General features: G+C 38.3%; 1 protein-coding gene across 1 annotated transcript; it reads left to right on the top strand.

The window, feature by feature from the left end:
- Positions 1–9,974: 9,974 nt before the first annotated feature.
- LOC128508247 (C-type lectin domain family 4 member E-like) lies at positions 9,975–30,481 on the top strand. The gene is made up of 5 exons (XM_053479471.1): positions 9,975–10,047; positions 11,232–11,457; positions 18,851–18,974; positions 30,127–30,233; positions 30,334–30,481. The coding sequence occupies exons 1-5, from the start codon at positions 9,975–9,977 to the stop codon at positions 30,479–30,481; spliced, it is 678 nt and encodes a 225-aa protein (XP_053335446.1).
- Positions 30,482–72,089: the final 41,608 nt, after the last annotated feature.

Below are 72,089 nucleotides of genomic sequence, written 5' to 3' on the forward strand. Positions count from 1 at the left end.
CCCAACATCCAAAAATGGCTCCATCAGATTCATGACCACTTTTTCTGCCAGCCTCTCTTCCTTCTGATGATTGGGGTCCCTTCCTAAGTATGGAGATGCATTGGAGACATATTTGGTCTCCAAATCTGTGGCCATCCAGAACTTGATCCCAAATTTGTCTGGCTTGGTTGCGATGTACTGTGTAAATGGACAACGGACCTTGGTAGGGAACAGCTGTTCATCTATGGTCATGTGTTCTCTGGAGTGAAACTCTCAGCACAGTTCTTGTTGAAGTGTGTCCAGATGTCAGAGATTGCAGCAAATTTGCCTTTTTTTTACCCGTTCTGCCCGCGTGTCCTTGTCATCTGATCGAAGGTGTTGCATAATTGAAATGAATCTATCTCGGGGCATTGTCTCTTTGATTACTGGCCCCAGAAAGTTTTCTGACCAGCAATCCACAATGGCACCAACATGATTGCTCTTACAAACAGAATTGAAATTAATGCCATCAGTTCATGAATTTCCAAATTCCAGTCCGGCTCTGTTCTGCACTGGGCACTCCAATGTCCTCCTCTACCCACACAGTGACGTCTTTTGCCGTCTGGCTCAGACAGGGCTTTCCAGTACCACGGTGCATCATCCGTGGAGGCATGTTGGGTTTTTGTTCCATCTCTTTTTCAGATTCTTCTTAGGAACTATCAGTGGCCTGCTGGACAAATGAAATTTCTGGAGTCTGCTTCATCCATTTCCTGAAGCCAGACCAAAGCCTGTTGCGCGGAGAGGTTTTACCTGCATGGCAGTGATACGGAGGTCATCCTGATGTGCGTTCTCCGAAATGCTGAGAAATTATTATCCTGACTGGTTCGGTCTGCTTTTATGCACAGCACTGTGCTGTAGTCATGCAATGCCAATCCCTTACATAGTTACAATGGACAGCATCACACCTTTTGGCCACCTCTACAGCATTCATATGTTGTGAAAAGCCGGCCTATTGCATTACAGTATCTGCCATACTGCCATCAATGCCATGGCAATAAAACACTGCCAAAAGTGCCAATTGCCCTCTGATTGCATTTTGCTGCATGAATCGGCAACAGAGTTCCTTGGTTAGAAGCGCATTTAGAGGGCAGCTGGCACACAAAGAACAGAACTCTCTGGTTGTGGGGGATGTAAGGTGGGCAAATTAACTAAATCACTTGTTCAACAGGTTTGATTTATCTGCCTCTGCCTTTCCACCCATACTGCCGTCACTCATGCAGCCCCCATCTGCTACAGGCACCCCTACCCCCACCTCTGTCCCACCTCAGACACTTCCTCTACACTTCACAGTCCTCTACACTTCACACTGCTTCCACACTCTTTGCTCACTGCTCCCCAACCCCCAATCAGGAGAGATTCAGAAGGTCTTTTCTTCCAATCGCTGTCAGACTCTACAACAAAGTCCCCGCAGCTGACCTCACACACATAGACTAACAAACACACACATCCAATACACCATGGTAGTGTCTATGTGCAATATTTCTTATATGCAATATTAACTCTTGTCAATCCGTCACTACATTGCATGCCTGTCCATGAAGGTATATCCACAGTATTGTACATATATTTATATATCCACTCTGTACATAATATACACTACTGTTTAAAAGTTTTAGAACACTTTCTAACTCCATGATGGTTCCTGATTTTCATTTCTTTCTATATTGTAAAGGAATGCTGAAGGCATCCAAAATATGCATTAATCTCCTTTGAACAATTTGAACAATTTTCTTCTTGATACGTAATTACCTAATCCTATATGCGTTATTCTATATGCGTTAAATCCCCAGTATTGTTGTAGAATGTAGAAAATAAATCATTAACAAAAAAAAATAAAAAAGAAAGAAATTTGCAAGGGTTCTAAAACTTTTTTAACGGTAGTGTACATACACTCTATTTAAACATATATATATATATATATATATATATATATATATATATATATATATATATATATATATATACAGATATATATAACTAGTGTTAAAACACGTTTGCGTTCATTTTCTGACGCGCTCAAGTTCACTAAAAACAATACAAAAACAGCACACCTTATTTGCTTTCAAACGTAAAAATAAAAAAACGGTCAAATGACTGGCAGCAACGGCTGCCAAACAAAAAACATAAAATTAAGTTAAAATACTCTAGTTCATATTATGCTCAAAAACATTAAATTTCCTAAATTTATACGATTAAAGACCTTGAATAAAGCAACAGCACTATATGTTTAACAGTGAACACCATAATTTTACAAATCTTTCCCAAAATTTATACGATTTAACATATTCATTAAAACAGCACTAGACGTGTACCAGCAAAATGTTTTTATTTTAAAATGTTTTTTCCAAAATTATTACAATCAAACACCTTCAATAAAGCAAAAGCATTAGACATTTAGCAGGGAAACACTGTTATTTACAGATTTTTCCTGAATTGAAGATTAAACACCTTCAAATAAAGCAATAACATAAAAACCCTGATATGTAACACAATTTTTTTATAAATTCCTATGAACACACATGTTCAATAAAGTGTAACACAAACTTAAGATTATAATATTTGTAAATTAGCCTGTAGAACTATGGCCCAGTATAGTACAAATATGATACAAAATACAATAAAAAAAAGTTCAGTTTTACCACATTACAGTAAAATTCTAAAATGAAAAAAAAAAATGAAAAATATAGACTATTGTGCTATAACAGTGGAACATTCTCTCTCACAAACTTAAACATTGCTGTGAAATATCCTTGACTAAAAACGAAATGAACAATTTCAAACAAGATTCCCAATATTCCAATTAAAGTTGGATTGGACACTTTACAAAATTACAAATAAAGTACAATGTGGTCCCTTTTTTTACTCTATAGTTATTATTTAATGTAGGTGTACAAATAACTTTAACTTTTATTTCAGAATCCTAATGCCTTAGTGCAAGTAAGTCAAATCTAAAACATATAAAAATGGCAAAATGGACGGTCCAGTGTATCCAAGAAAGATCCTCTTCCAAACAGGCAGTAAACAACTGGATCCTTGGTGCATTAGGGTGGATTGGAAGAGAGAAGAAAAGAACACATTAAGATTTTAGATTTAAAAGACAAACGTAATCTGAGATTTGCAACAGATGAATGTGGCAGTATTAATAAATGATCTTTGTTTACAGCAACAACAATGAGAATTAAAGTAACAATAAAAAATCTCTTACCGTCATTGTCTCTTGAGTTTAGGTATTTTTTTCTCCCACAGAAACACGATGTCCCTCAAAGACTGCTTTTCTTCTCACCTGTAGCTCAACAGCGTGTCTTCACTCTTCTGAATTTACACAGACAACTGTTTACCGGCTGCTGGGTCAGACCACTTCTGTGCGCGCTAAACACCGGGGCCTGGTTCATATCACGTTACGTCTGTACCTGAGCAATACACGTAGGCGTATTTTGCATCTGGTCCAGCCCTCACTCACGCGCTTATTTAAATGCACCAGTAATGAAGCGGTAATTAGAATATCTCTGCCCCCGGCTGCTGATCACCCAATGAGAAACAAGATTATAATGTTCCCGCCTCCAGCTTCTGATTGGCTGTGACAGATAACGCAGAGAGTCCGTGGAGTTTTCCCCAAAGTTTTTGGTACAAAAATAACACCATACTGTAGTTCCCCTCATACAAGCAAAATATCAAAATGTAACTTAAAGCGCTGCTTTAAAAAAAGCTACACCGTAAATACATTATCCTTGTGTCAGAATATGCAGGCATGCATTAAGAAAGCTGATGGCTAGATTGCCATGGTGATATTTCAAAACAAACGTCATCAAAACAAAATATATATATATACTTTTTTTTAAAGGTATCAGTCTCCTAAATTCTCTTGACATTCTTTGAAGGCATGAAGCAGATACTATAGCCTGTATACATGTAAGTGATAATGTAAGGGTCATTTTTTAAAAAGACATGAAAAAATGCTAAACTTGCATCTAGAACTTAAATGTCAAAGCATTATAAAACTAATTTGATTTACCTCAGAATTACAGAGAAAAATAAATAAATTTTTAGTATGGACAATGACCTTTTTCTAATGAGTTTTTTATTTAATTACAATTTATTATTGTAATTTTACATAAAGTTATATGTAATTTACAAAAACAGAAAAAACACATTAAAAATAATATGGTATTTTTACTGTTAAAAATTTGAAAAAAAAGTAATTTTTCAGTATTGAAATAATTCTTAAAAAATACAGTCGACTTAGTAATTTACAGATAATGTCTGCAATTTTACAGAGGTTCGTATTCAGTTTTTTAAAAAAGGAAAAGTACTATAAAATTTGAAAGTTATTTTCTGTAAAATTGGGACTTTTTTTACACTGTAGTAAAATTAAAAGTTAAAATATTAAGGTGGAGAATGTTTGATGTCATGTGGGCATTATATGATTTGTATTGAAAACTTCTAACTAGTAAGTGGCAGCTGACACACCTAAAAATAGACGCTGGTTAATTTTTTATAGTCTAAATAAAAATCCTCTTCTTTAATTTCCTATACTCAACCGCACAAACAAAGTTTTCCAGAGCGTGGAGGAATTTTGTTGTGCTAAATAATATTTGTGCAGTATAATCAGAGCCTCGTATTCCTATTAATCCTAGGTTGTTTTATTAGTGTTACTGTGTGTGCTTTACAATGCCAGACAACATTCAAATGCACATTATTCACTCTCCCCAAGTGTGAATCAGCTGTTCTCACCTATACATTCAGAGGAACTGTAATGCACCTCTCCAGACAAAAAAAAACTCTTGAATCTAAGGCTTCTGAAGACTTTCAGTGATTAGGGCCTCTTTTTAAAATTGTGTAAATTAAATCTTCTGGATTCTAGTTTATAAAGTTGATATTGTTACCGTTTTTAATCCCTGGAATGGAAGAAATTGAGATTTTCCTTATGATAGCATAAATTGCATTGTTTTGAATCACTCTATACACAATAATATTCTTTGGTATTTTTATTTTTAAAAAACGGGTATCGGGCTATCTTGGTTATTAATCCTTATGCCTGATTTAGATTTAGTATTCAGTGTGCACCGTTTGTACCTCTGTTATTTTACAACTATACTCAGCAAAAAAAGAAACGCCCCTTTTTCAGGACTGTGTATTTCAACAATAATGTTGTAAAAAATCCAAATAACTTTACAGATCTTAATTGTAAAGGGTTTAAACAATGTTTTCCATGCATGTTCAATTAACCATAATCAATTAATTAACATGCACCTGTGGAATGGTCGTTAAGACCTTAACAGCTTACAGAAAGTAGGCATTTAAGGTCACAGTTCTAAAAACGCAGGACACTAAAGAGACTTGTCTACCGACTGTGAAAAACACCCAAAGAAAGATGCCCAGGGTCCCTGCTCATCTGCGTGAGCGTGCATTAGGCATGCTGCAGGGAGGCATGAGGACTGTCGATGTGGCTAGGGCAATAAATTGCCATGTCTGCACTGTGAGACACCTAAGACGGCGCTACAGGAAGACAGGAAGGACAGCTGATCATCCTCGCGGTGGAAGACCACGTGTAACAACACGTGTATCACACCTGCGTGACAGGTACAGGATGGCCACAACAACTGCCCGAGTCACACCAGGAACACACAATCCCTCTATCAGTGCTCAGACTGTCCGCAATAGGCAGTCCATGAGGAGGAGATGCACTGCAGTACTTCAAGCAGCTGGTGGCCACACCAGATACTGACTGGTACTTTAAATTTTGAGCCTCCCTTCATTCAGGGACACATTGTGGAACATTTTTAGTTTATGTCTTATGGTGTTGACTCTTTTAGTGTTCATACAAATATTTACACATTAAGTTTACTGAAGGTAAAAACAGTTCAAAGTCAGAGGACGTTCCTTTTTTTGCTAAGTATATATTATAACACTCAGAAAGACCTTTTATTTGGGGTTAAGTGACTGATGTGCCTAACATTTTTCAGCAGAGCTTATGTTTTACTGAATAATCAACGACTTATTATGAGTATGTAAGACCTCTTAACACTTCCCCCCCTTGCTCTCTCTCTCTCTCTCACACACACACACACACACACACACACAGAAGACCAAATCGTCATTAGCACGTCCCTCCCCCAACTATCGCAGCCATTGACTTTTTTTCAATTTACTTACATCTGAACTGAGTCGTTTACATAAATCACTGATCAATAGCTCATCAATGCAACCACGGGGGGGGCGCAATCCAGTGTCTTCTTGTGCCAGTCCCAAGTCTGGATAAATGCAGAGGGTTGTGTCAGGAAGGGCATCCGACGTAAAACATTTGCCAAATCAATGATGCGAATCAAGAATATAATTCCCATACCGGATCGGTCGTGGCCCGGGTTAACAACGACCGCCACTGGTGCTGTTGACCTACAGGGTGCTGGTGGAAATTGGGCTACTGTTGGTCGAAGAAGGAGAGGAGGAAGGCATGTTCGAAAGCAGAGAGAGAAGAGAAAAGGCAAGAGTTTAGGAGTGATAGTAGGGACTTTGAATGTTGGGACCATGACAGGGAAGGGAAGAGAGTTAGTTGATATGATGCAGAGAAGAAAGGTGGATATACTGTGTGTACAGGAGACCAGGTGGAAAGGTAGCAAGGCTAGAAGCTTAGGATCAGGAGATTAGGAGGTTCAAATTGTTTTACCATGGTGTGGATAGGAAAAGAAATGGAGTTGGAGTTATCCTAAAAGAGGAGTTTGTAAGGAATGTTCTAGAGGTGAAGAGAGTATCAGATAGGGTGATGAGTCTGAAGCTGGAAATTGAAGGGATAATGTTCAGTGTTGTTAGTGGTTATGCCCCACAGGTAGGATGTGAGTTAAAAGAGAAGGAGAAATTCTGGAGTGAGTTAGATAAAGTGATGCAGAGCACCCCCAGAGGTGAAAGAGTGGTGATTGGTGCAGACTAAAAGCTGCTCTGACTTATGCCACTGGCTGATGCGGTGGACGTAAATCTGAAGAGCACGTACTGGACACAGTAAGTCTCTCCTGCTCCGAAGCTGTAAAAGGCGGAGGACAGAAGGCTTCAAAAACAATAGGGTGCATGTTGAGAATGGAACTTTCGGAAGATAGTTCAGTGAGGATGCAAAATGGCCCTGACTAGCCCAGGGGCAAAGTCTAGGCAGAATGGGGAGACTGACAGATCTCCAATCCTCTCAGAGAGGTAACGGCCATAAGAAAAACCATCTTAAAGGTCAGAAACCTGAGGCGCTGACTCTAGTGGTTAAAAAAAAAGAGGGGGTGTCAATTGGCTCTTCGAGCACGATAGATAAAACCCACAAAAGGGACCGTGTCACAGTAACCCCACCAATCAGGACGTGGCAGGCTGAAATAGCATTTACTAAAGGTCTTAAAGGTACTAGGGCACAAGCACAGAGAACAATTTTTCCTGCAGAGACTCCAGCAATGAAACATTTCGGCAGTGGACTGGGTCTACTTGCTTTGTCATGCACCAACTTTCTAATACATTCCATTTGGGGGCATAAGCTCTTCTAGGGGAGGGAGCCCTAGCACTTAGAATAGTCTTAATTAAGCTGGCTGGAAGGCCAGCTTAACTTAGTTGGTCCCATTCAGGGACTGAACGTGAAGGTTCCAAAACTCGGGCTGGGGATGAAATATCGTCCCCTGCGCCTGAGACAGAAGATCCCACCTCATTGGAATCACCCATGGTGAGCCGTTGAAGAGGGATACTAGATCCGAGAACCACACTCTGGTCGGCCAACAGGGCGCTATCAATAAGAGGCGCATATACTGTTGATGGACCCTCGCCAAGACTCCCGGGAGCAGAGCTATCAGGAAAAGCGCATAAAGGCGTAACCAGGGCCATGTACGGGCCACGGCGTCCAGACCCGGGGTAGCTGGAAGAGTCAGAGAGTAGTAAAGGGGACATTTGCTGATCTTGCGAGGCAAAGAGGTCCACCTCTTCTACCTGAAATCTCTTCCAGATTGACTGACTATTTTGGGGTGGGGTTTCCATTCCCCGTGTGTCAGAGATTGACTGGACAGAACAACTGTTCCCACATTCATATGCCCTGGAATGTAATTCGCCCTGAGGGACAGGAACCTGGTGCGCTAGCTATTTAGCGGCGCAAGCACAGTCCGTCCTGGCGATTAATATATGAGACTGCCATAGTGTTGTCCACCCGCACTAGGACATAATAGCCTCTCAACTGCTGGATGAAGTGCTTTAGGGCCAGAAATAGAGCCATCATTTCGAGGCAATTGATGTGCCGCGCGAGAAGATGGCCTCTCCAGATCCCTTGGGCTGGACGGTCATCTAAAACCGCACCCCAGCCCATGAGGGAAGCGTCTGTTATTAGCATCTGCGACGACAAGACGAACTTAGAGTGGGACCCAAAGTCAGAAACTGGGGTCTGAACCACATAGGAAGGGTACGAAGCACCTGGCGCGTAACCTTTATTGGGGATTGGCCCTAGCGTGAAATCCCCTGGTTCTTAGCCACAACTAAAATGCTCTCATGTGCAGAAGGCCCAAAGGTGTCACCGTGGATACAGCTGCCATAAGAGCTAAGATCTATGAAAGTGATGGTCACTTTTTGGTCTAGCTTGATTTCCTTGAGGGTGTTGAGAATGGATTCGACACAAGCGGGAGACAGCTGTGCCCGCTTACGATCGAATCCCATGTGACACCCAATATGTTGTCCTCTGAACAGGAAAGAGCACGCTTTTCCTGGCGTTGGGTCTCAACCCTAAGAAACAAAGATGAGCTAGGACGACATGCTGATGTCAAAGCGCTAGCTACTGAGACTGGGCCAGCCAGTCGTCTATGTAATTCAAAAACGGATGCCCTGGAGTCGTAAGCGCCAGAACTACATCCATGCATTTCATATATGTGCGGGTGAGAGAGCTAGACCAAACGGAAGGACCCGATACTGGTAAGTTTCGCCCCCGAAAGCGACCTTAGGAACCTCCTGTGTTGTGGCAATATTTCTATATGAAGTAAGCGTCCTTCAATCAATTGTCCCAAATCAATCGCTTGGTAGAATTTGAGAGCAATCACTTTGACAGTCATCATTTTAAAGCTGTATTTTTATTTTTTTATTTTAGATAGCGGAACAGCCCGCGAAATCTAAAAATTGGATGTAGCCCTCCGTTCCTCTTGGGAACCGAGAAATACCGACTGTAGTAGCCTGACTCACTGTCTGGTAGGGAAACATGTTCCATGGCCCCATTCGCCAGCAACTTCTGTCAGCAGATGCGCACTTTCCAGTTTCACGGAAGTGGAGACCACCCCGTTGAAACACAGAGGGTGATGTGAGAACTGTATCCTGTAGTTTCTCTCTACAGTGCTTAGTACCCAAGGAGATATGCTTGGCAGTAGTTTCCACGCTGCCAGTTTCTCTAAAAGGGGCAAAGTCTTGGCTGCTTGGTTAAACGGGGGGCGATGTTGGATGTACGGCATCTTGAAACATGGCAGGAAAAACCGAAGAGCTAACACTTTGTTGGAGACTGGTGTTGCCCGAAACACCAGTGGTGGCGGAGCAAAAACACTGACCTCCTAGGGTTCCAGGAAGAACTTCACTCTCGAAAGGAATTCTGCGTGCCTCTCCCCATTGGGGGGCCACCCCCATGGTCCTGGGCACATAAGCCTCAGGGCTTCTTTGTGAAGAAGACAGTATGCCAGTCTGAGCTCTTTTCAGGCGGATTGCGAAACGCAGGCATGACGCACCCCAATCTTTTCGAGGGGGTGCCCGGCTCAAAAACACTCTCCTTGTGTGTTTCACGCCTTGCAAGCGTCAGATCCGGTCAAGACTGGTTGGCCGACAGTCCCGACTCTTGAGCACAGCAGGGAAGAAATTTCCGAAGGCTTGTTAATATAACTTTGCCTCATAAACCTAGTGGCGAACGAGTTAACGACATTGCCAAACAGGCCGGAAGGCGTAATAGGGGCATCAAGGAGGAATGCGCGATCCTATGCTTGATGCCGCTAAGATTCAGCCATAAGTCTGTGGCCCGGCGTATTCCAGAGCGCCCTATCTTGAAGAGCCCCGCCAGTACTCAAGTCTCTCAGCAGGTCAGCCTGGTAGACCTGCAAAACCGTCATGGTGTGCAATGGAGCACCAACCAGACCTGCTGCCTGAAAAGCTTTTCCCTTCAGGGAAGATAAAAGTCTACACAGCTTGAAAGGAAGTATTAGCTTTTCAGGGAGGATGATGAACCAGGAGAAAAATAGCCTGGAAGCGTCTCTTCTATCCATGGCCCCATGGCATCATCATATAACCCTGCGCTTCCACCTCAACTATATTTAAACAAATAAATAAAGTAGATGGCAGGAAAACACAGGATAGATACAGCTTACTCCATGAAAGCGTTAACTCATATGGAGCTTGCTAAGAAAAAGGGAGAGAGCGTTGTTGAGGCTCCGCCCCCCGGCCACCCGACAGAACCTGCCGTCTATGGGTTTTTTTTTTTTTTTTTTGTAAGTGCTTGGGTGCTATTTCCATCTCCGCGGAGTGAGAGAGAATGTTTATCCTTGCCCATTCACAGGAAGCGCAGCACGCGCTTGCGAGCGGACAGAGGGATTTCCCGATCCAACGAGGGAGTGAGAGATAGGAGTTTTAAATCCATCTCTCACAGCTCTGCTGGATACACATGTTTTAAGCCCCAGAAATGCGCCGCGGCCCGGAGCTTCTCAAGGAAGGGCCCGCGTGAGCACTTTATTCAAAGCAGTAAAGTGTAGAGATCGCTCTCCAATATGTATTTATCAGACACGGTGGGACATCTTAATTAAAACTCTGCCATATTGGTGAGTTGAACACTTTCTTATTTTGCTGGTTTAAACACACACGCAAACACAACAAGGTCAGTGAAGACAAAAGATCTGAGGAATGTTTCCGGTTCACTCCTATTTATAACCTGCAGGTGCCTCTCATTTTTAAATGTTAAAAACATTCTTTTAATGGACAAGAAAGTGTAAAAAAGTAACCAAGAGGTAAGGGAAAAAATTGGATGATAAATAATTGTTTTGAGGGTAATATGGCTTATTAAAGACACGGGTCAAAACCAACCCATTAACATAAGAGATAGTAAAAGAAAGCTAACATAAGAGGAAGGTTAATACAGTATTATTAATAACATTATATAATTTTATTATATTTAAATTTATTATGCTTATTATATTTATTATATATTAATTTCTGTCTAATTGAGTCAAAATCATTTCCATAATAAAACACAGATTTGTGTGTGGTGCTGCTGTGTGTTCTCCTGCTGACTGCCATCACAGTGCTGTGGATCAAATGCAAAATCTTGAATACAGAAAAAGACCAGTTACAGACCAGTTACAACAACCTGACTATTGAGAGGGACCAGTTACAGACCAGTTACATCAACTTGACCATAAAAAGTGGCCAGTTTCAGAGGGAGAGAGATGAATACCTGAGGAGACTTTGTGATTTGGGTAAGTAGATAGATTTATCAAAGGGGAGATTAGAAGGAGAAAAGTAAAAGTGTGTACAAACAACATAGCACAATGCATGAAATGTTCACGGGAACCAGCGGCGCGTGTGCGCGCTTTTTCCCTTTGCCGAGTTTGGATTTAAAGTCAGATGAACGTGCACGCCGATATGAGAGATTTATAAGAGATTTCTCTTTCCCAGAATTACAACAGACATACATTTTATACGTGTTAAATAAGCGCTGTCTTTGCAAAGAATGAACTGTTATATAGCTTCTGTTTGCATCGGTTTATTGTTATTATAAAAAAAATAAATTAAAAGACATCAAAATTTAAATATATAAAAAAAAAACTGGGAAAAAAGACCTACAGAATAGAACATTAAAATAACTAAAATATACACTTCTATCTTTGGTATAATATGGTTTTATATCGCGGCTGGAATTTTGTTTTACTAAATAATATTTATGCAGTATAATAAGGGCCTCTTATTTCTATTTACTTTAGGTTGTTGTTCTTGCAGTGTGTGCTTTGCAATATCAGACACATTCAAATGCAAATAATACACCCTCCCCAGGTGTGAATCAGCTGTTCTCACCTTTACACTTGGAGAAACTAAAATGCACCCACTGTGCATGGTTTCAGCAAAGTGGAGGATATTGTATCAGGCCTCTTCTTAAATTTGTGTAAATTTAAAATCTTCTGGATTCTACATTCTAAAATTGACATTGTTACCGTTTTTAATCCCTGGAATGAGATTTTTCTTATCATAACATGCATGTTATTAATCACTCTACACTGTTTTTAATTACTCTACAATGTTTTAATTTTAGATTTTATAAAAAAAATAAATAAACCAAATAAATATATTCCATTTGTATTTTCCCTTTGTAAAAAAGCATTAAAAATGATGGGTTGTGTATCGAGCGATTAAAAACAATACAAGGCGTGTTATGATAAGGAAACTTTCTATCTCTTCCATTCCAGTGATTAAAAAACAATAAAAATGTCAATTTTGGAATCCACAGACGCTTAGTGGTCCGAGCACAACGTAATAATCTTTGTATGATAAAATGACTTGTTGCATGAATCTACACGAAGGGCTTCAGTTTCAAATACTTATTCAATAACATGATAATAATTAAAAGTAAAATAATATTGTTCTTTTTGCTGTTTATGTCCACCATTTAATAATTATTTAATTATCAATAATTAAAGCTGCTCACATGGCGCGCGGTTTTACTTAAAAAAAAAAAATGCAGTGTTTAACACTAGAACTACCAGGTTTTTCTGACCCCTCCAGCCCTATCAGAGGTAGGCCAAATGGCCCCTTGGTTTTAAATTAACAACGTAATTACTGACAATTGACTTCCATTCATTTGTAAATAGGTGGCCGATTGGAATGTGTCACTCCCCTTCCCCCCACAAATGGAAGGGCAGAGTAAGAAAAGCTTTGAAGGACGCTGGGAAACCATATTTAAATCGAAGAGGAGAACAAAAACCAGGAAAAAATCCACCTAAAGAGTTGAGTGGAAGAAGCGTATGTGTGATGTGATCTCTCTCTCTCTGAACACGCTGAGGAGCACTAAACGCCACAAAAACAGTTAACCTATCAAAATAAACCAAATACCATATATAATAATTTAAATGTACATAATTAAGGTCAAAGACTATCTATCTATATATATATATCTATATATATATATATATATATATATATATATCTATATATATATATATATGTAAATATCAGGATTACATCATGATTCTTTCTCATTGATTTTACTATTTTGCAAGTTGTCTGAGCCGTACACACAAACTAATTAGACTTTTTTTTATATAAAAAGAAAGCCTTTCAGGTAACAAAGTATAAAATAAAGCAAAGAGCAAAATGAGTAAAGATAAAAATCTGTGTCAATTTATCTTTGTTATTCGAATAGATACACATTACTGTACAAATAAACATAATATGAATACAAAACAAAGTTTTTTTTATTTTTCGGGAAGATTAGGTGTATTCAGCAGTATTGAATTAACAAACATGAAAGGTGAAACACTATATGCTTACACACTTCATCCATCATTTCATTCTATTTTATCTTAAATATGTGTGAAGAATAGAGTGAACTTTATAGTTACTTACACTATGTGTATCTGTTATGAATAAAACACATGAGCAAATTAGATTTGAATGGGTTGTTATTGTTGCTTCCATAGACATCTTTGTGTATTTTACAAGCTTAACATGTGTTGTTTTACCAGTACATATGTGTGTTTAAATGTCTGAAACCTAAAATATGCCTTATGTGGTTAACCCTCTGGGGCCCGAGGTGATTTTGGGGCCCTTGAGATGTTTGGACATGTAATGTGTCACTCTCCTTCCCCCCAAGAAGTGTACTCTAAAGTACCTCACACATGGCTGTGGTTTGGATGACTGTGGGTAGGGCTGTTTACTGATGACAAGCTAAACTTGGGAATAAAAGGGATAGTTTACTACATGCATTCACAATCTTCAAGAACTTATCGGTACAAACAAGCTGCAAAGATGCCAAGACATTACACTGCTGCTAAGGCTTTGGCTCTGCTGCAAAACAATGGGTGGCCCATTGTAATGTGTCACTCCCCTTCCCCCCAAGAAGTGTACTCTAAAGTACCTCATACATGGCTGTGGTTTGGATGACTGTGGGTAGGGCTGTTTACTGATGACAAGCTAAACTTGGGAATAAAAGGGATAGTTTACTACATGCATTCACAATCTTCAAGAACTTATCGGTACAAACAAGCTGCAAAGATGCCAAGATAGTACACTGCTGCTGAGGCTTTGGCTCTGCTGCAAAACAATGGGTGGCCCATTGTAATGTGTCACTCCCCTTCCCCCCAAGAAGTGTACTCTAAAGTACCTCGCACATGGCTGTGGTTTGGATGACTGTGGGCAGGGCTGTTTACTGATGACAAGCTAAACTTGGGAATAAAAGGGATAGTTTACTACATGCATTCCCAATCTTCAAGAACTTATCGGCTCAAGAACTTATTCCAGCTATGAGACGGCAAAAAATGGCACAGTGTGGGTTAAGGAAGAATTAGGGAGGCCGCTCCCTCATGGCCAACTAGAAACATATACATGTGATGGAGAGCCAACAGGAGGAGTCAGAAGAACCATCAAAAATTGCTTGCAGAGCTTCTTGTTTTTGGTGAGTTGTGACATCCTTCACACTATAAGAAAATGTACAGTTGAGTACACTATAAGAAAATGTACAGTTAAGTATGGCCGCAGGATGGAAGCAGATTGGGACATGTCTGTCTATGAACTGATGGCGTTCATCTCCACCCTTCTCTGGAGGGGGGTGATCAAAATTCCGTCGCTGGCTGATGCATGGTCGGCAACATAGGGGATCTCGCACGTCAAGAGCACGATGGCCCGAAACCGCTTCCAGGACATCATGAGACACCTACGCTTCGATGACAAGGACACATACACTCAACGGGTAGCAACGGACAAGTTCGCAGCAATCTCAAACGTTTGGCAGATGTTTGTTACTAACTGCATCAACCTTACAACCCGGGCCAGCACATCACTGTCGGCGAGCAACTTTTTTCGCTGTCCTTTCCAGAAGTACATTGCCACAAAACCTGACAAGTTTGGAATCAAGTTTTGGGTTGCATGTGACTTGAAGTCAAAATACATGTTATCCCGCTATCCCTTATCTTGGCAAGGACCTCAGTCGTCCCTCTGGGGAGAGACTGTCCGAGAATGTGGTCATGAAGCTGATTGAGCCTTTCATGGACAAGGGAAGAACTGTTACCACTGACAATTACTTCACTTCATTGTCACTTGCTGGACGACTGCTCAGCTGGAAAACTACCCTTGTTGGCACCATAAACAAGATTCGTCGTGAGCTTCCATAATCAGCCAAACAATCTTCGGACCGCAACGAATTCACCACACAGGTATGTTGTCGTTATTTTTATCTATTTTTATATAAAGTGCTGTATTATGTATTTGATCTATTTTAATATAAGCATTTATATAAGTGCTGTTTTATTTCTTCTTTTCTATTTTGAACCTAGAGCAAGAGCTCCCAATTTCATTGTGCTATTATACTTTATATAAAAGTGCAATGACTATAACGTTTTATCTTTTCTTATCTTACTTATCAGGTGTTTTTAACAACTGGCACTACACTCACAGTTTATGCGCCCAAGCGGAGGAAGACCGTCTGCATCCTCAGCACCATGTACAACATAGTTGAGATTGGGGATAACAGAAAGAGGAAGCCAAACACAGTCACTGACTACATCACCATGAAGTGTGGCGTGGACATTATGAACCAGAATGTTCGACAGTACACCCGACGGGCAGGAACACGGCGATGGCCAGTCGCTGTGTTTTACAACTTGATTGACATGGCAGCAATGAATGCTCATGTGCTGTATCAGGCATGCACTGGAGTGAAGCAGAGGCCAGCTTGCAACTGAGCTTGCTGAGCAGTTTATGCAAGAAAGGATGGTGGACAAGGAGCAGCTGCTTTGGCAACAACCTGCCACACCACACCCAGGGAAAAGGGCCAAGTGTCAGGTGACCTTCCAGTGCAAGAAAAATAATGCAACCTTACGCTGTGTAGCCTGCTACAAGTACACATGTGGAAAATGCAAAAAGGAAACTGAGTGGCAGTGCCAGATATGTGCCAACAGATCACACCAATGAACTGCTAAAATACTGGTCACTCACACACACACACACACACACACATACATACACAAACACCAGATGTTGTACACATATGTAAATATATATATTTTTCTATGAGTGGTAGTAGTTTGTATGCTGGGAGAAGGCTACGTGGAGATAAATGAGTGGAATTTACATACCATTTGTCTTTAGTATGCCTCTTCTCTTTTCTTTTTATTCTATTTTATTATGTTTTCTTATTGTGTCAATTTGTTGGGCAGTCGTGCAATACATTTCACTTCATGCCGTACCGTGTATGTATGTGAATGTGACAAATAAAATTTGAATTTATGTTGTATGTTTTTTTGTTTAAGAAAATAAACGCTTTGAACTTTGGAATCTTTGAATACATTTTTTCTACACTAATTGTACCCATGGTATGGCCCCTTACATATTGCTCCTAGATGACTGTGATCCCTGATTGTAAAGTCAATAGCACCTTGTACGTCGCTCTGTAAGTAATTGCCACATTTACAGAACAAAGGCAACTGTTCACACGTGATTAAGGATATTAGGTAAAAACAACCGGGCCAAATGGCCCCTCTCTGGTAGAGCTAGGGGGATAGGGCCAAATGGCCCCTCTCTGGTAGTTCTAGTGTTAATCAAGTATATGTCGCCTCTCTTTATGAAACGATATGAGCTCGTGTCAGCTCATATCGGGAGTATTTTGATCAAAGGCTAGATTAGAAGGGGAAAAGTAAAAGTGTCTACAAACAACATAGCACAATGCATGTGTGTGAATGGCCGAAATGTGGTTGTGAATTAATCTTTAAGTGAAAGTAAAATGTTCGCGTGAACCCGCAGCGCGCGTGCGCTCTTTCACTTTGCCGAGTTTTGATGTCAGATAAACGCGCGCGCCGATATGAGAGATTTATAAGAGATTTCTCTTTCCCAGACATATAACAAACCCACATTTATACGTGTTAAATAAGTGCTGTCTTTGCAGCGCTGTGCGAAATGCACGCCGATGTGAGCCATCTTACTATCTCAGTCATAATATACAAATATGTTTTTGCTGTGTAGTGGACTGCGCGCGCACAACCTCTCGCGGGCGAGCCTCTGAATACGCCGTTTTAATGGGGGTGGAGATAAGAAACACCGCACCGGCAGAACGAGACTAATGATTATGAATGCGTCGGGGAAAACAGCAAGGAAACTGACTGGCCTTTTTAATAATTCATTGATAAGTTGATGTCTTCGTTTCGGCTGTGAGTGGATGTGCTGTAGTAATCTACGCTTTATACGAATTACATAAGCTGATTTTTTTCCCATTAGTTTATATAAAAGCAGACATTTTGCTTTCTGTAAGTATATATTTTTCACGTCTGTGAGGCGAGTATACACGGCGTTTCGGTTTATTTTCTGACGTCCTCAAGTTTACAGAAACCGATACAGAATAGCGCTGTATCCCTGTTTGCTTTCATTATTTTACAACATCATAACGTTTTTTCGTCATTGTTTTAAATAAAAGTAAAGCTTATATAGCTTTATTATATAGTTTTTGCCCATTAATCTGACAACACCTGTGACACACCCACGTTTTCTGATACACACCGCCAGAGTTTTTTGGCTACGCGGGTGTTACACATGATGAAATATAAAGGCTCACTGTGTTAACATTTACTTTGCTTAAATTCGATGGAACTAAGAAACCCCTATATTTAAGTTCTAAATTTGTACTGTAATTTTAGTACTGTGATGATAAAACTTGTATTTTATAAGGTTTTTGCCGGCAGTGGTACAGTGCAACGGGGGTGCTGGGATGTAAAAATGTAATTTGTTAAAATGTTTCCATTATTTATTAAAGAACATTATGATGATCATAACAGCCTACTGTGTCTTATAATAACGCAAAAACACATCGACATCTGCTGACGCAGTAGCACATCCTGACAATGTTCGAATTTTTATGGTCATTTATTTTCGTTTATTTCAGTTAATAAATCTACTACAAATTTAAAGAACACAAAATATAAGATGACAAAAAACATACATGTGTAGCTTTTCTAATTACACATGATAAAATCTAAAGGCTTACTGTGTTAACGCTTACTTTGCTTAAATTCGATCCTAATAAGATTCAATTTAATTTAAATTCTACATTTGTACTGTACATTCTACTTTTTTTAATACTGTAATTATGAATTTGCTTAATTACAATTTTTCACTTGATTTTATCCACTAATATGTGCAGCTCTAAAGGAGCAGTGCCTCATTAATCCTTGAGAGAATGAACTGATGCTTGAGGCGTCGGTCTATAATTATATAGTGCCAATCAGTGGTAAAGCCAGCAAACGCACAAACCCAAATGTCGCCACCGTGAGGCGTGGCGGTAAAACCAGAATCCCGCATATGTAACATCTGTACATGTCTAATTTCTATACAACTACTAGCTAACTTTGGCTGTATTGTAATTACATCTGATTAATTACTGATCACCTCAATATTAATTCCCAATCACATTATATACAGTACGTACCGCGCCCGTTTCCACACCCAGTGTCTAAAATGTAAATGTTTATATAAGTGCTTATTGTCCACACATAGTGTTCTCTTTAGAGTGTGTGTGTGTGTGTGTGTGTGTGTGTGTGCTGTTTTTATTTATCCAGTCAGGGCTTAAAGAAATAAATACAACAGTACCCTTCATTTTTATCTCTTTAGACAACCTGAGGTGTTTCATCTCCAGTTCCAGTCTTTACTGGATGTCTAATGAAAGTAAAAGATGGACTGACAACCAACAGGACTGCTGGAACAAAGGAGCAGACCTAGTGATCATAAACAGCAAAGAGGAACAGGTGTGTGTTTGTGTGTGTGTTCTATGTATTACACATTCAGTTGACCTCATTCAGTTGATGTACATTTAGTTGCATTAATACTGCATGCTTAATAATATCCCATCCATACATTTTTTATGTGACCTTCCTTACAAACTATAATAGCATCAATGCTGTAGCATAAACTGCACTGACATAAAAACAATTGAATAATGTGTACTTCAGTATGGTTGACTTAAGGACACCTTTAATTTTTTTCAAGTTTTTATTTTATTTTATCTTTTTATTATGATCCATATCAAACCTGCATCTGAGCACCATATACTGCCAATTAACAGGTGACTGCATTACATATTTCAATGAACACATTTTATTTTATTTCTACACAAACCACGCCTAATATTTTGCTAAATGTTCCTTAGCAAGTTTCACATTTACCAGATGCTTTACGTTCCAATCAAATCTGACTAATTTACATGTTTCCTCTCTAAAACGTGCAGTAAATTTTATTCAATTCTTATGAGGTTTACACAAGGCATTTAAACATAAAAATATTTGAATAAAAAATTGTGTGTTTTATGGAATATACACTCAACTAAAGGATTATTAGGAACACCTGTTTAATTTCTCATTAATGCAATTATCTTATCAACCAATCACATGGCAGTTGCTTCAATGCATTTAGGGGTGTGGTCCTGGTCAAGACAATCTCCTGAACTTCAAACTGAATGTCAGAATGGGAAAGAAAGGTGATTTAAGCAATTTTAAGCATGGCATGGTTTTTGGTGCCAGACGGGCCGGTCTAAGTATTTCACAATATGCTCAGTTACTGGGATTTTCACGCACAACCATTTCTAGGGTTTACAAATAATAGTGTGAAAAGGGAAAAACATCCAGTATGTGGCAGTTCTGTGGGCGAAAATGCCTTGTTGATGCTAGAGGTCAGAGGAGAATGGGCTGACTGATTCAAGCTGATAGAAGAGCATCTTTGACTGCAACCGAGGTATGCAGCAAAGCATTTGTGAAGCCACAACATGCACAACCTTGAGGCAGATGGGCTACAACAGCCCCCAAGACCCCACTGGGTACCACTCATCTCCACTACAAATAGGAAAAAGAGGCTACAATTTGCATGAGCTCACCAAAATTGGACAGTTGAAGACTGGAAAAATGTTGCCTGGTCTGATGAGTCTCGATTTCTGTTGAGTCATTCAAATGGTAGAGTCAGAATTTGGCGTAAACAGAATCAGAACATTGATTCATCATGCCTTGTTACCACTGTGCAGGCTGGTGGTGGTGGTGTAATGGTGTGGGGGATGTTTTCTTGGCACACTTTATGCCCCTTAGTGCCAATTGGGCATCGTTTAAATGCCACAGGCTACCTGAGCATTGTTTCTGACCATGTCCATCCCTTTATGACCACCATGTACCCATCCTCTGATGGCTACTTCCAGCAGGATAATGCATCATGTCACTAAGCTCGAATCATTTCAAATTGGTTTCTTGAACATGACAATGAGTTCACTGTACTAAAATGGCCCCCACAGTCACCAGATCTCAACCCAATAGAGCATCTTTAGGATGTGGTGGAACGGGAGCTTCGTGCCCTGGATGTGCATCCCACAAATCTCCATCAACTACAAGATGCTATCCTATCAATATGGGCCAACATTTCTAAAGAATGCTTTCAGCACCTTGTTGAGTCAATGCCACATAAAATTAAAGCAGTTCTGAAAGTGAAAGGGGGTTAAACACCGTATTAGTATGGTGTTCCTAATAATCCTTTAGGTGAGTGTATTCACTCATGGTATATAGGTTCCTGGTTAAATCATTAGAAATAATGGGTAAGACTACAATTAGTGTAAAAAAAAAAAACTGTTCAAGCACATTTCTACAGTCCTCTCCCACACCTAAACATGTAGGTGTCTTTGAACAGACACACACACACACCCTTATGCCTCTTTTTGGCTTTCATGGGAACCTGCACAGGATCCTACCGACAACATAATTTTTACCACACTTGTTGAAAAATCAAACTGGAACATTGTTTCAATCATACAACTTTTTTGCAGTTCTGGTATACAAAGCGTTTTGAGGCCTTAATCACAGTTTAGTCTTTGCCGGCACGATATACTGCAGGTGAAGCTGTGGAATAATATTTGACAATGACAGTGATCAGGAGGAGAGAAACCAGGTTGAAAAGTCAAAGGTTGAGGATGACACAGAGCATAACCTAAGAAGGAAAACTCTGACACTGATGAGGAAGTTGTGAAGCTGAAGTTGTGGTCTCCTTCTGGTCCAAAAATAGAACCTAACCCTAACCGATATGCCATATCCCAAGTGGATGATATCAAGTCATCTTTTTCACACAGATTTCATTGTAAACATTGTCATGAACAGATCTCGCAACAAATCTGTGTCCAGCTTATGGAATGCGGGCACTGGACAGGCAAATTTTTCACGCACCAATTTCTTTGTAGACCTTCCATATCTTGTCACATGTGATTCGCTTTGATGACAAGAGCAGACCGCAGTCAAAGAGACAAGCTGGTAAGTTTGACAGAGGTCAGTTTAGCACCTGCCACAAACCAGGACCTGACATCACTATTGATGAGCATCTTGTTGGCTTTAAGCAGCTCGGATAGCACAGGTTTGTCGCGGAGACGTCTGCTAAAGAGCGTTTCATCTGGTAAACATCACGCTCGTTTTTTTATAGTCGTATTTTGATCGTCTGTAGATCGCCTGTTTGAGCTGTTAAATGATAGATCGCCTTTACATGTATACAACGTCTATACGACGTATCTTTATCATCCGAAATTTGCTGGTATGTGGATGGGATATATATATATATATATATATATATATATATATATATATATATATATAAAATCTGGAAATTACGGTGGCCCAGAAGGGCAAATCATCTTTCCCGTATATGTGTGTTTTTTCCCTTGTAAGTGTGTTTTTTCCCCTTGAAAATGTCCGCTTTTTCCCTTATAAATGTGCGCTTTTTCCCGTGTAACTGTGCGCTTTTTCCCGTGTAAATGTCTGCTCTTTTCCGTTTGTGCGCAACTACTTCTTTCCCGTGTGAGAACTCTTTCTCCAGTATTTTGCAAGCTAAAAGCTAAAGCTAATGCGCAAAGGACTATGGGAGTGGGGTCAAAACGCAACTGAACACGGAACCTTTCCGGATATCAGCTCCAGGACTCAACATCATGGAGTATACAGTGAATTATAGCGTGATAACGTTATAATTTTTACTAAATTTTCAACTGCACAGACTTACCAGGTAATGTTTAATATATATAATTAATCAGATGTTACTGTTTTAGGCACTAATGATAACTTTGTAGCAGTGTTAATACTATTGGAGTGTTTGGGGGAAATGCCGAGCCGAGTGTAAATGGCAGTGATTAAAAGGAATATTATCTCATTTAGACCATTAAACACTGATGTAAACCATCAGCTCCATGGAATCTCTGTAATATACATCCACATATGGATTTATAAGCAAGCTAATATCACTATGCTAACCGCTAGCGCTTAGCATGGGGAAACTAGCTTGTTTATTAATATATATTAGTTTAATAGTGTATTTGGACACATATACGTGATGTAAACATTTAGCTCCATTTTTTCAGTAAAATGCCTGTCCAAATATGAATTTATAAGCAAGTTAATATAATTATGCTAAGTGCTAGCTTACTAAAAGGGCTAAGATAGCAGAATGTCAACTGTTGCCTATCAACTATTGCTAATTATCCCTGAGCTGCTCCTGTTATGTGCCAAATGTTACAGATGGTTAACGAATTGTTGTATGTAGTTCATTGGAGCTCCTGAGTGCCATATAATGTATACTGCTGTATAATGTAGTGGTTTTATCATAGCTAGAGATCTTCTGAATAGTTAGTTATGTGCTTACACAATGTATGTAACAGTCAAGAAAAGGGGCTTTTGTTCAGGTTATAATCTATTTTATTATAAAGTCATTAAATATATGTTTATACTCCTTATAAAAAATAATACTTATAAAGTGTTTTTCTTCTCACAGTGAACTGTGTGTAAATCATCAACTGCCTGTGTATCAGCTGATTTCTACACCAGCTTTACATCCTGAGCAGAAGGTGAGTGCTCTGAAGTATTTACCTCTCTTTTCAAGAACACCACTGAGCACATCTTAATCAGGGGACAGGGACACAGTTCTCTTCATGGACATGTGTGTGTGTTAATGAATGGTGGAGATGGGGCCAAATTTTGCAGCAATCCTTAATAGCAAAACCAAATAATTGGTTTTAATACACAGCATTACTAAAAGCTTGCATTCTATGAAATTTTGTGTGCGTGCCTGCCTGCGTGTGTCAAACTGTCATATGATGTCAAACATCATGAAGTGATATTAACTTGCTTATAAACCCATATGTGAATGTATATTACAGAGATGCCATGGAGCTGCATAGTAACACCATGAAGTCTTTTTACTAGACACTTATAATAACATGTCTTTATTTCTCCCCTGTTGTAGATTGTCGTGGAGAGGACGACAATCTTGATGCTCTGCCGTCTTTCACCACCAATACATACATGTATTTTATTAATTTGTAAATAAAGTCTTTAATATAATTTACAGTTGAGTATTTATTTTTAGTTTGCTTATTATTTAGCAAAACATTTAAAGTGCATGTAAAGCATTGCTGCAAATGACACTGAATAGAATCAGATGTTACTCCACTCTGTGTGAGGGTACAGGCTTATATACAGTATGTGATTTTAGCATCAATAATGTTTTTCTACTAACTAAAGCATGCTGCCTTGGAGATATTAGTGACATTTCTGTTTCAGTTCGAACAACATATTCCATAATATTTATGAATACATTAATCCCATATGTTCAGCAGTTAAAACAGAGGTTCTTAAACATTTTACAGCGAAGGACTCCTTCAACTGTAAAACAAACACCTCTGCATACATTTACTTATAGTGCATTTCCAAAAATAAATTTTTATGTTATTCAAAAAGTAAAACTATTTGTTTTCATTTAAATGATTAATGATTAAATGATCCATGAAAATTAAAAATCTAGTATGTCAAAATATTAGAATATTTCACTTCGATCATGGGGAAGACTGCTGACCTAACAAGTTGTCCAGAAGATGATCATCTACACCTTCCAGAAGGAGTGTAGGCCCTCAAGGTCAAACTTTACCACCAACTATTTCACTGACCATGTTGTTGCTTGATTTGCCAGCCATCTCATCTGACCTTAGGTTTCATGGGAAAGATGAGCTGAAATCTGGGATAAATTTACAAGCTGAATGCTTCAAGTGTGATCTGCAAACATAACCAGGGTGTCATGTTTAACAGCTTAATGCAATGGGTTACATAAAAACACCAACTATTTAAAAATATGTAGGCTTATGAATAGTGGCAACGTATATCTACTGTATGTACTGTGAATGAAAAAGTAATATAAGTACACGTGAAAAAGCACACATTCACAAGGGAAAAATAATATATGTACACGGGAAAAAGTACACATTTACAAGGGAAAAAGCACACATTTACAAGGGTACAAACACATTTATAAGGGAAAAAAGCATACATTTTTAGGGGAAAAAAGGACATTTACAAGGGTAAAAAAAACACATTTATAAGGTGAAAAAAAGGACGTGCTTTTTCCCTTGTAAATGTGTACTTTTTCCCGTGTACGTATATTATTTTTCTCTTGTAAATGTGTGCTTTTTCACGTGTACTTATATTACTTTTTCATTCACAGTACATACAGTAGATATACGTTGCCACTATTCATAAGCCTACATATTTTCAAATAGTTGGTGTTTTTATGTAACCCATTGCATTAAGCTGTTAAACATGACACCCTGGTTATGTTTGCAGATCACACTTGAAGCATTCAGCTTGAAATTTATCTCAGATTTCAGCTCATCTTTCCCATGAAACCTAAGGTCAGGTGAGATGGCTGGCAAATCAAGCAACAACATGGTCAGTGAAATAGTTGGTGGTAAAGTTTGACCTTGAGGGCCTACACTCCTTCTGGAAGGTGTAGATGATCATCTTCTGGACAACTTGTTAGGTCAGCAGTCTTCCCCATGATCGAAGTGAAATATTCTAATATTTTGACATACTAGATTTTTGATTTTCATGGATCATTTAATCATTAATCATTTAAATGAAAACAAAAAGTTTTACTTTTTGAAGAACATAAAAATTTATTTTTGGAAATGCATTATAAGTAAATGTACGCAGAGGTGTTTGTTTTACAGTTGAAGGAGTCCTTCGCTGTAAAATGTTTAAGAACCTCTGTTTTAACTGCTGAACATATGGGATTAATGTTTTCATAAATATTATGGAATATGTTGTTCGAACTAAAGCAGAGATGTCACTAATATCTCCAAGGCAGCATGCTTTAGTTAGTAGAAAAACATTATTGATGCTAAAATCACATACTGTATATAAGCCTGTACCCTCACACAGAGTGGAGTAACATCTGATTCTATTCAGTGTCATTTGCAGCAATGCTTTACATGCACTTTAACTGTTTTGCTAAATAATAAGCAAACTAGAAATAAATACTCAACTATAAATTATATTAAAGACTTTATTTACAAATTAATAAATTACATGTATGTATTGTTGGTGCAAAAAGGCAGAGCATCAAGGGTCCGTCCTCTCCACGACAATCTACAACCGGGGAGAAATAAAGACATGTTATTATAAGTTTCTATTAAAAAGACTTCATGGTGATACTATGCAGCTCCATGGCATCTCTGTAATATACATCCACATATGGGTTTATAAGCAAGTTAATATCACTTCATGATGTTTGACATCATATGACACAGTTTGACACACGCAGGCAGGCACGCACACAAAATTTCATAGAATGCAAGCTTTTAGTAATGCTGTGTATTAAAACCAATTATTTGGTTTTGCTATTAAGGATTGCTGCAACATTTGGCCCCAACTCCACCATTCATTAACACACACATCATGTCCATGAAGAGAAATGTGTCCCTGTCCCCTGATTAAGATGTGCTCAGTGGTGTTCTTGAAAAGAGAGGTAAATACTTCAGAGCACTCACCTTCTGCTCAGGATGTAAAGCTGGTGTAGAAATCAGCTGATACACAGGCGTTTGATGATTTACACACAGTTTACTGTGAGAAGAAAAACACACAATCATACATATTATAAGGAGTATAAACATATATTTAATGACTTTATAATAGAACAGATAGAACCTGAACAAAAGCCCCTTTTCTTGACTGTTACATACATTGTGTAAGCACATAACTAACTATTCAGAAGATCTCTAGCTATGATAAAACCACTACATTATACAGCAGTATACATTATATGGCACTCAGGAGCTCCAATGAACTACATACAACAATTCGTTAACCATCTGTAACATTTAGCACATTACAGGAGCAGCTCAGGGATAATTAGCAATAGTTGATAGGCGACAGTTAATAGTCTGCTATCTTAGCTCTTTTAGTAAGCTAGCGCTTAGCATAATTATATTAACTTGCTTATAGATTCATATTTGGACAGGCATTTTACAGAAACAATGGAGCTAACTGTTTACATCACGTATATGTGTCCAAATACACTATTAAACTAATATATATTAATAAACAAGCTAGTTTCCCCATGCTAAGCGCTAGCGGTTAGCATAGTGATATTAGCTTGCTTATAAATCCATATGTGGATGTATATTACAGAGATGCCATGGAGCTGATGGTTTACATCAGTGTTTAATGGTCTAAATGAGATGATATTCTTTTTAATCTCTGACATTTACACTAGGCTCGGCATTTCCCCCAAACACTCCAATAGTAATAACACTGCTACAAAGTTATCATTAGTGCCTAAAACAGTAACATCTAATTAATTTTATATATTTAACATTACCTGGTAGGTGTGTGCAGTTGAAAACTTAGTGAAAATTCACTGTATATTCCATCATGTTGAGTCCTGGAGCTGATATCCGGAAAGGTCCCATGTTCAGTTGCATTTTGAACTCACTCCCATAGTCCTTTGTGCATTAGCTTTAGCTTTTAGCTTGCAAAATACTGGAGAAAGAGTTCTCACACGGGAAAGAAGTAGTTGCGCACAAACGGAAAAGAGCAGACATTTAACCAGGGAAAAGCGCACATTTTCAATGGAAAAAAAAAACACATTTATAAGGGAAAAAAACAACATTTATGAGGGAAAAAGCAGACATTTTCAATGGAAAAAAACATTTATAAGGGAAAAAATGACATTTATAAGGGAAAAAGCGCACATTTTCAAGGAAAAAAAACACATTTATAAAGGAAAAAACGACATTTATAAGGGAAAAAGTGCACATTTTCATTGGAAAAAAAACACATTTATAAGGGAAAAAACGACATTTATAAGGGAAAAAGCGGACATTTTCAAAGGAAAAAAAACACATTTATAAGGGAAAAAGCATACATTTTCAAGGGGAAAAAAACACACATATACGGGAAAGATGATTTGCCCTTCTGGGCCACCGTAGGAAATAAAGTAAAGAAACACCAAAGTAGAATCAACCAGAAGGTGGCAGTAGTGCAACACTTACGGATGCAAGCCGCCGTTAAACTCCAAAGAAAAAGAAAAAGAAGAACAGTTTGTTGAGAAGACAAACGTTTGGTGGGTGTGTGGAAAAGGTAAGCAGGAATTAATTCCCATCTTTTTAAATAGAAACGGCATACTGAACATAAATGTCACCTCCTGTTTAGTGATGTTTAGTCACGTTATTTTGGTTTAAGCTATTTCTTGTATTTTTAATCATACTTAAAATACTGACGGGTATATGCGCGTGCTTAATCTGCGGTTCTGTTCAATTTTCGATGTCCATGGACATCTCCGCGACTTGTGTGTGCTATCTGGGAGTATATCCCAAACAAATCATCTAAGTATGCATAAAGATATGGGCAGCATGTGATGCAAAGAGATGTTATGCCTGAAACATGCAAATGTAAACAGGCAAACTGGCTGATTGTGAGAAAAATCTGGAGAATTGATTTGACACCTGCAGAGGAGGGGTTCTAGAAATGACAATATGGCTGCTTTAAAATTGTAAATATGGTTATACAGTGTATGTGTGGACACAGCAAATACAAGTTTAAACCTTGTAATGTTTACAAGAGCTGAAGTTGATAAAAAGATCTAATATGACATTAACTGATAATATATGTATTATTGTGGACTGATAATAAAATAAAATTATCTGGTCCAAAGAGACTTGGAACATTATGAGTGTGAGCCAAGAACAAACAAAACATGAGGGTTAAGAAAAAGTATATATTAAAGTATACATCAGTGTGTTTATGCCATTAGGACAATAGAGTCAAATTATAAAGTGGACCTTGACACTATATCTACATCTGCCTGTGACCCCACTATTGGGCTACACTTGTCAGGACTCCTACCTAACCAGTCTACTGTAAGCATTTCCAAATAATTTAACAAAGTATAAGTAAGTCATCAATTTCCAGAAATTTTACAAGAAACCAAAATAGATAATATGAGTTTGTGTTGTTGTAGAACATACTTGTTTTGGTTTCAGAAGATAACGGGTTATATTGCTAATCAGTAACAGCTGGGCTGGTCTGCAGAGCAACCTTTTCTCTCGTCTGTTTCTCCCATTACATATTCTTCATCTCTCAAATAATGTTTACTGTGCACTTTTGTACACAATTTTCACAGTATTTAGGGACAATAACTATTAGCTGAGACCTCTTAATTTGGCTGATTTGGAGAAAGAAAAAGTAGGAACAAGCTTGAGCTGCCGTCTGCTTTAATTGCAAAGGCAATGCCATGTTCCACATTTGAGCACCTTCAGCATTGTTAGTGAAGAGTAAAAGTCTGAATCTGGCCATCAATCATTAATTTAGGTTAACCTTTGTATTTGTCATGTTTTCTCAACTATAGACAGAGGTGTCAAGTAACGAAGTATAAATACTTCGTTACCTTACTTAAGTAGACATTTTAGGTATCTATACTTTGCTGGAGTAATTATTTTTCAGCCGACTTTTTACTTCTACTCCTTACATTTTCACGTAATTATCTGTACTTTTTACTCCTTACATTTTAAAAATAGCCTTGTTACTATTTTATTTCAGCTAGTTATTCGAAAAACAAACAAAAAAAAAACATCCCGATAAATCGCCCCATCCGGATGGAGCGAATTTGATTGTGGTTGGATGAGAAGTATAAACATACCATTCCGACACCCTATTGGTTGGTACGCGATCCATCGCACCTGCACATGACGTCACGTCACACACTCCAGCAAGGACGTTTGAATAAAATAGCATTTTCGGTTGATAATACCCCTATCTCACCTTTGCGGTTTGACGCGGTGTTATATCCCTATATTACCTACGCGGTTTCGCGCAATGGCCGTAAGTAGGGTTCATTATGATAAATTAAACGTTTAATTTTTTTTGGGCGGTCCTCGTGGAAGCTTGCAGACCTCTTAGAACTTCATGGAACATAAGTGAAACGTTGGTGGGCAATCGCGGCAGCTCACGGTGCCTAACATCGCATCTCACTGTGAGCCAAACCGCATAGGTAAGATTGGGGTATAAGGTTGTGATAAGTAGACGAAGATGTCCGTGATAGAGACTCAAGATTCGAGCGAAATGTCACAACCAAGCACCAGCGAGGAAGGTAACAGCACCAGAAAGGTAACAGGAATTTTATATATATATATAAAATGTTTTTTTTTTGATTAATCATTTATTCTGACAGCACTAATGTTTATTATAGATAACCATACAAGGGTAATTGTTACTTAGCCTGCCCTGGGTGCACTAATTCTCTTGTATGTTGCCCTCACAGATTCCTGCAGCTAAGCTTGGATGTACATTTACATTCCAATAAAGGTTACTGATGACATGCCAGTGAAGTTTGACTTTTTGCACCATTAAAATACTTAGGCAACTAGTTATCATATCTTCTTCTCCATAAAACATGTTAATGCTCAGTAGTACACATATATGGTTCTTTAATGCATTTGCATTGTACTAAAATGCATTCTTTTTCAATTGCCATATACAGTATCCCAAATCACTATGGCCGTTAAAAAATACAACAAAAAAACAAGACAGAGAGAGAATGTTTAATCTTGTACTACATCCATCACAGGAGTTCATCTTTAAAATAAAGATCAGCAAAGCAGCTTGGATTGGTCCGAGTGACAGAGAAAGAGAGGGCGAGTGGAAGTGGGTGGATGATACACCACTGACGGCTAGGTAAGAAATCACTAACTAATTATATATTTTTTTAATGAAAAAGTTATTGACTCTTCATTAGACTGAGAAATACAGCATTTTCACCAATTCTCTCCCTCAGGTTTTGGGGATATACCGAACCCAACAGTAATGAAGCAGATGAGGATTGTGTTCTAGAAAGTTATTTTTCTGGTTCTTTGTTGAACTGGGCTGATTATCCCTGTAGTTCTAGGTTTACATGGATTTGTGAGAAGAAAATCTTTAACTAAATTGCTGTATGTGAATGAAAATAAATTGAATGTATATGTGTGTCTGTGTAGATCAGTGTGTTGTGTCTAACAAATTATGTTAATTACCATCATGGTGTCACCTGTTTTTCTTTTCTGTTACAGTGTAGTTTGAGACTTCTGTCTGCTCTCAGTTTTGTTTTTATTCTTCTTATATTTTTTTTAAATATTTTATTGTTATATATCTTTTCTAGAATTTAGGTTTCATTTTTTTATTATTTAAATGGATTTGTAATATGTCTTCTGTTGTTGCAAATGTCACAAGATTGCATTTTGGCAGTCCATGTTTCTGGGCCTGTCTTCAGTCTTCTTGTTGCTATTTAATGCACACTGAATCTGTGTCACTATTCGCATAATGGTGTCAAACTGGAAACAATGAGGATGTGTGTGCGGTTATACAAACATTTTACAGATCAATTGAAAAAGGATGTTAACATATCTAGGGACTAACAGGCCACCACAAAGGGAGACGTGAATCTGTCACTTTCCGGCAATGCTGACAATGTTATCTCTCTCTGTGATAAAAAGCAGCTGGAAGCGTGCTGGAAGAGGAAATCCAGATATCCTTCACCAACCTCAACCTCAAACAGTGCAAATCTGCAGGCAACTCCCTTGCACAAGAAAGAAGCCATTTCACTCTGATGACTCTGATGACAATCTCCAACTAAGATGGTGTAAATCTGCAAGAAACTCCACCAACCTCAACCTCAAACGGTGCAAATCTGTAAGGCAACTCCCTTGCACAAGAAAGAAGCCATTTCACTCTGATGACTCTGATGACAATCTCCAACTAAGATGGTGTAAATCTGCAAGAAACTCCTTTTAATGATTAAGAAGACAGTTTCAAACACCCCCTGGCAGTTGCTGACTTCCAGAAAGTATTTCCTGCTTCATCTCTTGGCTCAAGAACAAAAAACATACACTCCATACTTCAGGGACAATTATAATGCTAATCATTTAAAGTATGCCAGTAGGGCAAATATATTATATGTATATGCGCATAGAGGATGTTTGATATCCTTGTGTTGGGTTCAATGTGTTTTTTTCTAAACTTATGAAGTGTAATCAACATGTATAATCCCTTTCTTTGGGTGAAGGTATATGCAAGAAATGGAATGTTTGGTATTAAATGAAAGCTTGGTGTATTTAAAGAGTATTGATGTGTATCAAAATTCATCATATGAACTGAACTCATGTTAATACACTTTATGTAAATTACTAAAACTCCAACGAGACCGACCAAATGCTAGATTAATGTATGCACAGAAGAAAAATGGTGCTGGGCATGGCTACGCCCACAACCACCTCTGATTGGGACAAATGCCTAAGGGATGGACCCTTGGGGTCAAAAACACAAAGTCCGAACAACAAGACTTTGTTGAAATCCTAAGTCCTGCAACGAAGAAATCCTCAGAAGTTACAGAGCGCCCCATCAGTAACCAGGCAACCAACGCCTCACCAAAGAGCTTTCCCGAAATACGTCATCTCAACAACTGTGCACTAACCAATCAGTTAAAAAAACAGACCCGTTTTCACCCGTGTCTTCAATCATTGTCTGATAGGTGTGGGAACCTCTTTACTTAGAAAGTATAAGGGAAACAAAATCTGATAGTATCTAAAAAACAAAAGAGTTGTGCCATAATCATAATAATCATAATAGTAATAATAATAATAATAATGTGAGGTAGTTTGCCTTTAATGCCATGATGTCACCTCACTAGGTTACAAAAATCACATTAATCTGAATAAACCCAAACTGAGCATAAAATAAATCAATATAAAATTCAAATATCACATGAAAAAGTACCATAGAAAATGCATAAATAAACCATAGGTTGTGTGTAGAGTGATAAAAAAAAAAAAATACAGCGCATGTTATGATGAGTTTCGTTTTTAAGGCGCGTGAAATTCTGGCTGCGTTCCATTCCGAAGTGTACTGCACAGGGTGCTTCATGCTCCGTTTGCGGGAATGTTCAGTTCAGTTCAGTTTAGTTCAGAAGCGGTTTATTGGCATGAATGTTGTTGCCCAAGCAATTCGAAAACATTAATTACATTATAAATAATATTAATCAGAATCCATAAACCTATATAAACATCACAAACATACCAGACACGAAAGAATATCATATTAGGTAGACATAAATAAAACAACCCCCACAACCCTTTTGCAAAATAAATAAGAAAAAATGAAATGTTAGTAATAAAAGTAAAATAATAATAATAATAAATAAAATAACATCTATATGTGTGTATATATTTATTTATTTATATATATATATATATATATATATATATATATATATATATTTATTTATATATATATATATATATATATATATATATATATATATTTATTTATTTATATATATATATATATATATATATATATATATATATAGGTCCTTCTCAAAAAAATTGCATATTGTAATAAAGTTCATTATTTTCTGTAATGTACTGATAAACATTAGACTTTCATATATTTTAGATTCATTACACACAACTGAAGTAGTTTAAGCCTTTTAATTATTTTAATATTGATGATTTTGGCATACAGCTCATGAAAACCCAAAATAATAATCTAAAAAAATTAGCATATCATGAAAAGGTTCTCTAAACGAGCTATCACCCTAATCATCTGCATCAACTAATTAACTCTAAACACCTGCAAAAGATTCCCGAGGCTTTTAAAAACTCCCAGCCTGGTTCATTACTCAAAACCGCTTAAATAGTGGCAGGGGGAATTGGCGGAATTGAGGGGTTTAAAACTATTTAAAAACCAAGCAGACGTCTCTGCCTAAAATGTATTTCGCCAGCAAAACATAGAATATATAGAAATAAAGAGTCATTCCATGAGAATAGATAAAATTGGACTTGGATATTTTCACATTTTTTACCAAAATGTATTATTTGTATGTATATCCCACATCATCAAGGATATATTTAACTATCAGAAAAATGCATTTTCCCATCTCAGGCATTAGTTTTCTTTTATTACTGATCATATTTTCAAGATGTGGTGACTGTAATTCTTCAACCCCGTTATGGACACTTTGGAGGCTCTCTGAATATTATCATAAAATGTATTTCTAAATAAATTAATATGTTTACATTAATCAGATGTCCCCCATGCTAATTCGAAAATTTTAAATAGAAAAATGACATAAAATCACACATTTTTACTCTCTTAAATCCTGAAATGTAACTAATAAGTGAAAGCAATCTTGTCATTTTTCATCAAAAATTTAGTTTAACTAAGAATTGTAATCAAAATCAATGATCATATGATAGCGCTCAATATTTTAGACACAAATCAGCAAACATTAAATTATTTTTTTTAACATTTTAAGAAAATAATATATGAAAATATAGGTGTGACGGGATTGAGACTAGTATAACGGGGTTGAAGAGACATACAGCTTTACATTTAAACAGTTGTTTACTCTCAAATTCAATGTATAGGACTTTCCATTAGCATTATATCTCACTTTGTAACCATAGGAAGGACACCAGATACAAATTGCAGTAGAATTAAATTTTATTAATCTAAAGTAAAATCACCCACAACAGCATACTAACTAACAAACATTGTGAAGTGAATTGCTTAGATGTAACATAATGTGTGTGTGAGGGTGGGTGTGTGTGTCTAGGCATAAGAGAGCCTCACGAGGTGTGCTAAAAGTCACCTCATCCTTGCTCCAATAACATACAATTAAACTTGATGAACTGGTTGAACTAATAACAATAATAATCAGTTAACGATTTCAATGTGTCTGTCTGTGTCCAAGTCAGAGTGTTTTTGCATGTGTGTGCCTGCATCAGTGTGTGTGTCTGTATATATGCATGAATGTGCCTTTTGTTTCATGAATTCATCTTGTGAGTCGGTTCGACACCTCTTTCAAGCCTTCCACATGGTGCTTTGTCACAGTCTGTGGGGGTGGAATGAGTTCAAGGACATCATCAAACAGGTACTAGAGGATATCGTCCTGATGCGGCCAGAAGAATCGGTTTGACCCAACATGATGCATGCATTTGACCTGGACATGTGTTGTTTGTATGTTTAGAATGATGCCTGGATACAAATCATCGTCATATCTGAAAATACACCATTTACCAATCAGCTCTGGACTTTCCCACTGGATTTCTTTTTCCGGATTCCCCCCACTGGCTGTCTGTGATACAGCCGTTTCTATCTTCTGGCCAAAAGTGAAACACTGGGTGTTGAAGCACTTGCAGTTAAACTGCTACCGTGTTGTGCACATGCAGCTTACATCACGAACCATCAGTTCTCCTGCAGCTACAGTAATGACCTGGTGAATTCTCATGGTTCCAGGAACAGCTGGTATCTGCTTTGGCATTTTCTCCATTGCTTCCTCAAAGAACAGTTTCACACTTGTGTTTGTTTTAGACAAGGCCCTGAATAACTCTTTTGCATCTCGGATATCATGCCCCTTTGCTAGCATCATGTCAGCTGCTCTTTTTAAGGCTCCCCCGACACCATCTGGTGCTCCTTTTCCATGACTAGCCTTGAAAAAATTCCAAGAACCAGCCTTGAATCCTCTTCTGTCCAGTTCTATAGTGAAAAGGTAGAAGTTTCCTCGTTTTTTGTATCGCATACAGGGTCCGTCGCTTAAAAAGTGCAGCACAGACACTTGTGGATGTTGGCCTTGAAGGTAATCTAGCACAGGATTTAGGGCCTTTATGTCTACTGGGGGAGATGGTGCTAAAGCACACAGGCTCACTCTGCAGGTATCTCTCCCTTCTTTCAGGATCAGTTTTAAGCCATTCACGATACTTTCTTTGCCTTTCTGCTGCTGTTGTTGGTGCCATCTTACTCGCATTCTTAACATGGAACATAAATCACATTCAGCATGCATGCAGTATAAAAATGTTGATTGAATATAATAATTAATTTAAATAACTGGATAACTTAACAACCAAAGTATTAAAATCTTAACCCCATCACAATCTCACAACCCCGTTACAATCAAAAACATAACAGGGTTGAAAGTGACGGGGTTGAGATTTTTGCACAAAATGGCCGCTGCTCAAGGTAGTGGATACCGAGAGCACATGGCATGCATGAAATTCAAAATCACCATATATTCATGAAATAACAAAAAACTTTTTCATAAGTAATAGTTTTCTATCTTTTTTTTATGTTACGGTGTTGAGTCATTAAGTTTGACAACCACATTATCACAAGATAAATGACTAAAATAAAGAAAAAACATGGGAGCAACTTGCCTGTCTTTGTGGTCCTGTTGTCCAAAAGACTTTAGTGATGTCACTTCCTGATGTATATGGAATTCTGGATCACACCATTGTATTTATGGGGCTGGGATCATTCGTGTAACGAGGTTGAGGGGTTACTCAGGTACAGAAATAATTGTGATTTTAATGAATAATTAACAATTAAATTTGAAAAAAAGAAACATTACCAGCAAAAGAGCACAAATAGATGTTTATGTTAATATCAACATTTATTGACTTTTTAAATAGCTTTATTTGCTATTTTCAAAGTAAACTTTCATCAAGGCCATGAGGGACATTACAAAATAGGTGGTGTCAAATGAAAAAATTAGTTATTTCTCATAAAAAGATAAAAATTAGTTCAGTTTTTTACACTGTATTAAAGGGTGCATTTCAATATATATATGTAAAGCTGTTTAAATATAAAGTTTGGTGACCCAATAGATGAAATACACCATAAGAGGTGAGAGGGACTCAAATTGTGCCATTTTCATGGAATGACTCTAAAATGTTTAATGGTACCAATTAAATCACACTTTAAAATTGTATTTCACAAATTTACTGATGATATTGTAGCGTTTTTCACCGCTAAGAAGGAACTTGGAGAGACGAGTGAGCTACCTTGCTGCCCAATGCAAATGGCTGGGAGTAATTTATTCAGCAACAGCACGAAATAGCACAAACAGCACATTCCACAGTCAATAACACACCTCTAACACACACTCTTCTCACTCTCACTCTCTTCCTGAGGCAGACCGGCCTCCACAGAGTTCGATGTTTCACTGGCGTTGGGCCGATAGGGAGCAAAACGGTCCCGGTGGAGCACGACCACTCGCGACCGCCCCGTCAACCTGACCCGGTAGACTACATCAGAGAGCTGGGCAATTACCGTACAGCGGGCCACCCAGTGAGACATAAGCTTAGGAGAGAGCCCCCTTTTCCTTCCGGGGGAATACACCCAAACCTGCTCCCCAGTAGCAAAGTCTCACCCCCGGCTGTGAGTATCATACACGTGGCACTGCTTAACACCGGTGTCCGCCAAGTGTCTACGCGCCAACTCGTGGACACGGAACAGTTTGTCTTTCAGCGAACAAAAATAATCCAACCCCGGCTTTGTGGGTAAATCCAATTGTGGAGGTGGCCCGAAAACACCAGGTCCACGGGCGTGCGCAACTCACGACCGAACATTAACGCCACTGGCGTCAGCTGTGAGGACTCCTGCACTGCTGTGCGAGAGGCAAAGGTTCATCCCAATCCTTCTGCCGGTCGCTGGTAAGCGCGGCGAGTTGGGTGGTGAGTGTCCGATTGAAACAACCGCTGCAGTTTTCGTTACTCCGAAGTGTCCTGCGCCCGCGTACCCATGGACCATTCCTAACACACGTGCCCACAGAGTCCGCGGCACCAGCAGCTAAAAATACTCGCCAGCACCGCACGGCCGTTCCCAGTGGCAGTAGAGTAAACCCCCCCACAACGCTATTTGGTTAAGCTGTGAGTGGAGAGCTTTTACCTCTAGGCCCAGGTGATCAACCGCGGTATAATCCGGTCTCCGGCCTGCTTTAACCCAACCTAGTACCTGCTGCAGCGCCGGATCCTTCTGCTGCTCTGCAATTAGCTGATCACGGTCCAGCTGTGGCACAGGCGAAACGACTACAGGCGGTGGTTTAGGCGACGCAGTAACTCGGCTGCACACCGGCTCGTACGGCTGATTACCGACTGGGGCTCCGGAGGACTGCGCAGGGAGACTGTTCTGATTCACGGGGTTCGGAGAGTGTTCAACGTCGCAACCACCCACATGCTCTTCCACCCGCTCGCAGTACCGACAACGCCCGTTGCTGCACGGTTGGTGGGATAAAGCATTGGCGTTAGCATGCAGTTTTTCCGCTCTGTGCTGAACAGTAAAATCGTAGTCCTGCAACCGCTCGAGCCAGCGCGCTAACTGTCCCTCAGGCTCTTTAAAACTAAGCAGCTACACTAGCGAAGCGTGATCAGTCCGCAGCAAGAAGGATTGACCATATAAATACGGCCTAAAATGTTTAAGTCAATGTTTAAGTGTCAAGGATGAACATACGAGATGCGTCAGGATATTCGAGAACGGGTGACGTGACTAGAGCTTCCCGTAACTGAGTGAACGCACGCGCGTGCACCCTGTCCCAGCGAAACGCCTGGTTCTTTCTCGTGAGCACGTGCAGCGGGCTGTCAATCGTGGCAAAATCCTTCACGAACCGGCGATAGTACGAGGCTAACCCGAAAAAGGTGCGTAGCTGCGACACATTTAACGGTTCAGGCCAATTCTGTACCACAGCAATTTTGGCTGGATCGGTGGCAATCCCTTGAGCGCTAATTACGTGTCTCTTGCCGCAACAGCTAGCACTTTTTGGGATTGAGCCGCAAATTAGCCCGCCGGTAAATCGTCTAAGTAGACGACACAAGTAGACTTGCCCGATCGAGAACGCGGTTTTTGGTCGTGCTTCCGGGGCGAGCTCTACTTAACAGTACCCGCTACGCAGATCCAACGAGCTTAACCACGCCGAGCCCGCAACGTGTTCCAGCGCATCATCTATTCGCAGCAACGGATAAGAATCTTTACGCGTCACCTCGTTTAACCGCCGGTAGTCCACACAAAACCGCCACGATTCGTCCTTTTTTTATGCACAACCGGTGAAGACCACGGTCCGGAAGCTGGCTCTATGACGCCTGAGTCGGCCATCTTACGCAGCTTCTGCTCGGCGATAGCTCGTTTAGCTAATGGGAGGCGTCTCGGATGTAGCCGAACAGGAGCTGCGTTACCCATATCGCACTGTGCGACAGGCCCGTATTACCATATTATCCATATCGCACTGTGCGACAGGCCCGTATCTCCAGATAACTCTCCGACACGGTGCGAAGGTTCAAGGCCGGCAGCGTACTACTACGCTCGCCTCGCTCCAATAATCCCGGTGAAACGGTAGAGCCGGTGTCTACGAGCGCCCCTAGCGAAACGTTGTCCAGGCCACAGTTCACGTAGACCCCCACGCGATTTCCTACAAGTCCGAAGTTGATTCCGGCAGTTGGGGAAACAAAAACGGCTATGGAGGCGGCTTCCCCTCGGCGCCCCCCGAAGCTAGTTTAACGGCTGCTGGGGTGCATTGTCCTCAGGCCTGAGAACGTTGCAGCGGTAGTCCGGCGGTCCATGGACTCTGCGTCGTTGCGGAATCTCAGAGGCTGTGTCGAGGCCTAGCCGCGATGGGTAGCCCTGTCCCCGGCTAGGTTCACCTAACAAGCGGCCCCGGGCCACGGGAAATTGCTCGGCTTCATAGCCATGGTGTTCTGCCATGATGGGCTCGGCGGGCTCGGCGGGCTCGGCCTCGCGCAGCACCTCAGACAGGGAAGCCGGTGCTGCTAACCAGATGTGCTCGCGAAGCCGCGACGGCAAGATTCCCCGCAGGAACGCATGCCGAGCTAGCTCTTTCTGCTGGGCGTGCTCAATTTCCGGGTAGCCCCGGCGCACGAGAGAGCTTAGGTCCTGGCTGAAGCCACTAACCCAAACACCTTTTCCCAACAGGGTGATCCAAGATCCTCCACTTTGCTGAAACCATGCACAGTGGAGAAACTTATTCACACCTGAGAAGGGTGTATTATTTGCATTTGAATGTGTCTGACATTGCAAAGCACACACAGTAACACTTGGACAATGGAATATCGCAGAACGTGCGAGTTGACGCCCTTGCACCGGTCACTAACCATTAAAATGTTGGATTTGAATTAAAATGCCACTTATATTCGTGTTTAATTGAATTCTTAAATCATCGTGTTCACCGAAGGGTTTACTGCATAAAGAACAAAAGGTCTAGGGACAGAACGGAGAAGTTTTAATATCATGCAGCACTTTTAGTATTTATAGCAAAAGCAACTTAACAGTGTGATTAAAGTACCCGAAATAACACAGAATTTTGACCCAGCATAAACAACCCAACGATGTGTTTACAGAAACCCAGCATTTTTTTAGTGTACTACTACAGTACTAACGAATAAAGTGCAGTCAAAGCCCAGGGATTCTGCGTGCTGTCGAGTTGTATTCAGAAAGTAGTACATATTTTTGTAATAATTTTTTAATTTTATGTCTGTTGTTTTATCGATAAATTTGCTCATATCTGTGCATGCGTTTATCAGCCTTTTGATCAAAAAGCCGCATGCGCAACCCACTTTTACTTTGAACAAGATTGTATATTTAAGGCACATAAACACAATAAAACAATTGTTTTAGGCTAACATATCATACATCATTGTAGTATTTCTGCACACACGCGCGGGTGCGTTACAGTAATAATCATAATAACAATAATAAATTTGGAGCACTGCTACTAAAAATAATTATAATACTGATTGAAGAAAGCACAGTCGAAGAAGTATCATCATTGAAGGAGAGAAGAAAATGAAGAATAAATACATATTAGTATTTACAGTTTAAGCTCAATACGTTTATGTGCTCCGTCGCTTGCTGTCAATGGGTGCCTAAGAGAGAGAACACATTTTCGGCTTCAGTAGACACACAATACTTCAGACTGAAACAGGACTGCCCCCTACAGGTAATGAAGGGCATTTTCACAGCTTGCCGCGCGCAGCCACGCAAAGCTGCGGCAAGTCACGGGATTCCATTTTTCGAACGTGCGTTTTTAATAGCGACATCTGTATATATATATATATACAGTTAGATGTTTTGGAGATAAAGTCAGAGAGGCCAGATTGATGTGGTTTGGACATGTTCAAAGGAGAGATGGTGAATATATCAGTAGAAGGATGCTGAGGTTAGAACTGCCAGGCAGGAGATCTAGAGAAAGACCAAAGAGGAGATTCATGGATGCAGTGAGAGAGGACATGAAGTTAGTTGGTGTAAGAAAAGAGGATGCAGAGGATAGGGTTAGATGGAGGCAGATGATTCGCTGTGGCGACCCCTGAAAAGGAACAGCCGAAAGACAAAGAAGAAGAAGGTTTGAACAGTAGTGATATATTATTTTTATTATTATTTTTATTATTATTATTATTTATTTATTTATTTTAGTTAGTTATTCAGGTCACGCTGTGCCTCACTGTCCTCAGGCTCTCCCACTCGGACACAAATTTTGCAGCGAGGGGAGCAGTGCGGCCCTCTCCTAAAATTATTCTTATTTTTTCACCTTCTGTTAATTTGGGAAAGTTTGGGATTTTGTGAGCGATGATCCTAGTGAGGGTGTTCCTTATATGTTGATATTTTTTGCAGTAAAGAAGGAAGTGCTTATGCTAATGTTAATTTTTTCCTTTACCGCGCTCTGTAGCTCAGTGGTACGCGCATAACCTCTCGCAGACAAGCCTTGCTCTGAATGTACGTTCCCTGCGCCATTTTCACAGGGGGTGGGGCTAAGAAAACTTAGATGGTGGAACGGACTTCGACATGCTATTGTGTGTGTGTTCATGGAGAGCATGGTGTTATTACACTATCTTTAAATTTCAATGATAACCTGCATTTTGCGCTAGCCTATGCCATGGCCTGGAGCAACAGATATGGCACAGGTCGCGTTGCTTTAATGTGAAAGCCCGTTTATAAAATGTGCCCTAAATGTGTGGAACATGCAAACTTACTCACTACCCTTTAAAATTAAGTTAACTATTTGTTACTTACCTTAAAGTTGCTGTGCTGGCTATATGAACTCCTTCCTCTCCGTTCATGTCCGGTGGGTCATAACTTTGAATTCAGACGGGTAAACCAATCAGCGAACACAAGTTTAATATTCTGCGTGCTCGGTTTGTTCTTTTTTTTTATTACACGACCCCTGGGGAGCTCTGTAATTTAAGGAGTAGAATTCAATATAGGAAAAGCAATTGAGCCAGAACGGAAGCCATCCATCAGTCACATCCAGTGTTGGGTGTAAAGCATTACAAAGTACTTGGATTACTTTTTTGATGTAATAAGTACTCAGTTATTTAGTTACTTTTTCTGAAATGTAATCTGCTATTTAGACAATTTATGTAATCTGTGAGCCAGACAGCAGTCATTCCCAATCTGTGTGTGTGAAACTTGTCCTACAAGCTATTGATGGGTCACTCATAAAGGATTCGTTCTCTCTTTCTCTCTCTCTCTGGTTTGTTTTCGGGTCGCAACCAACTTATATAGATGCATATCGCCACCTACTGTACCGGAGTGTGTAATATCAAGGTTTTATGTTCTTCAGTTAAAAAAAACAAACAAAAAAAAAAAAAAACAAGAGCGATGATTGCATTATCCTGTTCATATTTATACCTCTAATCCTGTACTTTTAAGAAATGTAAACAATGCTTTACTATTTTCCCTCGTTTTCTCCCACATCCCTAGAATCCCTAGCAGAATCCATTCTCTCTCCAGTTCATACATTTTATCTTGTAATATATTCCTCCCTGCTTTATATTTTTTACACCAAAAAATAACATGCTCAACATTCTCAGAGACATTACAAACTTAACATTTATCTGTACTGCATTTTCCCATTTTGAAGAGTGTTAATTTAAGTCCAGTATGACCTAGCCTAATTCTTGTAAAAAAAACACTTCTTCCCATCAACAATTTACTTTAAAAGCCTTCACCTTTATTGATTTTTGGTCATTATACACTGTAAAAAATTCTTTTTTGTGATTGTCAATAAAGTAGTATAATCTAAGTACATTTTGCAAAGTCTTTTTATTTGAAAATGTTACATTTGATTCAATAAGCTATTTGAGGTTTTGTTGTAATGTATTGCACTGGAATACATAGTATTTAAATTGAGTAAACTCAAATGGAAATTTCCAAGCATTTTTTACCTTTTATTTTGTCATTTAGTGAACTAATGCAAAAATGGCAAACTCAAGTAAAGCTTACTCCACAAAGCCAGGCGATCTATGCGCATGCTCCCTTGGGTCAGAAGTGGCGCGCAGAAGCAAAGAAAACCAACGGATCTTTTCTCGAAGAAGGTTTATACACGGTAAGTTATGAAATATTGGTTTATTGGTCAATTTATTTGTCTATTGGTCAAATTACAGTTGCAGTAAAGTATAGAGCTATTAAGCTGTCCTGGTGGTTAAAGATTTAACCATAGACTGAAAGTTAACGCACTGATAGAGTTGAGTTTGCTAAACAACTGATTTTCACAAACATAAGGTAAATAGCATCTTTATCGAAAAAACAAATGTCTTGTATTTTACAAGTAATCTACGGAGAACTTTAATGTACAGTAAACTTTGAAACTAACTTTGCCAAACGCGAGCGGCGCGGCGTGTCGTGACAAATGGCAATACAACGCAATTGCTTGTGTGTTCACCTGTGTGAATAAATATTGTATGAATTATAAATACTCGCGCTATCTGGATTATAAATACTCATTTTCTAATTAGAACACATACATTCTCGTATGTCATATTTTTTGAACCCGGAATGATTGATACCCGAGCCCCAAGATGGGTGGGCTTTAATTTTAAACGTGAAAGCCGTTATCCCCCATGAATCCACATCAATTACACTGCGTTGTCATCGATAAAATCGATAAGCATTTGATGTATATTAATCAAGTTAAAAAGAGATTATACTCCTTATTGGACATAATGCATTATTTGTATGTGTTCAAGTAATTTTTGTTATGGTACCTGATACGTCATCAGTGCATTCACGTTGTTTTTAAAATTTCAAATAAATAAAATCACTATATTTATTTAAATTTGTTAAAAAACAAATTTTTGACACTTATGTTTTTGCTCCCATTTTTTATGAGATGAACTCAAAGATCTGAAACATTTTCTACATACACAAAATAACCATATCATTCAAATATTGTTCACAAATCTGTCAAAATCTGTGATAGTGAGCACTTCTCCTTTGCCGAGATAATCCATCCCACCTCACAGGTGTGCCATATCAAGATGCTGATTAGACAGCATGATTAATGCACAGGCCACCTGCAAAAGGCCACTTTGAAAGGTTCAGTTGAATCACACAGCACAATGCCACAGATGTGGCAAGTTTTGAGGGAGTGCAATTGGCATGCTGACAGCAGGAATGTCCACCAGAGCTGTTGCTCGTGCATTGAATGTTAATTTCTCTACCATAAGCCGTCTCCAAAGGTGTTTCAGAGGATTTGGCAGTACATCCAACCAGCCTCATAACCGCAGACGACGTGTAACCACACCAGCCTAGGACCTACACATTCAGCATGTTTACCTCCATGATCGTCTGAGACCAGCCACTCGGACAGCTGCTGAAACAATCGGATTGCATAACCAAAGGATTTCTGCACAAACTGTCAGAAACAGTCTCACGGAAACTCCATCTGCATGCTCGTCGTCCTCATTGGGGTCTCGACTTGACTCCAGTTCTTCATCGTAACGGATTTTGACAGATTTGTGAACAATATTGAGAGATATGGTTATTTTGTTTATGTAGAAAACGTTTCAGATCTTTGAGTTCATCTCATTAAAAATGGGAGCAAAAACAAAAGTGTTGCGTTTATATTTTTGTTCAGTATACAAATCTTATAATGCCCACATGACATCAAACATTACCATCCGTGCCTAATTCCGCTGCTTCGCATATCTGAAGGGGAGGCCGCCTAACTAGTGAGCGAGGAGCGATATTGATTTGAGCGCACGCCGTGACAGGCTGAAAAAACTATTGTCCTCAAAAATGTAACAGATGAGGACTCAGATTAATGTGCAAAAACTTTATAATAAAACTATAGAAGACTACATGCCTTTAAAAGACTCAACTTTTATTTAAGCGCACTCACAATAACGAAAAAAAGTTGTGATTTTGTAAATGTTTAAAAGCAAATAAGGTGCGCTGTTCTGTATTGTTTTTGGTGAACTTGAGCGCGTCAGAAAATGAACGCAAACGTTTTTTTAAAAGTCAGAGTCAGTCTGCTTGCTGTTTTCCCGACGCATTCATAATCATTAGTCTACTTCTGCCGGTGCGCTCTGGAAAACTTTATGCATGCGGCTGAGCGCTGATTAAAACTATGGAGTAAATTAAAGAGGAGAATCACAATGCCGAATCGAAGTCCTGAGCCAAAACCTCATTTAAATTAAATGAACAAATATTATAAGTAAAAAAAAAAAATAGCCCACATTTAGAAACCGTTTAGAACTTCTTTCCGACATGAGTTAACCCGGTGTTATGCGGAGAGAGCCAGGAGATTTCCTGAAGCTCCGAAATCGCTGGGGCATTTTTTCTAAATAGATGCTATCTTTAATAACTGATGGAGGTTTTGAGCTGTATACACACGCATTTTTGAGGGGTTTAAAATGAATTAATAAGTCTGAGCAGACCTACATGAAAGGTGAGAAGTGAGTAACTGAGCACGCTGTCGCATTGTATATACTGTACAACACGCGTTTATCAACCTTTTGATAAAAACGCTGCCTTTTGTAAAGTGAAAGTACTTTACAAAAGACAAACAGCTTTATTTCAGTCATGAATTCACAATCACATCACATTCCAGCTATTATTTCCAGCCGTGGTTAAATAATGGATGAAATAATTATTCAATGCTGGACACAAACAGCAAATATGATGATTATTATAAAAAGCCTGAATAACTTCGTGTTCATAAAATAATATTATATGATAATATATATATATTGTTCATTCATGTCTTCTGATGATGTCGACACATTTTTACGTTTTAAATAAGATATGTTGGCATATTCACGAATCAGGACATTCGCATAGTTAACACTATCAGATAGCCTACTATCAGGAAATTAAATTAATTTCAACACCATTTAAACCGAGGCATTGCCATGTTTTTTTACTGTTTTGTCCCTGTTAAGACATTACAAAAACTATATAAGCAACTTTTAAAGCACAAATTTGGGCATCTCATTTCATCATTGTAAAAATAATATATACACACATTCATTATGAAAGATCTGTTGTAAAACAAAATAAAATTCATGTTTGCTTCAGCATTGGAAACAATATTGTTTTAGGCTAAGTAATTATATACAATTCTTCGTTGTACAGTACTTGGTCCGGCTTTTAGATAAAGTCATTCCATGCGCCATCTGGCGGATATTCAGTGAAGCACAACACATTTATTTAAATTCCCGAATGTTGCTTACGGCAAGTCGCGGCACGCCGCGTGCTAAATTGGCATTTACGGCATCTTGCGGGAAAACACGCGCAGTCTTAATGGCCACATCTGTATGTGTGCATTTATGTTTATTGCAGGTGCCACAGCATGAGGTGGTTGTGTAAAAAATGCAGCTTTAGGTCAAACAAAAGACTACAACTTTTAAAACACTTATGACTAAAACATGGAAATTCAGGCTGTCAGTCATCGATCCCTTGTCTTTATGCTGATTGCCCTTGTTCATTTAAAATATTTAATGCTCTTCGAATACATTTGTCCCGACACCACACAGAATCAGACAAACCAACAGAGGTGCTTTCATTTAGTTGTCTTGTATGCATTTCATTTTCATTCTCTTCAAAGAAGCAATATTCTAAACATCTTAGCAACCATCTGAGGAAGTTTAAGTTAGTGACTTGTGTATTCAAAAACTGCAGCTTCAGCACAAGCATTTATTCAACCTTTGACTCTCATAAACACAGGAAGCACAATAAACACGCACCTAAAGATTTTAAAACAAAAGTCTTAAAAAAATATAAATCCAACTGTGTTGCAAAATGATTCAGAGGTCTCTGAGGATAATGCAGAACTGGATGAAACTTTGGTTGAAGCACAAGATAATTTGTTTGAAATTATAAAAAAGAAGTTTGGTCAGCTTTTTCTAAAGTTGGAAAGTAATTACAACGTGTTAAACAGGTGCATTGATCAAATCATTGATGAGCTTCAGTTCATATCCTCCTTTGCATCTGCTCCAGTTTTAAAAGATGTTGTTGTCTACTTTAAAGAGCCATAACTGTGACAAAGATCCAACAGTTATCTCAGATTTGGTGAAAAATCTTTGTGAATCAAACCCTGTTAGTTCAGCTTTAGGGAAACATGGGCCTTTTTTAACCGCATATAAGAGGAGAGAATTTATGAAAGCACATTTTTCAGTAGTTGAACCAGTAGAATACATACTGGACTATAAAGACAACAGAACATTCCAGTATGTTCCAGTACCCCAGTCTTTGTTGCAAGTCTTGAAGAATATTGAAGAAAAGGATCTTGTCACTCAAAAATATACTGGATGTGCATTACAATATTAGTCATTCCATGATGGATCTCACTTTCATGAAAAATAATTTTTCATAGGAGATGTTGAGAGATTAAGTCTTATCATCTACGTTGATGACTTTGAAGTGTGCAATCCCCTGGGAACTTCTTGCAAGATTCACAAAATCACTGCTGTCTACTGGGTGCTAGGAAACTTTCCAGCACATGCACGATCAACATTGGCATCTATTAATTTAGCCATTCTTTGTAAGGCAGATGACACAAAGCGATTTGAATTTCAGAAAGTTCTAGAGCCACTGTTAACTGATCTTCAAAGCTTGGAAAAAGATGGCATTTTTATTCCAAGTTTAGGAAAAGTAATGAATGGCATTGTAGTGAGCGTTGTGGCTGATAATTTGGGAGCCCATTCTGTGGGAGGATTCTTTGAAAATTTTACAGGATCTCATGTGTGCCCATTTTGTCTGGCATACAGGTCCCAGTTTTAAACCACAGAAGTAAGATCTGGGGCCTCATGTATAAAACTTTACGTAGATTTCATCCTTAAAGTGTGCGTACGCACATAAGGCAGAATTTGCGTACGCAGAAAAGTTTTCAGATTTATAAAACCGTACGTACTCCAGGTGCATGTGCTTATAGCTTACCCCAATCTCCTCCCGAAATAACCATATTTGGAGGTTAAGACTTTTTTGAATATGTATGATCTCCCTGCATATAAATACGACCGATAATTGTCATTGATCTGTTTGGCTAAAAATGGAAGAAGAGAAACTAAAAGCAAAAAAAAAGAAACTTCACCGACTGCAAGATGGAGGTACTGCTGTCTGAGGTGGAAGGCCGAAAAAAAGTTTTATTTGGTGGGCTCTCTGCGGGCATTTCAAATAAAAGAAAGATGGTAGAATGGGAGCAAGTAACAGAAGCAGTCAATGCTGTTACCTCGGTGCCTCGCACAGTCCAAGAGACAAAAAAAAATGGTCTGACTTAAGTAGTTGTAAAAAAAAAAAAGAATATGTGCACACAGGCGCAAGGTCATAACAACTGGTGGTGGTCAAGGAATCACTGACCTCTCAGCCTTTGATACAAGGGTGGGCGCGATTATAGGGGAAACAGGATTAAGTGGAGTTCTTCCAGAATTCCAAGGTGATACGGATGTGATTTGCGGGGACGATGGTAAGTAATTGATTTATCTACACATTATATAAGTTTTTGTCTGTTTAAAATTCAGCTTTTTTATTGTGGATATTTTAAATCAACCAATTCAAATTTCGCGGAAGTGGAAAGTCCTAAAATATTCAAGTGACAAATCTAGAAATAGATGCAGCTGTATTTAAGATATACGTTTATTAAAACAGTCGATTTTCCTGTTTATTCATATGCAAAAAATGTAACTTAAAAAGAAAAAAGCAAGTCATCAAGTGAACATTTTATTTCACACATTTACAGATATGCAATACAACCTTTAATTAAACGTTTTTTTAATGATTAAAGGAAAAGGTAATCCTGGAATGCCTTTAAGCCCGGTGAGTGGTCCAAGTGGGGTAGACAAGGGATGTAGGCTTACATCCTACGTGCCACCGCCGCCGCCATCCTGTGTGCCTCCACCACCATCCTGTGTGCCTCCACCAACGTCCAGTGTGCCGCAATCATCAAATGCCCAAGCAACCCCATCCTGTGCGCAATCCAGTGCATCATCATCATCATCATCCTTTGTGCCACCACCGAGCGCTGGTAACTCAAGGCGTGTACGGACGGAAGAAGCCATGCAGACCCAACGTCACATGGTTCATGCTGTTAATGCGGTGTGTTCCGAACTGAAAGAAATAAAAACAATTTTATCAGAAATAAGTGGTTCACTTAAAGAACTTGTGAAAAAATAAACAGTTTGAATTCACTTGTCTTTTTACATTGCATTTATTACATTAATATGCCACTGTATTGCCATAGCATTATGCACTACATTAGTAGGGCCAGGGTCGGGTTCATTATCTTCAGGATGGGCATTCGATGGAACAGGTATACCTTTCTTTTGAGCAATGTTGTGCAACACTGCGCAAGCCACAACAATGCGGCAAACCTTTGTAGGGGTGTACAATACTGTGCCACCAGACGTATCCAAGCACCTCCAGCGTCCTTTTAGCAGACCAATAGTGCGTTCGACCACTGAACGCGTCCGGCAATGCTTCTCGTTATAACGCCGTTCTTGTTCGGTTTGGGGTCTAGTTAGTGGAGTTAGCAGCCACGTTCTAAGGGGATAACCACTGTCTCCTGAGAGATAAAACATTTACAATTTATTTAAAGGAAATATAACAAAACAATGAATGTAAATACAATGGGACAATTATTATACCATTTCAAGTGCTAGGCAGAGGTAACAATTAGAAACAATATTATAAAAATACTTTAAAGAAAGTACATGCTTGTAATAGCCTCCAGATAGCTTTTTGTTTTTTCCAGGGCAATATTGATTCAATATAACATTTCACTTAATTTTTAAATGCTATGAAACATGTTTTGTTTCCTGAAAATTTGCATTGATGTGAAATTTTGCATTAAAAATATTAAAATAAGTAAGTGTGGGGTTGTTTATCATTGGAGATTATAATTATACCTAAAAGAAAAAACATTTAAAAGGTATGCTTTAAACACATTTGCATCATTACTCAATTACAATTACATGCGCATTCCTGCCGACTTACCAAGAAGCCATCCATCACGCACAGCTCCTGTTTGCAGTCTGTTTCCTACACTGCTGTTGGACAAAATGTAGGAATCATGAGTTGACCCAGGCCATCTCGCAACTACATTTGTCAGAGACATATGCGCATCACATATGATCTGCACGTTCAAAGAATGAAAATGTTTTCGGTTAACGAAAGCAAATTCATTCTCAGATTCATTCTCATTCTCTTTATTGCAACATGAGTGCAGTCAATAGCACTGATTACATTGGGAAAACCGGCGGTTGCTGCAAATTGCATTTTGATGTTGGCTTGTTCAGCTTGCGTGTAAGGAAAACAGATGTACCGGGGTGCCATTCCCACTATGGCATCCAATACATATAGCATGACACGGCTCAGGGATGACTGCGACATACTCGATCGGTCTGCCAACTCTCGCTGGAAAGTACCAGTGGTCAAGTGGCCTAATGTGGTCAATACTTGTACTTGAACACACAGCGTGTGGTTTCTCCGCAAGGGTCTTTCCAATACTGGCCGTAATTCAGAACACAATTCCAAGAGGATGGCTCTTGGGAATCGAAATCTGCTCATGAGCCAATCATCATCATGAGCAAGAAAATCTTCACGGTCTCTGAAAACACGCTCCCTCCGTAGAGCGTCATTAGCAAGGTTTTCTAACAGCGCTAGAGCATCCATTATGATGTTATATACGCACATACCTTTTTATAGCCCATTCATTAAAAAAAAAAAAAGTTAATTCAAAGTATTTGCACCTGGTTAAGAATGCTGATAATGATAATTCAGGTTGATGCAATTTGATTAATTGGGTGATGACTATTTTAAATAGTTATTGCTATTTGGGCCAGTTGGTGTCGCCAAAACACATACTCTTCTAAAAGAGTGCGTACGCACGGTCAAGAGCATCCTTACGGTGCGCACTTATTTATGCCAAGTTTATTTTTTATTAATCCCGATATGTGCGTGAAAAATTGTATACGCATATTTCTATGCCCATTTTGGGCGTACGCAATGTTTATACATCAGGCCCCTGGACTTTTTCAGAGGAGAAATAAAGAGCAGCACACTCTGCATGTAGAGACTGTTTTGTCAAGTCCTACTCCCTCCCCTTGCTATGGTGTGAAAAAACAGTGTGAACTGTCTGAAAAACTTCATCATGTTACCCACCAGATGTATTACACGACCTTCTTGAAGGTCTTGTTCCATTGAAACTGGCATTGTCATTTCAAGCCTTTATCAAGAAGAAATATTTTTCTCTTGATGAGCGCAATAATTGCATTCGACAGTTCCCTTATAAATGGAGTGACCAAACAAATCGTCCACATTTGATTCCTGCTCATTTTGCCAGAAAATGATTGGTAGGAGGTAATGCACATGAAAATTGGTGTCTGTTGCGTCTGTTGCCTCTCATGATAGGCTTAAAAAAACCTGAGGATGATGAAGTGTGGCAGATGTTAATGACCTTAAATGACATTGTGGAACTTGTGATGGCCCTAGTTCATACAGAGCAGAGCATATGCTACCTTGACTCTTTGATCTCTTTGATTTTTGAGCACCGACACAGATTTCTGGAAGCTTTTTCTCAAGAAAAACTTCTTCCCAAACACCACTTTCTCGAGCACTACCCTGAACTCATTCAGGAGTTTGGTCCTCTGGCAGCCTTGTGGACCATGAGATTTGAAGCTAAACATGGCTTTTTCAAAAAAGCTGTCAGACAAACAGGCTGTTTCAGGAACATACTGCTGTCACTTGCAAAAAAAAAAAAAAACACCATCTCATGACTGCATTGCATCTCCATGAATCAAATGTGAACAAGTCATCACTTTTAATCACAACAACTTCACAAGTCTCTGTGGATCACCTATAGGGTGACATAAAAGATTTGCTGCAACATAGGTATCCATGTATCACAATGGTACATGTTTTAAACAATGTGTCTGTATTAGGCACCAACTATAAACCTGGAATGTTGCTATGTCATGGTTTCACTGCAGACTTGCCAAACTTTTGTGAGGTGCTACAGTTTATCTTGGTTTGTAATGAACTGGTCTTTGTAGTGAGACTACTAAGCACATGGTACAATGAGCACCTTAGGAGTTATGAGTTATAACACACAGCCAACATTCAGTTACTTCAGCAAAGAAAAATGGTTGGCTACTATCCCCTGGCTGCTTACACTGTTGGAGGAAGATCACTGACTACCTTAAAGCACTATATTTGCCCCTCTTTTTAGGTGCATAATTATCAAAATTATTGCTGTATTGTGCCATTTTAAATTAGGATGAAATGTTTTAATTTCAGGTTTTTTTTCTGTTGCAAATGTGTACCACAGCAAAGCTGCAAATTGTTTTGGAAGAGAATGACATTCGCAAATTGATTTTGCCCTCAGGCATCCCCAGTACTCTTCAGGACCTTAAATGTATAATCAAAGAAAAATTTAATATTCCAGACTGCTTTACTTTGATGTATGAAGACATGGATTTTGGGGGCCAGTTTTTACCTTAGACTCAATAGATGATGTACAGGATAAATGTACCTTAAAATTGGTAAAAACTGAACCCATCATCCTAAATCTGAGTGCTCTGGAAGAACCAATCCCAAATGAAGATTCTGATGCCATGTCATTCAGTTCTCAGGACACTGTTAAGCTATGTCGTTCTGAAAGTGAGACATCATCCCTTTCTTTAGACTCCAGATCCAGCAGTGCTCAAGACACTGTCCTGCTATCCTCGTCTGAGGGTTCCACATCATGCCGATCTCAAGGATGGCCAGCAAAGTTTAAAATACCAGCATTCACATTTGAAACGGAGATCTTGCTTTCAGAAGAAAACAAAGCCTACCAAAAGGATGGCACCCTCTTGAACAATCCAAGAGTAACAAGGAGTGTCCTTGAGACACTAGCAGAGATAATATTTTGTTACACTGCATACCCAACAAGTGTCCAGATTATGAACATTGTGGAGATGTTGATTAATAAGGACCCATGCCTCAAAGAGCCAGGGTCCTTTAATGGACAGTATGGGTGGCAACAGAGAATTAAATATAAGATGGGCAATTCTCAAGCAAAATTACGAGGCAGTCAGCTTTCCTGTCCAGAGCTAGAGATCAACTCTTTGAAAAGAAAGAAGACAAGTGAAAAGTCTTGCCCCAAAGGCATGAAAAGATCCAGAAAGGCTGAAGTAAACTACTTACCCCCATTTCTATTTGGGGAAACTGAGGAAACTTTAGAGAAGGAGAGAGCTGATCTTCTTAAAGAAATTCAGAAGAAAAACAACAAAAAGGTCATTGGTTAAAGTGGCCCAGAAGGCCAAGTAAAGTACGGTGGTACACCGTAGTAAAGTACAGTGGCCCAGAAGGGCAAATCATCGTTCCCGTATGTGTGTGTGTTTTCCCCCCTTGAAAATATATGCTTTTTTCCCTTATATTTGTTTTTTCCTTTGTAAATGTGTGTTTTTCCCCTTATAAATTTGTGCTTTTTCTCTTGTAAATGTGTGCTTTTTCCCGTTGGTGCGCAACTGCTTTTTCCAGTGTGAGAACTCTCCTTCTGTCGTATTTTGCAAGCTAATTGCTAATGCGCAAAGGACTATAGGAGTGAGGTCAAAACGTAACTGAAGACGGAACCTTACCGGTGTTATGCACAATCCCCGGATTGTCCCCCTACATAAACTCTATCAAATATTATATTAGAACATAAATGTGTAGGTTTATGATTCACAAATCACAAATTACACCCAACGAATTTAATTATAACAAAGGTAATATAAAAATCCGTGGCAGGGGGTTGGGGGCATTTTAGCGCATAACTCTGGCTTGATTCCGAGTGTTCATTTTGTCCGAGTTGGCCTCAAAATCCCATAGTGCCTTGCACATTAGCTTTAGCGTTTAGCTTGCAACTTAAACGAGAAAGTTAGTTCTTACACACGGGAGAGATGATTTGCTCTTCTGGAGCATGTTTGTTCCCCCTTGTGGTGTATTATTTTTTCCCTTGTGATTGTATTATTTTTCCCTTGAAAATGTGTGCTTTTTCCTATGTAAGTATATTATGTTTCCCGTATAAATATATTATTTTTCCCGTGTAAATATTATTTTTCCCGTGTAAATATTATTTTTCCCGTGTAAATATTATTTTTCCCGTGTAAATATTACTTTTCCCGTGTAAATATTACTTTTCCCTTGTAAGTGTATTACTTTTCCCTTGTAAGTGTATTACTTTTCCCTTGTAAGTATATAATTTTTCCCTCGTAAGTATATTAATTTTTCCCTCGTAAGTATATTAATTTTCCCTCGTAAGTATATAATTTTTTCCTTGTAAGTGTATTATTTTTCCCTTGTGAATGTAAATTTTTTCCCTTGTGCTCTGTGATTTTTTTTTTCTGTGTAAGACGTATTCCTTGTGAATGTGTTTTTCCCCCATAATTTTAAAACTTAAACACTTTTGCATGATATTCTATTTTTTTTTTTTTAGATAAACGGCATTTAAAATGACACACTTATTGTTTACATGTGTATTTTAATTATTGGGAAATTTATGATACTCCTATTCTTGAACATTACATTTACAGTACACAGATATAAGTTGCTACTATTCACATTAGCCTGCATGGTTTTAAATAGTTGATATTTTTATGTAACCCATTGCATTAGGCTGTTAGACACCCTGGTTATGTTAGCAGATCACACTTGAAGCATTCAGCTTGTGAATTTATCCCATATTTCAGCTCATCTTTTCCATAAAATGTCAGGTCAGGTGAGATGGCTGGCCAATCAAGCATCATAGTCTGCGAAATAGTTGGTGGTAGTGTTTGGCCTTAGGGGGCTTAAAATCCTGGAAGGTGTAGATGATCATCTTCTGGACAACTTGTTAGGTCAGCAGTCTTCCCCATGATCGAAGTGAAATATTCTAATATTTTGACATACTGGATTTTTGATTTTCATGGAGGTGTAAGCAGTAATCATTTAAATGAAAACAAAAAGGCCATGAGCTTTATGGGTATTGAATCTAAAATATGAGTTTTACTTTTTAAATAACTTAATACATTTTTGGAAATGCACTATAAGTAAATGTATGCAGAGGTGTTTGTTTTACAGTTGATGTAGTCCTTTGCTGTAAAATGTTTAAGAACCTCTGTTTTAACTGCTGAACATATGGTATTAATGTATTCATAAATATTATGGAATATGTTGTTCGATCTGAAACAGAGATGTCACTATCATCATCTCCAAGGCAGCATGCTTTAGTTAGCGGAAAAACATTATTGATGCTAAAATCACATCCTGTATATAAGCCTGTACCCTCACAGAGAGTGGAGTAACATCTGATTCTATTCAGTGTCATTTGCAGCAATGCTTTACATGCACTTGAACTGTTTTGCTAAATAATAAGCAAACTAGAAATAAATACTCAACTGTAAATTATATTAAACAATTTATTTACAAATTAATAAAATACATGTATGTATTGGTGTTGCAAAAAGGCAGAGCATCAAGGGTCTGTCCTCTTCATGATAATCTAAGTGTCTAGTAAAAATACTTCATGATGTTACTAAGCTTTTAGTAATGATGTGTACAATTATTTGCTTTTGCTATTAAGGAATGCTGCAGAATTTGGCCCTATCTACCCCATTCGTTAACACACACACACATCATGTGCTCATTGGTGTTCCTGAAAAGAGAGGTAAATACTGAGCACTCACCTTCTGCTCAGGATGTAAAGCTGGTGTAGAAATCAGCTTATACACAGGAAGTTGATGATTTACATACAGTTCACTGTGAAAAGAAAAACAGTTAATCATACATGGTATAAGGAGTATAAACACATATTTAATGACTTTATAATAGAATAGATAGAACCCAAACAAAAGCTCCTTTCCTTGACTCTTACATACACTATCATGTTATCTTACTGAAAGAACAAAGCATGTTGCCCTGGAAGAGGCTAAATCCGCTATACACAATGTCACCTGTGGTGTTTCTCAGGGCTCTGTGCTTGGTCCCATTTTGTTTATATTGTATATGCTTCCCCTGTGCTGTATCATCAGCCAGCATGGTATTTTATTTCATTGCTATGCTGATGATACTCAGCTCTACCTCAACCTCCTCATCTACTCTGCCATCATCCATTTTGACCATCTGTTTGGAAGAGATAAAGTCATGGATGAAGCAAAATTTTCTGCAGCTGAACAGCTCTAAGACTTAAGCTATTTTAGTAGGCACCCCACACCAGGTTAGCTCATCTAACATCACCAGTATTACCTTTTCTGGTCAGGATATCCCATTGTCAACATCCGTTAAAAACCTTGGGGGTTTTTACCATATTACGCCCATTCTTAAATTTCTTCACTGGCTCCCTGTTTCATTTAGAATTGATTACAAGGTTGTCCTTTTTACCCACCAGTGTATTTATGTGGATGCCTCTCCCTACCTCAAATAACTTATTTCCTCACATACGTCCACACGCAACCTCCGCTCTGCATCAGTACATCTTTTGAAAACTCCTAAGACTAAACTTCATACCATGGGAGATCGAGATTTTTGCTCAGCTGCACCTAGACTGTGGAATGCTCTCCCTGAGTATGTGAGGACATCTACAGACTGTTGACACTTTTAAATCTGTTCTTAAAACTTATCTTTTTATCAGAGCTTTTAGGTCGAATTAATTTGTAGCACTTTGAGATTTGTTTCAAATATAAAGTGCATTATAAATAAAATTTATTATTATTATTATTATTACATTGTGTAAGCACATAGCTAACTACTCAAAAGATCTATGATAGCTATGATAATACCACTACATTATACAGCAGTATACCTAATATTGCACTCAGGAGCTCCAATAAACTGCATACAACAATTAATTTACCATCTGTAACATTTACCCATAACAGGAACAGCTAAGAATTAGTTCAAAGATAATAAGCAATAGTTGATAGGCAACAGTTAATAGTCTGCTATCTTAGCTCTTTTAGTAAGCTAGCGTTTAGCATAATATTAACTTGCTTAGAGAGTCATATTTGGACAGGAATTTTACAGAAACAATGGAGCTAACTGTTTACATCACGTATGTGTCAAAATACACTTTATTAATGTTTATTAATATACAATGTATATTAAAGCATACATTTATAAGGGAAAAAGCATATATTTTTAAGGGAAAAGGCACACATTTTCAAGAGGAAAAAAACGGGACACAAACAGGAAAAATCACACACTTACAAGAAAAAGCATACATTTTCAAGGGGACAAAAGCATACATTTATGAGGAAAAAGCACATTTATAAGGAAAAAAGCATACATTTATAAGGGAAAAAGCATACATTTATAAGGGAAAAAGCACACATTTTCAAGGGAAAAAACGTAGTTTGGGGCTCAGACACAGTTTCCCAGTATAAAAGTAAACTCAAGACGCATCTCTTTAATCTGGCATCTGCGTAACTCATCCCATAACTTCATACTCCAGTACATCCATCCTGAATGGCAACTATGCTAATTCTTTCCATCTGTTCTGTATTCTACCAATCCCGAGGCATCTGGAGCTTGTGCCAGCTTCAGTAGACAAAGGCCAACCCTACAAGGTTCCTGAGGCATCCAGAGAAGGACCAGCTCCAGCTGGAATCTGCTTTATGATGGTTGGAGCTACACATGCTGCTCCTGTGCTCCCAGTGATCCAGAGCCCATCTGCCTTCTGCACCTACTGACTCATCCCTTTTCTGAACTGGACTTCATGTTAATTTAAAGAATTTCTGTTATATTGAACTTTCAGCTGCATACCACATATGATGTTATATGATTTCTATCTGTTATCACCCAAATGAGGATGGGTTCCCTGTTGAGTCTGGTTCCTCTCATGGTTTCTTCCTATTGCCATTTTAGGGAGCTTTTCCTTGCCACTGTCGCAGTCAACCCTTTACTTGCTCATCAGAGACATTTTATTCATCATTTATTTATCTCATTATTATCTAGACAAATGTTTCTCACACATACACAATTTATTTATTTATTTATTTATCATTATTTTTATTGAAATTGAAAAAAATAATAATTTCTTTCATTTTTGTAAAGCTGCTTTGAGACAATGACCATTGTTAAAAGCACAATACAAATTTTTTTTTATTGAATTGAATTGTGTTATACAATTTATTGCAAGCTGTTTGTTTTGCAGTGCAAAGCTTCTCAATAATAAAAGCCATGGCCTCTAGTAGCTCTCCATATCCTGCCAGATAATGTTTACATAGGACTAGTAATAGTGGATAATTTTATAAGAACAAACCAAGCCATATTTAATCAGCATATATTATATTGTGCTAACTTTACAAAAGCAACTCTTTTAGATGTTAAATATTGATTACTGTATTTGTTTTTTACAGCACTGCCAATGTATAGTGTCATCACAGTCTCTGATTCTTTACGTCAACGCGATGTCACTGAAGATGTAATCAGCTGTCTGGAGGAGGAAAAGGCACTAATATGTGAAATAAATGTTTGGTTTAACAGGATGGACTTATCATATAGCACTTTGCAGTACAAATAACATTACAAAGATTAACTTTGAGCTTAGTGTAGCTTAGAGACATTAGTGCATGTCAGGAATTTACTGTCAGTTTTAGGACTGTATGATTTGATTTAAAAAAATCACATTGCGATACTTTGACACACATTGCAATTGCAATTTAAACTGTGATATGTAACTATTAAATCCAATGTTATAATCAAATGTATTTATCTAGGCTAACAGAAAATCATTTGACAAACTATCTCATTAAGAGGATGTTTGCTAATAATTATTTATCACCTCAAAAGTATAAAAAAAAAAAAAAAACTCAACAGAAATTTCTGACCATGTGGATATTACCTGTAATAAATTGCAGCTGTTTGCAATTACATAATTGCCCAGGTCAATATTTTAATTTAATTCTATTAATTATTTTTTGTGATTAATTGTGCTGCACTATATGTTAATCATACACAAGGTAAAATATTAACACACAAAATTTTAACAAAAATCTAAACTAGTAAAATAAGAGATAAAATATCCCTTTATTCGTCCCACAGCGGTAACATTTCTTACAGGTTTGTTTGGGGGGGAAAATTAGGGTTTAGATAAAGTTTTGATCAATGCCACACATAATATTTTCCATTTTAACCCCTTGTTTCAGTGAGTTATTCATGGTAAATATTAGGGAACAAAAACTATTTATTAATATTGTTTAATTCATTTAACAGATTGACAAAGATGTCATCCCTCTTATGGAAGACAGGGATCTGGCTAAATACATTTTCTCATATGGAAATTGGCTGGCATTGATAAACTTTTGCAAAAATCAAACACCACTTCAGAAAAAAAAGATGGGTCTTTTTTTTTTTTAGAAAAGCTCAGGACAAAGCTCCAGATGAGAAAGGAAGTTGATGCAAATAAAACTAATGATCAAGTGCAAACCATTGAATCTCCAGGTCCTGCAATAAAGAAAGGGAAAGCTACTCATCGCAAAATTGAAATAGGGTGGCTGCACAGTGAGAATAGACAATTAAAGCAAGTGAAAGTAAAACAAGGAGGAGGCACAAGGACAATAGTGATTGGAGTAAAATGTGCCATGGATACTGTCCTACAAAAAGGAAATAATCTCTTCTTCCCAAATGGAATGTCAACCAAAGGGCATGAAACAGATTTCAACTTTGAAGTGTGGGATTATAAACAAAATTCAGTCACTAAGGATGTAACAATTGGATTAATGTATGATACTCTCTGCATGGCCAGGCTACATTTCTATATTGCTACTTTTCCCAGGACCAGTTACAAAGTGATACAGAGATAAAACAGAAGACAATGATGAGGTAGAAAAGTTAAACGATGATGACAATCAGGATAATCTACAGCTGGATGCTGATGATATGGAGCAAGAGGATGATGTTGGTCAACAGAGTGGTGATGATTTTCAGGAACAGCATAACCTCCTGCTATATGAGCAAAATTATGTATCCCCGAATAGTGTCATGGAAGGTGGTAAACTGGACAGCCCCTTATTATTAGTCACTGACTCTCATGGTAGAGTCACAGGTCCTCAGTACATCACCGATCACTTCTACAGTGTAACAGATAAAATGCAGCTCATTATTCCAAACATTGACCTCACATCTGATCTGTCTGACCAGGAAGTTACATTCGGTCCAGGTGATACTGGAAATACAAGTGACAACAATGACACAGAACCATATGATTTTGATGTCATGCTGCGACAACAGCCACCCTCCATGTCACATGTTTCCAGTGAAGCACTTCCACAACAGCCACTCTCTACATCTAGACTGCCGAAGATAGTAACCATACATCATGCCAACTGCCTAAATGAATTTGGCGCCGGCTGCCGTCACGACTGCTCCGACCCCCTTTTCTTTGTTTTTGTTTTTTAAGTTAGTTTTTAGCATTTTAACCAGTCAAATTATCACCATTGAGTACAATAGGTATGATAGAGACACCCTTGTTTCTATTGGTATACAATGTACTTACAATTTGACGTTTTTAACCAGATTTGAGCTGGCCGAGTGAGATCCTGAGGGAGAACAAAGGACGCGACGCAAAGTGGCGGCCCCGAGGGAAACAAGCCGGCATCAGGAACAGGCTAAGAGCCCGTGCACACTGCACACCTTTGCCTAGCATCCTGCTCACCAATGTCCAGTCACTGGAGAACAAGCTCAATAACCTTAGGACAAAAAGACATTTGGGACTGCAATCTCCTCTGCTTTACAGAGACATGGCTGAACCCAGCAGTGCCAGACCATGCAATCCAGCCGACCGAGTTCTTCTTGTTCACCGCATGGACAGGACACGGGACTCGGAAAGTCAAGGGAAGGCGGTGTATGCTTAATGGTAAACAGCAGCTGGTGCAACAGCGCGAGTGTTGTTCCTCTTTCACGCTCCTGCACACCAAACCTGGAACTACTGACCATCATGTGTCGTCCTTTTTACCTTCCTATGACGAATGCAGACGCGACTCTGGCAGATGAGCTGAACACATTCTATGCTCGCTTTGAGGCTGCAGCAAAAGACACTAGCGATGCAAATGCTAGTGGCGCTAATGGCTGCAGACAGCACTGGAAATGCGCTCATCATCTCTGAGCATGACGTGAGGAGAGTCTTCAAGAAAGTGAACACCAGGAAAGCAGCAGGACCAGACGACATTTTAGGTCATATTCTCAGAGCCTGCACAGACCAGCTAGCACCTGTGTTCACAGAAATATTCAACCTCTCTTTACAAATGTCGCCATTAAGACTGCACATGTTTTCCCGTGAGATTCTGCAATTTAGCGGGCGGCGTTCCGCAACTTGCCGGAGGCAACATTCGGGAATTTAAAATAAATGTTTTGTGCTTCACTAAACATCCGCCAGATGGCGCAAGGAAGGACTTTATGAATGCTGAAGCAAACATGAATTTTATTTTGTTTTACAACAGAAATTTCATAATATATTTCATATGTGCTTCATGTTATTGAAATGAGATGCCCAAATTCGTGCTTTTTTAAGTTTTTTATATAGTTTTTGTATGGTGTTAACAGGGACAAAATAATGAAAGACATGGCAATGCCTTAGTTTAAATGGTATTAAAATAATTCAATTTCCTGATAGTAGGCAATCTAATAGTTTCAACTATGCGAATGTCCGGATTCGTGAATATGCCAACATATCTTATTTAAAACGGTAAATATTGGCAGGGGGAATTGGCAGAATTTAGGGGTTTAAAACTATTTAAGAAGACGGAGCAGACATCTCTGCCTAAAATGTATTTCGCAAGCAAAACATAGAAAGGCCTATATAGAAATAAAATATTTAATGGTACCAATCAAATCAGACTTCATAATTACTTTGAGTGCAATTCACAAATTTACTGATTATATTATGTTTTTATGTGTATACAGTATGTGTTTGTATGTGAATATATTATATAAGTATGCGTTTGTGCGCGTGTCTCATATGTTACATTCATATTAAATGCAATTCATGATAAGTGCATGTTGTTAAAGTATTTGTGGATATGTATGTACAGTAACGACGCGGCTCACGCGAGGGGCAGTGCCGCGCATAAACAAATTAATAAAAGACATGGCAATGCCTCGGTTTAAATGGTCTTGAAATTAATTTAATTTCCTGATAGTAGGCTACCTTATAATCTGATGGTGTTAACTATATGCGAATGTCCTGATTCGTGAATATGCCAACATGTCTTATTTAAAACCTAGGAATGTGTCGCCATCATCAAAAGACATGAATGAACAATATATATATATATATATATATATATTTATATATATATATATGTGTGTGTGTGTGTGTGTGTGTGTGTGCGCGCAGTAGCACACACACACTATTTAACAAGACTTTTTAACAACTATTTAACAAGACTATAACAAACTATTTAACAAGACTGAGCAGACGCCTCTGCCTTAAATGTATTTCACCAGCAAAACATAGAATAGGCCTAAATAGAAATAAAATGTTTAATGGTCCAATTAAATCAGCCTAATTACTTTGAGTGTATTTTACAAATTTATTGAATATATTATGTTTTTATGTGTATACAGCATGTGTTTGTATGTAAATATATTATATAAGTATGTGTTTGTGCGCGCGTCTCATATGTAACATTCATATAAAATGCAATTCATGATAACACGGAGAGTTTCTGTTGATAAGTGTATGTCAAAGTATTTGTGGACATGTAATTAGGAGAAAAATCTCAATTAAGGATGTCTTGAAAATAATGCAGTAACTCTATAAGACCGCAATCCTATTAACGTTAATTATCGCCAGCCGAAGCGAATAAGCGGCTCCGTCCCTTTGCCGCCTATTCAGGGAGCCTACGGAGTGAGCGAGTAGCGATAGTAGATTTGGGCGCAAACCCATCACAGGCACACGCCGTCACAGAAAGTAAAGTTGAGGATCACGATGCTCAACATCCCGGAGCCCAAACCCCATTTAAATTAAATTAACAAATATTGTAAGTAAATAACAATAGGCCATGTTTAGAAAAGCATTTTTATTTAGATTATAAAAAAAATCATCCTGCATGTGTTTTAGGTGTTCCAGCTGCCACCGTTCTGGTGGCTTTGTCATAGTCAATCATTCTGTAACAAACCTGTAAATTTCCATGTAAAACAGGAACATCTGTATGAATAAATTGATATGATGAGCTATTGATCAGTGACTTATGTAAACGACTCAGTTCAGATGTAAGTAAATGGAATGAAAAGTAAATGGCTGAGCTGTTTGGGGTAGGGACGTGCTTATGACGATTTAGTTTGCTGTGTGTGAGAGAGAGAGAGAGAGGTGTCAAGAGATCTTACATACTCATGAAAAGTCAAGGATTATGTAGTGAAACAGAGGATCTGCTGAAAAATGTTAGGCACATCAGTCACTTAACCCCAAATAAAAGGTCTTTCTGAGTGTTATGATATAGTTAAAATAACAGATGTACAAACGGTGCGCACTGAATACTAAACCTAAACCAGGCACGAGGATTAATAAACCAAGATAGCCCCATACCCGTTTTTTTTTTTTTATATAAAAATACCAAAGAATATTATTGTGTATAGAGTGATTAAAAACAATGCAATTTATGCTATCATATGGAAAATCTCAATTTCTTCCATTCCAAGGATTAAAAACGGTAACAATGTCAACTTTAGAATCTAGAATCCAGAAGATTAAAATTACACAAATTTAAATCACTGAAAGTCTCCAGAAGAGCCTTAGATTCAAGAGGTTTTTAAAGTGTGGAGAGGTGCATTTCAGTTTCTCTGAATGTATAGGTGAGAACAGCTGATTCACACCTGGGGAGGGTGCGACAACCCAGGATTAATAGGAATAAGAGGCCCTTATTCCTGCATAAATATTATTTAGTACGACAACATTTCTTTTGGTGAAAACGTTTTGGTGCGGTTGAGCGCTGATTAGACTGTAGGAAATGTAGGAAATTATAATGTAGGAGATTAAAAAGAAAAATTTTTATTTAGACTATTAAAAAATTAACCTGCGACTATTTTTAGGCGTGCCAGCTGCCACTTTTTAGTTAGAAGTTTTTAATACACATCTTATAATGCCCACATGACAAACATTCCCCTTGTTAATATTTAAGCTATTACTATTTCGTTTACTTCTAAATAACATTAGAACAAGAAAAAAAACGTTTAATATATATTGTTGACTAAATTTGGGCCATGTAACGGGTGGACGGCGGCACCATGAAGCACGGACTCGCGGCGAGGTCTTACGGAAAAAAATGGAAAGAAAAGGGTTAAAGGAGTGAGGATGGAAAGGAAGGAATGTGCACGTGCAGGTTTGGTTGGCATGCGGGCACGGCCTGGTGAGCGGTGGGCAGCGGACAGAGTGGCAGCGTGGGCCCGCGAGGACAGCAGCTCCAGCAGCTCCTGCCTCGTCTGCTCGCGCTGACTCTGCTCTCCGCAGATGGCCACACCGGCCCCTCCCATCTCTCGCTACATTTGAAGTCCATGGGGCGCGTTCCATTTGCCCCGCTTGCATGCCGCACTTCCGCGTTGTTGCGCGTGCGTCGCACTCGCACTGTGTAGTAAAATCCACTGTAACCCAACAAAACCCGAGGATTTTATAACGCGGGGTGCAAACCTGGGATCATTAGCGAGGATAGCTCACCAGCAGTGTCTTATTCTAACTAAGCCCTGCTTCTTCGCATATCTGAAGGGGAGGACGCCTAACTAGTGAGCGAGGGAGGAGCGATATTGATTTGGGCGCACGCCGTGACAGGCTAAAAAAAAAACATTTTCCTCAAAAATTTAACAGATAAGGACTCTGATTAATGTGCAAAAACTATAATAAAACTATATAAGACTACATAGTCTTTATAAGACTTTTATTTAAGCACACTCACAATAACGAAAAAAAAGTTATGATTTTGTACATAAGCTATCAATAATAAGCAAATAAGATGCGCTGTTCTGTATTGTTTTTGGTGAACTTAGCGCATCAGAAAATGATGGCAAACGTTTTTTAAAATGGTCAGAGTCAGTCTGCCTGCTGTTTTTCCCGACGCATTCACAATCTTCTGCCGGTGGGCTCTGGAAAACTTTTTGCGTGTGGCTGAGCGCTGATTTAGACTACGTAGTAAATTTAAGAGGAGGACACATGACATGACGGAATTAGGCACGGCTGGTGAGCCATTTTTTTAATCACTGGAATGGAAGAGATAGAAAGTTTCCTTATCGTAACATGTCTTGTATTGTTTTTAATCGCTCGATACACAACCCATCATTTTTTAATGCTATTTTACAAGGGTAAATACAAATGGAATAATTAAATTTGGTTTATTTATTTATTTTTATCATAAATCTAAAATTAAAACATTGTAGAGTATTTAAAAGCATGCTTGTTATAATAAGAAAAATCGCATTCCAGAGATTAAAAACGGTAACAATACAATTTTAGAATGTAGAATCCAGAAGATTTTAAATTTACACAAATTTAAAAAGAGGCCCGAAGCAAGATCCAAGATCCTCCACTTTGCTGAAACCATGCACAGTGAAGAAACTTATTCACACCTGAGAAGGGGGTATTATTTGCATTTGAATGTGTCTGACATTGCAAAGCACGCACAGTAACACTTGGATAATGGAATATCGCAGAACGTGCGAGTTGACGCACGTCACCGGTCACTAACCATTAAAATGTTGGATTTGAATTAAAATGTCACTTATATTCGTGTTTAATTAAATTCTTAAATCACCGTGTTCACCTATGGGTTTACTGCATAAACACAAAGGTCTAAGGACAAAACGGAGAAGTTTCTTTTTTGTTTTTTTTCATTGAGTTTAATCATGCAGCACTTTTAGTATTCATAGCAAAAGCAACCCAACAGTGTGATTAAAGTACCCGAAATAACACAGAATTTTGACCCAGCATAAACAACCCAACGATGTGTTTACAGAAACCCAGCATTTTTTTGTGTACTACTACAGTACTAACGAATTAAGTGCAGTCAAAGCCCGGGGATTTTGCGTGCTGTCTCTGTTGTATTCAGAGAGTAGTACATATTTTTGTGTTTTTTTTTTTCATGTCTGTTGTTTTATCGATAAATCTGCTCTTATCTGCGCACGCGTTTACCAGCCTTTTAATCAAAAAGCCGCACGCGCAACTCACTTTCACTTTGCACAAGATTGTATATTGAAAGCACATAAAAACAATAAAACAATTGTTTTAGGCTAACATATCATACATCATTGTAGCCTTTTTGCACACACGCGCAGGTGCATTACAATAATAATAATAATAATAACAATAATAATAAATTCAGAGCACTACTTCTACTACTAATAATAATAATACTAATTGAAGAAAGCGCAGTGAAAGAAGTATCATCATTGAAGAAGAGAAGAAAATGAAGAATTAATACATATCAGTATTTACAGTTTGAGCTCGACACGTTTATGAGCTTCGTCGCTTGCTGTCAATGGGTGCCTAAGAGAGAGAACACATTTTCGGCTTCAGTAGACACACAATACTTCAGACTGAAACACGACTGCCCCCTACAGGTAATGAAGGGCATTTTCACAGCTTGCCGCGCGCAGCTGCGCAAAGCCGCAGCAAGTCGCGGGATCCCTTTTCTCGAAACGTGCGTTTTTAATGGCGACATCTGTATCTTAGTCGGTGATCCCTACATGCTTCAAAGAGTCACCTACGACTGCATGGCCACTACCAACTCCACCGCCGTCATCAAGTTTGCTGAAGACACCGTCGTGGTCGGCCTGATCACAAACAATGACGAGACGGCCTACATGAAGGAGATTGGAAATCTGGAGAACTGGTGCCAGAGGAACAATCTCCTCCTAAATGTCAGCAAGACAAAGGAGCTAATATTGGACTTCAGTACAAAGCAGGAGAGGAACTACCAGACCCCCATCATCAACAGGAGCCCAGTGGAGAAAGTGGACAGTGAAAGTCCCTTTCATTAGGCATGACTTCATTTATGAAATCTGGAAGGCCATTGGCAGAATTCTGGTGAAAGTTTACCACACATTTCAATACCTACTAATAAAGCTAGCTCTCCCCCTTATGGAAGCAATCTTTTATGGATCAGTGTGCAGTAACTTACTTGAAACCTTCAAATAATGAGCTACTAGAGGTCTTGGATAACTATGAATGCCGAAAAAGAGTTGCAGCTGAGACACTCAAAGACATCCTGATGGAGATAACACACAAAGAGCTTGTGCAAAAGCCAATGTATGTGATAGACTGCTGGAAAGAGGTGATGCAGCCAAATATTTCCTTTACCCATGATGAGCTTTTGAAGCTGCATGACAACCTTAAACCATTTCCCAGGAAAGTACTGGGACTCCTTCAGTTCCCTGTGATGGTGCCAAAGGAAAGAACCACCTTAAAAGGTACATCAGGGAGTTAGATGAGGAGAAACTTGGCAAGTTTCTAAGGTTTACCACAGGAAGTGATGTGGTCACTTCTGACAGAATTGAGATCATGTTTACAAACATGTCCGAATTCACAAGAATGCCTGGTGGACACACATGTAAAAGGGTTCTAGTGATAGCTGCCTGCTATGACAGCTTCCCAGACCTCTGGTCTGAATTCAATTCAGTGTTGGAAAGCAACATATGGATTTTGGACATTCACTGTGAGCCCAGACAAGTTGAGTTTACTTAAAAAATTGGAGGAAACTGGTTGCCCTAAAAAAAATAAGTAATGTTTAATGAAAACTTAAGTAAGCAAACAAATGCTAAGTTGACTTAACTTAAAATCGTTTGTAATATCAATTGCTTTCCCCAATCACACCACTTAATATCTTAAGTTGAAGTGAGAATTTTATTTCTATTAAACTTAAATTAGAGCGTTTCAATTATTTTTTTTAACATAAAAAAAATCAAAACAGTATATTCTTTTCCTGTTTTATTTAAACTTCAAAAATTAAATTCAAGAACAAGTCATGTCTTATTAACCTTTTTTTTTTGTTTATTATTTAAACAGTGGTTTAATCATAGTCCAGGTGCAGAGCATAGATCAGTCCAAAAAGGCCTGAAGCATGTTGGCCAGTTTATCCATCACCACACTCCCTTCCAAGATGATGTCCACTCTGGATGGGTTGAGCTGAGGTTTTTCTTGATCAATATAGAGGACTCACACTGGTGTTTTACTGTACAAGTCCATATTAGTTACATCCTAACAAAAAAAGGGGTTAACAAAGAGAACATATACTGTAATTAGGCAGTTAGATAATGCATTCTTGTCCAACAAAACGTACATCTATTTACCTCCACCTATTTATATTTTCATGTGCATAAAATTAACCATTCTGTAAACCATTAAATTAAAAGTTAAATACCAAGCAGTCCTTAAAAATATTAATGAAGGAAGAGGTGGACGATAGCCTATCAAACTGGTTAAAGAATATTTCACTGCTCACACATAGACCTTGAAATCTTAAGGTGGCTAAATTATCATACAGGTGACTAACAGGTAAAATGACCATCAAACTAATTAAAACATCATGTTGTACTGCTCCAAAACAGCAGAAAGAGTGATAAGACAACGTTATACAATTAAACTTATATAAGCGAACTTAGCGGGTGAAAAATTGTTAAACAATACAACATTACAACAAAGTTTTAATACTGCCACACTCAGCCCCTCCAGTGCAAAATAAAGCAAAAAAAAAAAAAAAAAAAGCAATAGCACTCACCAGATTCAGTAGACTGTGGAACAGCAATCCGACACGTCACTCTCCGGTCTCACCTGCTGGAAGCAGCCTCGGCTCAGTCACCTGGCAGGAGGTTAATGTGGGCCAGCGTCCGCCCACAGCGACCGTTACACCAGCTCCGTTAATGACAGTCCAAGTAACAGGTGAGAAAACTTTTGTCGAGCTGATATTTCAACGGCTCACAATCAGCCTCTCGAGTGAAAGAAAACTAAATTAAAAGAATAAGAGGCGGAAAATGGATTGTGGTCGAATCAGATGGGTGAAATAATAGAAATGGCGCGTGCACATCTCATGTGTTGCCTGAAGATGCAGCCAATCATCAACTTCAAATTCGGTCTCTATGGAGATAAAGAGGCGTGGCCATGGCTAAAACTTAAGATTTTTAACCGATTAAACTAAAAATTATTAACTTATTACATTACTATTAAATGTTTAAACAGCTGTTTACAACCATCCCTGCCTTCTAAGTTTTTTGACCAATCAGATTAAAGTACCTGATACCGCGTTACACCCCGCCGGGGTGTAAAACTGATTTTCACAACTCAAGTCAACATATGGTATGGTCAATAAGGGTAGTTGTTTCCTTTCCCGTGAAAGTAAGTGTTTACACAAATCATTAAACACAATAATGTTAACACACAATCAAATGTTTCCTAAACCTTCTTTAAAAGCATAACACAAAATTTAATTTATGTTGTAATAAACTATACCAATATATGTTGTGGTCAATAAGGGTAGTTGTTTCCTTTCCCGTTAAAGTAAGTGTTTACACAAATCATTAAACACAATAATGTTAACACACAATCAAATATTTCCTAAACCTTCTTTAAAAGCATAAGACAAAATTTAATTTATTTTGTGATAAACTATACCTATATATGGTATGGTCAATAAGTATAGTTGTTTCCATTCCCGTGAAAGTAAGTGTTTACACAAATCATTAAACACAATAATGTTAACACACAATCAAATGTTTCCTAAACCTTCTTTAAAAGCATAAGACTTAGATTTATAGCATAAGAATTTAATTTATGTTGTGATAAACTATACCAATAAATTAATGATGGTAGGGGAATGAGAATAATCATACATCACTGTTACTGAAACAGCAAATTCTTATGCATTAATAACACATGAATCATTTTCTTATTCCTCCGACTTAAATATTACATAGTCAATACAAATTGACAAAAATAATAATAATATTTTTTACCTGGTTTACTTGTTCCTGTTACTGTTGGTATAAAGATATGTATTTAACAAAAGTAACTCTTTAGAAAAGTGTGGGTGGGGTGGGTGGGTGTGATCTACAGTACCCCCCACCGACAGCCGCTCTAAACATGATATAAATTTAGAGAGCTAGTCAACTTTGCACACATCCAAGTGAAGGCCTTGGCCAAGTCTCCAAAGAACCTCATCATTTCCTCTGAGACCATGGCTTTTCTTAAAGGTAAGAAAAACATTTCTCCCTGTTTAATGATATTTAAGTCGTTTTACAATAAGAACCTAATATAGATGTAGAAGTTTTTTAAAAAAAATACTTCTATCATCTGTTGACTTATCAAAATAGTTGTGAATTTACATGTACTTTCTACTTTTAACTAATTGTTAAATTCATATATTTTTTTATTACAGAGTAAGATTGCTCGTAGGATATTGGTATGAATTAACACAAACTTACTAGGTAATTTATTTTGTCTCATAGATGTGTGTAGTCAAATAATACTTGTTAATAGGTTTCTGTGAGAGTGTTTTACATGTTTACTGATCTTTTAGAAAATGAAATTGTTGTAATTTCCCAAGACGAGGTTGAAACTACAACGCATACCTCTTTTTTACAAAGACCCATAGCAACTGCGAGACCTATGCGTGAGTTACAAATAAAAGTATAAATACCCAATATTATAAGTTTTTTTTTTCTTTTGCATATTTATATTTTTCATTTATTGCCTATTTAGAGATTCTGCCAGAAGAAGAAGTCGACGACAGAGTAGAGCGAAATAATCCTACCCCATAAACAGTATTTTCAAACAACCCGGGTATAAATTTGTTTAACCATTTTAACCTACCTTTGGCGAAAATAATGCTATGATTTTCACATTGTTAAGCCGTCTAGTTTACTCGTAATATATTTTGTTCTATTTATACCTGATGACACACGATTTTGGAGACAGTGATGAAGAATTAAGTGTTTCAGGTGAGCTGATATCACATATATTTTGCTTTTATATAATGTCAGGTGTCCTTTGAGTGCAAAAACTCTAAATACTTATTTTTCTCTAACACTCTGTTAGGTGCGAACAGTGTCAGACATGCCAGTGATGTAGAAGAGGATTTTCATCCAGAAGAAGGACGCGGACTTAACAATGCACTGGATGATTTTCAACATCAGATGTATGTTATGAATGAAAATTTTTATCATCTTAATAACGCGGTTTATACCAGTTCACCTACAGAGATTGTTTCATTATTGCATAATAATCTTGAATCGTTGAATAAGTGTGTCATAAGTATTGTAGATTTGTTAAGGAGATATCATTAGCTATGGCAGAGAAGCGTTCTAATAACACATCGGACGTAAAGAGTAAGAATAAGAAAATCTGAACTGATAATGTGTACACAGCCTTGAACCCTTTCTTATCCACTGTAATCAACCAGTTAAATGAAAATGTAACACCGCCCCAACATGTTGCTAGTCAAAGCGAAATTTCCAGTCAAAACTCAATCCCAAATGCACCCAATACACGAACAAGGCAACAGGACATATTTTTTGAATTAAATTGTAATTTGTTAATGTTGCAATATAGCCTAAATGATCAACCATCATCTACGCAGTTAAACCCTTATTTAATCGATGCAGTCAATCAGCTAAATGAAAGTTTTTGACCATCAGGCCTAAGCAATACTCGGACTGAAGATTTCAGCCAAAACTCAGTCCCAAATGCAACCAATACACCAACAACGCACGAGAATATACTGTATTTTTTTAATTAAATCGTACTTGTTAATGTTGCAAAATAACCTAAATGATCAACCGTCATCTACACAGTTAAACCCGGATTTAATTAAACCATCAATCGTTTGAATGAAACATTGACCCTATCTTCTCAATATCACATCAGTAACATCACATCTCCAGAAACATTTCAAGAACCATTACCTCCTGTAAAATTTTTTCATGATCTTAATCAAAGTCTTATAATGTTAAATTACAATCTGGTTAACTTAATCGATCCCCCGGTCAACGTTTCACAAAACTCTGTAACCGATAATCAACACACCCCTGAAACGTCAAACCCTCAAATAGATAATTCTGAGGTGAATGTACCATCCCCCATTGTTCAAAATGCGCAAATAGACGTCGATGAGGAGAGGGTACTACCCCCTGTTGTTCAAAATGCACAATTCGGTAACGGGTTAGATCCTAATATCAGGATAATTAATCGTGACAGATTCAACAACACAGAGATAAGGAGGAGGGTAAATTTTTCCTCGATCGCTAATGTTGACAGCTTTGCAGATTTTTATAATTATGTTTTAGAGATTTTAAACAGTTTGATAGATGTGGCAAATGAAATGATTTCCCCAAGGATGTCGTCACTGTTGAAATTAGAGGTGATACACTCAATTTGTCTTCACGCATTCAGCTAGTTAATGGGTCCATCGATTTGCAGTCTTTTCTGACCATGCTTGAAAATGCAATTCAAAGTAAACGTGAAATTTTTACAGACAATACTCTTGAATTAGTAATCCAAATAGTTCGGGCACCTCGTGGTGGTACAGG

Source organism: Clarias gariepinus, chromosome 20 (genome assembly GCF_024256425.1).
Source record: "Clarias gariepinus isolate MV-2021 ecotype Netherlands chromosome 20, CGAR_prim_01v2, whole genome shotgun sequence".
NCBI classification, from domain to species: domain Eukaryota; kingdom Metazoa; phylum Chordata; class Actinopteri; order Siluriformes; family Clariidae; genus Clarias; species Clarias gariepinus.

Bases quoted from the DNA above. Each gene is read 5' to 3' on its own strand.
- LOC128508247 (XM_053479471.1), top strand. From the start codon at position 9,975: ATGCCGCTAAGATTCAGCCATAAGTCTGTGGCCCGGCGTATTCCAGAG. The intron at 11,458-18,850 runs GTAGATAGATTT...AGACAACCTGAG, and splicing joins AGACTTTGTGATTTGGGTAA to GTGTTTCATCTCCAGTTCCA. The intron at 18,975-30,126 runs GTGTGTGTTTGT...CATCCATCACAG, and splicing joins TAAACAGCAAAGAGGAACAG to GAGTTCATCTTTAAAATAAA.